Source organism: Meriones unguiculatus, assembly GCF_030254825.1.
Source record: "Meriones unguiculatus strain TT.TT164.6M chromosome 13 unlocalized genomic scaffold, Bangor_MerUng_6.1 Chr13_unordered_Scaffold_28, whole genome shotgun sequence".
NCBI classification, from domain to species: domain Eukaryota; kingdom Metazoa; phylum Chordata; class Mammalia; order Rodentia; family Muridae; genus Meriones; species Meriones unguiculatus.
The window spans coordinates 9,310,839-9,371,786 of NW_026843644.1; the positions used below are offsets into that span (position 1 = coordinate 9,310,839).

The following is a 60,948-nucleotide window of genomic DNA, read 5'->3' on the forward strand; positions in this document are numbered from 1 at the left end:
TATTTATTGTGTTAAACATATTTATGAGTTTCCATTTCCTACCTACTGTGAACAGAATAGCAATGAAGGTGGCTGAGCAAGTATTTATAGAGTGGGATGTCGAGTTGTTTTTACGTATGTCAAGGAAAAGAGAGCGGAGTCAGGCAGCAGATTTATTTTTTCTATTTAGAAAATTCTCCACTCTGATTTCTGGAATGGCTCAACCTGTTTAAAAGACACCCCACCCTCTTTCCAGAGATCAATTTTCACGCCTGTTCTGTAGAAGAATCTCATATACCACCCAAAACCCTGTTATACTCCCCAAAATAACAAAGAGAACAAGTATTTAGTTCATGTACTATTTATATCAATTACTATCATATAATTACATTTTGAATATGTATATTGTCCACAAATTAATATGTAACATGCATAACTTACTAAAATTTGTTTTTAACAGCAGCTTCTATTCTGAAATAAAATGTCTGTGATTGGGAGACAAAGTGAGGGGCTCTTATATTTCTTTAAATACACATTTCAGAAAAAGTTACTTTAAAGTAGGTAAATGATTTAATTTTATTACACTAATGAGTTGTATTAGAAAACTAATACATGAAAATGACCACTTTTTTTGCTAGTTTTTGTTTTTCAAACATCTCAAAGAGTTTTTATCAGGTCTTAAGAGAATAATGTAGCACTTAGGAAAAAGATGCACCCCAACAGCCCTGCACTGGAGGCCAAGATGGAGAAGACCTCCACAGCCACCATGGCTTTGCCCTTGGTGCTCTGGTAGACAGGGATGAAGGTGACCCAGACACTAAGGAACACCAGCATGCTGAATGTCAGGAACTTGGCCTCATTGAATGTGTCAGGCAGGTTCCTCACTAGGAAAGCCACAGTGAAGCTCCCTAGGGCCAGGCTTCCTAAGTAAGCCAGCACACAGTAGAAAGCAGTAGCTGAGCCCTTATTGCATAAAATGATGACATGAGCATGTTCAGAGTGTACATCTATGTCAATATAGGGAGGAGAGGTTCCCAGCCACACTCCAGAGAGAATAAGTTGAATCAGGACACAGATGGGGATGACAGCATTATAGATGCCTGAGACAAACAACCTTCTCATTGTTCTCCCAGATTTCATGATCCTAAAGGCCAGAATTACAGTTATAGTTTTTGCCAAAACAGTGGAAATAGCCAACGTGAATACAAGTGCAAATGTTATTTGTTGCAGTATGCAGGAGACAGTGTTTGGGCGTCCAATGAAGAAAAAGGAGCAGAAGAAGCAGAGGAGGATGGAGATGAGCAGGATATAGCTGAGAGTCTTGTTATTGGCCTTAACAATGGCTGATTCTCGGTGTTTAAGGAAGATCCCCAAAACTATAAATGTGCTGACAGAGAAGAACAGAGCTGTGCAGGCCAGAGCCATGCCCAGAGGATCCTCAAAGGATAGGAATGTCACTGCCTTGGGTAAACACTGGTTTCTCTCAGGGTTTGGATAGTCTTGACTTAGGCAAACACTGCACTCCTGCTGATCTGTGCGGAGTAAGTGAATCAACATTTCAGTTTATACATGTATTTATACATTGCACATTTAATTCATAAGAGTTCTTTTCAATAATTTGTATAGCCTGGCATATTCGGCTTCATGATAGTGCCAAAATCATGAACTCTTTGTGAATCCCAATCTATTGTTTTCCTTGATACTTAATAATAAGTTTTGTTTAAAGAATTTATTACTGTTTGTCTAAGGCATTTAAAGTGAAATCTATATTTCTCATATTCAGAAAAAGTAAAACTCTCAAGTAATCCTTCAGGTACTTTTTATTTTTTATTTATTTTTTTATTTTTTTTATCAGTTACATTTTATTAACTTTGTATCCCAGCCGTGTCCCGATCCCTCATTCCCTCCCAGTCCCTCCCTCCTTCCCTCATCTCCACCGTGCCCCTTTCCAAGTCCACTGATAGGGGGGACCTCCTCCCCATTCATATGATCCTGTTTTATCAGGTATCTTCAGGACTGGCTGCAAAGCCCTCCTCTGTGGCCTAACAAGACTGCTCCTCCCTTCGGGGGTGGGGAGACCAAAGAGCCAGTCATTGAGTTCCTGTTAGAAATAGTCCTTGTTCCCCTCACTTTGGGAAACCAATTGGTTACTGAGCTACCACAGGCTACATCTGAGTGGAGGTTCTAGGTTATATCCATACATGGTCCTTGGTTGAATGATTTAAATTACTAAGTATAGTATTTTGATCATATCAGTGTATCCAAATACACTTCCCTGATTACACCATCATGGGTTCTTCTCATTTTGCTTGTTACTCACAGTTTCAGTAGATATTTATTACCCTGCTTCTACATATTTTCCCAAGGTACCATGTGAAGAAATTAGATCCCACATCCATGGCCTATGAAACAATTCTGATTTGGTGGTAAGCATACAACACTTGCATCAACAAATTGCAGCTCTAAGCTCAGATCAACCAGTACCTATCTCAGCTGTAGAAGTTGCAAATGCATTTCTACATTCTTTGGCATTCTTTGACTCAGTACAGGACTCTTGGTCTTTTCATTATAATTCCAGAGTAATCCTAGGAATTATTCTAATTTCCACACTTGTTTTTCTGGTCATTTTCTGAAGACTAAAAAAAGCCCTATATGTCACACAAGAGGTCTATAAATATTGAAATCATTACATCAGAAAGGGGAAAATGGCACAGTAATATTCACTGGAGTTGGTGAAAGTCATTTACTTTGCTTGATGTAATGCCAGCAAAGCTGAGCAGATTGTTAAAATCACTGTTCTTCTAACTTTTTGGATATTTTTTCTGTGTGTCTCCTTCGTAGTGGCTTTCTGTGCTATGATTCCATTTGTTTTTTCTACAAAAATTTATGTCTGAGTCTTTTTATGAAAATCCAAAACTTAACTTTATGTGTACACTGTTTATAAATCTTCTTTCTGCCTGGGACATCATTAAGCACAGATAAGCATATTAGACATGAGACCATTATTTCAGAAGTTTTCTTGGGGTATCTTCCCCTAAACAGTATTTTGGTGCAGAGTAAACAAGGCATTGTGCAAACCCTGAGAGGCCAGGAGATTCAGTTATAGATTTAAGACTTCCTTTCATTATAGGTTTAGAGCTCCTTGAAAATGTAGTTTAAAGATCAGAGAGGATACACTCCTGATGGAATAAAACTCAGTAAATAGGACAGATTGACTAAAATAAACTTTTTCTACTTTATAGCATGATGATGATGCATATAGTAAAAGGAGTTATTTATTAGTATTTGCTATTCATACAAAGACCTGTTAAAGTATTTTCTGTTTTTCTGGACTGCACTCATACTACAAACACTGCCAGTCTAAAAGCAAACTGTCATACATTAAATATGTTTTCTTTGCAGGAGATATTTTTGATTCCTTAAAGTAGAGTCATGGGCTTATAATACTATCTTTTCTGTTTGTATTTTTTTAATTGTTGCTGAACTTGTAACCATGGAAAAAACTCAAACACCCACTCTGTACCACTTGTATAATCATTAGTCTGCGTTTGAACTGTGAAACTTGTATAAATACAGAAGGACCTTTTTGATAGTAAATCAGAGCTACAGAAATGTCTGAATTTTAATTGAGAGATTCCCCTGACCACTGCACCTGACTCACTCCCTTCACTTACTGACCCCTCATATAGTATATACTCTGTGGAACACCCTGCTTGCAAACATACTCCAATTCTCTTTTCCATGCTGAGGATGGCCTCACAGAAAGGTTCCTGGTACAGGATCACAGAGAATGAACTGCCTACAAGAAAGTATTCATGGGACAGATATGTGCTCTCTGCACATATGTAGTAGTTGTGCAACTTGGTCCTCATGTGGGACTTCTAAGGGCACATGTGTAACCATTGTGCAGATTGGTCTTCATGAGGGTACCTATCAGCAAGATCAAAGCTGTCTCTGACTCTTTTGCCTGCCATTGGATTCCTTTTCCATAATTAGACTGCCTTGTTTAGTCTCAATAGCAAAAGTTGTGCAGTCTTATTGCAACTTTATATGTCAAGGCTGGTTGATATCCAAGGAAGGCTCCTTTTTTTTTGAAAAGAAAGAGAGGAAGGGAACATGGGTTGGCAGGTGAGGTGACAGAGAGGGACTAGGAGGAAAAGTGTGATTAGATGCTGCAGTAGTACATAAACAAATCAATTAATAATCCATTAAAAAGAAATAGTAAGATTGTAATAGAAATGAATGAAACAGAAACAAAGAAAATGCAAGTGTTAACTAAAGGAAGAGTTGGTTCATTCTGAAGATAAACAAAATTCACAGACCCTTGTCTCAAGTAAATCAAAGAAAGAAGTAGAGGACTCAAATTAGTAGAATCAGAAGTGACGGAAAAACATTGCTACAGAATCCAAAGATATTCAGAATATTCTAAAGGAACATTTAGAAAAATTATATAGCAGAGTGCTTAAAATGCACATGAAATGGGTAAGTTTTAGATTGGTCCAAGAAACCATGACTCAAACATGAATTCAACTTTTATTCAACATCCTAAATAGATCTAAAGAGACCCATGAGGAAATTCAAACGCTCATGAAAGCATCTTACCAAAAAAGAAATTAAGGAAGCTGAAAGATTACAAAAGGAGACTCTAATATGTTGGAGACCAGAGTGCACCATAACTGAAGGATAGAGGATCAGAGTCCCAAAGTCCATCGAGCAGGTCCAGGGGTAGCAAACTATGGGCAGCCTGCCCTTCCACATACTCCAGTGAGTTTGGACCCCCAGGGTCTCTCAGCTGTAGAAACCAGACCTCAGATCCTTCCTGCTCCCCTGAGATCAACATCAGGATTATTGGGACAGAATCCCAGCCATCAAGCCACATATTCTCTGGACACCTTGTGGACACCAGGAGAATAAGAGAAACACAGGGATCTCAGATCCAATATGGCAGAGCAGAGAGGAATCTTCATACAAGGAACACAGTTTTAGGCAGGCTTATAAGCTGCAGCCCAGCTTTCTTCTGATTAACCCCCACTCTTGTCACCTTGGCCTGGAGCCCTTTGGGGCACTTGCATATGCTCAGTGTTCATGACCAGCAGCAGCACCTGTACCCCAAACATCGGAGCTCCCACGCATGCACACTCCATGACCTTCAATTCACCTACTCCCATCTGTTTTTTTGCTCACTACCTGGCCTGTTCACTGCCCTTGAAGACACCGGCATCTGAATTGCCAGCACCCATTCTTGAGCCACTGCACATTCCTCATCTTCCTGAATGCTACACTAGACTCCAAAGACAAGCTGGTTCAGTCTTTGGTGCAGGTTCCAGGAACAAAACAGCTAAGGCTACAGACAACCACATGGCAAAAGTCTACAATAAAATAACAGTCAACAAAAATTAGGAGACCATGGCTCTAACCCCCCCAAAAAACAATGGATATACTAATGTAGCTGTAACACAAGAAAATGACCTTAAATCTATGCTTATTCAATTATTTGTGGCATGTGAAGAGGAAAACAACTAATCTCTCAAAGAAATACAGGCAAATACAACCAAACAGAGGCCATAATAGACAGGAAACCACAATCAAACATGTGAAGGAAATAAAACTTTTCATGGCCTTAGAAAACTAGAATTAATAAAGAAACCACAAACAAAGAAAACTGAGTATGGAACACTTAGAAAAGTGATCAAGTACCATGGAGATAAGCATCACCAACAGAATACAAGAAATTGGGGAGAGAATCTCAGGCATTGAAGATGTAGTTGAAGTAACTGATAAATCTCTCAAAGAAAAGAAAAAGTACAGTTTCTGGTGCAAAACATTCAGGACACCATGAAAAGATGAAACCTAAGAATAATAGCAATAAAATAAACAGATGATTCAAGGCTCCAAGGTCCAGTATCTATTTTCAATAAAATTGTGGAAGTTTCACCAACCTTAAGAAAGAGATAGCCTTAAACATAAAGGTGGCTTACAGAACACCACATATTCTAGACCAGATAAGAAAATACTTGTGCAACATAATAATCAAAACACTAAATCTACCCAATGAAAAAATAAATAAATAAAAGCAGCAAGGAAAAAGGCCAAATAAGATATAAAGGCAGACCTATCAGAATCACACCAGACTTCCCAACAGAGACTATGAAAGCCAGATGGGCTTCAGTGGATGTTATGCAGACACTAAGAGACCATAGATGACAGCAAAAGTGACCCAGCAAAAGTTACCGTCAACACAGATGGAGGAAACAAGATATTCCATGACAAAACTAAATTTAAACAATATCTTTGCAGCATCCAGATCTAGAGAAGCTACTAGAAGGAAAACTCCAACCAATGAGATAATCTAAACCCAAGAAGCACAGGATATAGATGACATCACAAAAAAATCAAGAGAACACAAGCACACAAACATACTATTAGCACCAACTCCACAGTAACAAGAACTAATATTAATTGGTTTTTAATATCTACCAACATCAATGGACTCAACAGTCCAAGAAAAAGACACATTCTAACAGTATGGTTACACAAACAGGATCCAACATTTTGCTGCAAACATGAAACACTTCAGCCATAAAGATAGACACTACCTTGGAATAAAGTGCTAGAAAAAGATTTTCCAATCAAATAGGCTGAAGGAGCAAGTGGCAGTAGCATCCTAATATTTAATCAAATAGACTTTTAACCAATATTAATCAAAAAAGATTGGGAAGGATGCTTCATCTTCATCGAAAAAAATCCATTAGGACATCAATATCTTGAAAAACTATGCCCCAAATACAAGGACACCTGCACTGTAAAAGAAACATTCAAGCTGAAATCACACATCAGTCCCAACTTAGTAATAGTGGGAGACTTCCACCACACTCTCACCAATTGACATATCATTGGAACAGAAGCTAAATAGTGATAATGAAGAATACAGAGGTCAAAAATCAAATGGATCTAAGAGATTTCTACAAAAATTTTCACCTAGACACAAACAAATATGCTTTCTTCTCTGCACATCATGGATCCTTCTCCAAAATTGACCACAAAGTCAGGAACAAAGCGAGTCTCATCAGATACAAGAAGACTGACATAACCCCTTGTATCCAATTACACTGCCATGTTCTAGAGCTGGACCTCAGCTATGACAAAAAGAGCAAAACACCTGCACATATATCGAGCCTGAACAACTCTCTACTCAATGACAGGTGTGTCGTGGAAGAAATAAAGAAAGAAATTAAAGATGTTCAAGAATTAATTGAAAATGAAGGTGCAACATACCGAAACTCCTATGACAAAATGAAAGCCGTCCTAAGAGGAAAGTTCATAGTGTTCAGTGCCTTCATAAAGAAACTTGAGACATGTCATACAAGCAATTTAACGACACACCTGAAAGATCCAGAAAAAACAAAAAGATACAGACACACCCAAGAGGAGTAGATGGCTTTAAATAATCAAACTCAGTTCTGAAATCAATATACTAAAAACTAAGTGATTCAAAGAATCAACAAAACCATGAGTTGGTTCTTAGAGAAAATCAACAAAATAGACAATCTCTTAGCTAAAGTAACTAAAAGTTAGAAAGACACTATCGAAATGAACAACATAAAAAATGAAAACATGTATGTAAGGACACACATCAAGAAAATCAAAAGTCTTACTTCAAAAGTCTATATGTCATAAAATTTTTAAATCTATATGGAATGCACAATTTTCTTGATAGAGTCCACTTGCCAAAGTTAAATCAAGATCAGGTAAATAAATTAAATAGTCCTGTCTTTCCTAAGATAATAGAAGCTGTAATAAAAAAATCCCCATCAAAAAAGCCCGGGTCCAGATGGTTTCAGCACAGAATTCTACCAGACCTTCAAAGAAGAGGAAATACCAATATTCTTCAAACTATTCCACAAAATAGAAACAGAAGGAACATCACCAACCTCATTGTATGAGGCCACAGTCACATTGACCCTACAAAGAAATGAACCTCAGACCAATACTGCTTATGATCACTGGTGCAAAACTACTCAGTAAAATACTTGAAAACTGAATCCAAGAATACAACAAAAATATCATCCACCATAACCAAATAGGCTTCACCCAGACATGCTGGGGTGGTTCAGTTTACAGAAATTCATCAATGTAATCTACCACATAAACAAACTGAAGAGAAAAAAAAAAAAACAAAAAACAAAAAAAAAAACAATGCATGATCATTTCCTTACATGCCAAAAAAGCATCTGACAAAATCCAACACCTATTATTCATGTTAAAAATTTAGGAGAGATCAGAAATAGAAGGCACATACCTAAGCATAGTAAAAACAATATACAACAAGCCTATAGCCAACATCAAACTAAACAGAGGAGAACTTAAATCTATCCCACTGAAATCAGGCACAAGGCATGACTGCCTGCTCTCTCCATATCTCTTCAACATAGTATGTGAAGTCATATATCACACTGCAAGGAATTTAACCTATGGTAGCACTAGATCTCAGAATATAAAGAATATTTATTTAATCTTTCAACATTTTATTGTTTTTAATAAAACATAAAAAGTTTTGTTTGTTATCCAGTTGTCTAAGGATTGGCCTTTTTGAATATGATAAAAAAATAGTAGATTCTCATCATTATATTAATGTATTTTCATTTTGACTTTATATTTTATTATAAAAATTTTCATTTTTAAAAAGAACATAATTATCTCACTATACCTCTTCTTGTTCTTTGCCTAGAACATCTTCTTGAGCCACTTTATATCTATTCTCTCTCAAATTCATGGCGTCTTATTTATTATATGTTTATTTGTGTGTGTGTTTGTTTGTATTAAAAATACAACCTGCACATGCCAGGTGATATTACTTGTCTATGTTATCACACATTTGAACATAACCCTAAACAGGCAACCATATTTTTATTTACATCAACTTGCTTTTTCTACTCTTGTTGATACTGAAGATGACAAATGTAAGTGTTATAAATGCAATTCTATTTCTCATGCACTCAAGAAATAATCATACATGTACTTTTTCTGGAGTTATCTTCAGGCAAAAATCATTAGGTTTGTTTATTGCAGAAATAAAAATCAATTCTGGACAAGTGGAGATCTCACATTTAATGGGGAACCTATACCATGGAGATAGCCATGTCATGCACCAAAAGGCAGGTTTTTTTATTTTAGTAGTTTTCATCTGACACAATAACATGAGAATTGCCACTCAAATCTTCACACATTTTGTGGCATCAGCAGTGATTACTAATGGATTCAGGGATGAGGGAAAGAGACATGGAGAACAGCATTGCATTATGACACCATAGTCACTTAACTTTCCCCTTCTACATTCCCAAGCAGTTGAGGAAAAGTATTATTTTTCTACCTGTCTGGTTGGAAATGTGCCACTCTGGACAAAATACACAAGAAAAGTAGCAAATGGGTCTTTCTTCTTGTAGAACTTTCCAGAATCCTGGACCACAGCTCTGTGTACATACAGATTGAGGAGTCTGAAGGCAACACAGAAAAACTGGTCATAATATTGAACATTAATTTAAAATACTTTTGGCTAAGTAACTTAAATGCTCATACTCTAGGTAAAGTGTATGTATTTTTTGTGTGTTTAACTTTTTTATAATTTTTATTTTTTTATATTAATCACAAGCTCAGTATCCAAGTGGGTTACCCTAGTAAAGGGAACAGCGACTATTTCTGACAAGAACTCAATGACTGGCTTTTTGACCTCCCCCTTCCCTCTGAGGGAGGAGCAGCCTTGGTAGGTAGATGAGGACATTGCAACCAGTCCTGAAGATACCTGATAATCTAAGGTCAGATGGAATTGGAAGAGGAATTCTCCTATCAGTGTACTTTGAAAGGGGCAAGGAGGATATGAGGGAGGAAGGGTGAGATTGAGAGGGAATGAGGGAGGGGTTACGACTGTGATACAAAGTAAATTGTATGTATTTATGGGGAACTCTGAGGTTATTATATGTGAGTGTAGAATGGAGATTTGAAGTTAGCTCACTTTCCATTATTAAGTGTTCAACAACCATTTATGGTGATCAAACTGTGACTCACTTCTGCCTCACCTTTGTGAAATGTATAAGGCATCCACATATTCTCTCCTCTGAGGCAACAAGTCAGAACTCATTTGGAAGGGTTGGATTGTCAGACAGAAACCCCATTTCTCTCGCCTTATATTACACAATGAAGTTTATAATTCTTTACAAATAATTCCCTTTATATTAAATGCTGAAAAATTTCCCAACCTGATTAAAGTTGCTTGGCCACTGAATCAGAACTTCATTGATGAAAAAGCCTTGGTCTTGTGGACTCTTGAAGACAAATTCTCCCACTTTAAGTATTAATAAATTTTGCTTACTCTATGAAATAAACTTCTGTATATCATATGTTTCCATAATATTCTTTTTCTCATCAAAGCTTATTTCATCTCCGGCAGCATTTATCACTTTAATTTTCCTCAAAAATGGATGCAGCTGAAGAGAGACAAAATTAGATATGAGTGGCCTATACAGATTACTCATTGAACTCTAAGAGAAATTCATTTTCACTCCCTCTGACATGGGTTTCTTTTTGAAGGTGCTTAGTTTGTTTAGGTGTCTCTCCAATTATGTAGCAAGATTAATATTATTCCCCATGGAAGTAATGCTAGAGCTCCTAAACACAAGTAGAAATATCATCTATGAGTTAGAAGATAGTATAGTGTGTAGCATGTCCTTAGTTGGCAAAATGTGTCTTTCTCCAGCACCAGAAAAAAATATTTCCACTTAAAAGATGGAGATTTGAAGAGGATCCAAAATGATGGTGCCGAGTGTACATGGTTACTGAGTGCTAGGACTCTAGTGACTCCACAGCAAGTGAGAAGCTATGCTGTGGACCCCAAAATGCCAATGTCTATGCTTCCCAGCTTTAAGGTACACTAGAAGGAAAACCCCAAGCAAAGAAAGTTAACCACACCCAAGAAAACAAATAAAATATAAAAAAGCACCATTGCTGCAAAACCAAAAGGAGAGAAACACAGAAACTCACTACAACCATAAAAAACAAAATTACCAGCACTAGCAAACATTAGTTATTAATATCACTCAACATCAATGGATTCAATTCCTCAATAAAAAGACACTAACAGAATGGATATATAAATAGAATTGCTGCATACAAGAAACACATCTTAACAAAAAAGGAGGACATTACCTCAGAGTGAAGGGCTGGAAATAGCTTTTTCAAGGAAATGGACCCAAGAAGCAAATTGAAAGAAGCCATCCTAATATCTAATAAAATAAAATTTTAACTGAATTTATTCAAAAGATATGGGAAAGGATACATATCATAGTAAAAGGATACATATCATATCAAAAATCCACCAAGATGATGTCTCTATTCTGAGTATTTTGCTTCAAATACAAGGGCACCTACATTTGTAAAAGAAGCATTACTAAAGCTTAAATAATACACTAATATATCCACAGTAATAGTAGGAGACTTCAAAACCCCACACTAACCAAAAGACAAGTCATGAAAACAGAAACTAGATAGAGAAACAATTAAACTAACTGATGCTCAAATCAAATGGATCCAATAGATATCTACAGAATTTTCACCCAGACAAAAATGGATATACCATCTTCTCAGCACCTCACAGAAACTTCTTCAAGATTGCCCATTGACTTGGTCAGAAAGCAAGCCTCAACAAGTATAAGAAATTTGTAATAACCCCTTGTATCTTATCAGACCACCATGGATTAAAGCTAGAGTTCAATAACAATGGAAACAATAGAAAACCTATAAAACTAACAGAAACTGAATGACTCAGTGGTCATTGGGTCAGAGAAAAAATAAAGAAAGAAAATATAGATCTTCTAGAATTCAGTGAAAATGAAGAGACAACATACCTAAACTTCTGGGACACAATGAAAGCAGTGCTAAGGAGAAGGAAGGTTCATAGCATTAAGTGCCTTTCTAAAAAGAATTAAGGAATTCTCATAGCAGCAATTTAAAAGTACATGTAAAAGCTCTAGAACAGACTGAAGTAAACACCTAAGAGGAGTAGACAGGAGGAAATAATCAAACTCATAGCTGAAGTTAGTGTCAAAGAAAAAAATGGGAACAATACAAAGAATCAATGAAACCAAGAGCTGTTTTTTTTTGAACATCAACAAGATAGACAAAGCTCTAGAGAAGCTGACAAAAAGGGAGAGAGATAGTATCCCAATAAACAAAATCAGTTATGAAAAGGGAGTGTAACTCCAGAGAATCATTAGGTCTTATTTCAAAAGACTGTATTTCACAAGTTTGGAAAATCAAAAGGAAATGGAAGATTTTCCTGATATATGTCACTTGCCAACATTAAATTAAGATAAGGTAAGCAGGTTAAACAGTCCTATAACCTCTAATAAAATAGAAGCTGTCATCAGAAGTCTCTCAACCAAAAAATCAAGAGCCAGATGGTTGTAACATGGAATTCTACCAGACTTCCAAAGAGGACCTCATTCCAACACTCCTGAAACTATTCCACAAAATATAACAGAAGGAATATTGCCAAATTCATTCTATGAGGCTACAGTTACTCTAATACCTTAAACCACAAAAGGACCCAACAAAAAAGAACATTTCAGAGCCATTTCCCTTACAGACTTAGATGGAAAAGTACTCAATAAAATACTAGAAAACCAATCCAGGAACACATCAAATACATCATCCACCATGATCAAGTAAGCATCATCGCAGGAATGTGGGGATGACTCAACATATTTAAATCCATCTCTGTAATTCAATGGAAGAAAAAAATAAACATGTTTATCTAATTAGATGTAAAAAACGCCTTTGATAAAATCAAGCACCACTTCATGATAAAAGTTCTGTAAAGAGCAGGACTACAAGGCCCATACATAGACATAATAAAGGTAATATATAGCAAGCAGCCAAAATCAAATTAAATGGGGAAAAATTCAAAGCAAATACACTAAAATCAGGGTCAAGACAAGGCTGCCCATTCTCTCTCTCTCTCTCTCTCTCTCTCTCTCTCTCTATATATATATATATATATATATATATATATATATATATCTTCAAAGTAGTACTTGAAGTTCTATCTAGAAAAATAGTAAAACTAAAGGAGATCAGGGGGTCCAAATTGGAAAGGAAAAAGTAAAAACATCCCTATTTACAAATGATATACTATTATATATAAGTGACCCCAAAAATTCTACCAGAAAACTTATACAGCTGATAAACAACTTCAGAAAAGTGGCTGCTATAAAATTAACTCAAAAAATCAGTAATGGCCTGAATACAAATGAGAAATGGGCTGATAAAAAAATTGTGAAAATAGCATCCTTCAGAACAGCCAGAAATAATATCTTGGTGGAATTCTCCCCAAGCAAGAGAAAGACTTCTGTTACAGGAACTTCAAGTCTCTTAAAAAAGAAACTGAAAAGATATCAAAAGATGGAAAGAGCTCCCATGCTCATGGCTTGGTAAAATTAACAGAGTAAAAAGGACCGTATTAGCAAAAGCAATATACGTTATAATTCCTATCCAAATAACAACACAATTCATCACAGACCTTGAAAGAACAATTCTCAATATTATTTTGAACACCAAAAAATAATAACTCAGCATTTCTGTGCAATAAAAGAACTTCAGGCCACAGAGGAAGACAATGCAGTCAGTCTTGATGAGACCTGATGTACTAGGGACAAAGGGAAGGGAAGAATGACCCCCCCCCAACAGTGGGCTTGAGGAGAGACATAAGAGGGGATGAGGGATGTAGGGTGGGATTGTGAGGGGATAAGGGAGGGGGCTACACCTGGGATACAAAGTGATTAAACTTTAATTAATTCAAAAATAACTAAATCAACAAACCTCTCTCCCCACACACAAATAAAGAGATTGTTTGATCAATGGAATTGAATTGAAGACCCAGAAATAAACCCAGGCACCTATGGACACTTGATTTTTTTTTTACAAAGAATTCAAAACCTCTAATGGAAAAAAAGAAGAGAGTATCTTTAACAAATATCTCTGATCCAGCTGATGCCTACATGTAGAAAAATATCAATAGTCCCATATTTATCAATCTACACAAAACTCAGTTCAAAGTGGATCAATGACCTTAACATAAAAGCAAACACTAAATCTATTAGAGGAGAAAATAGGGAAGATCCTTGAATTCATTGGCACAAGAGACAACTTCCTGAACAGCACACCAACACCCCACGAAGTAAGATTTACAATTGATACATGGGACCTCATGAAACTGAGAAGATTCTTTAAAGCAAAGGACCCTATTAATTTTATGATCTTTTGACATTAAATATAGATTGAATTTTATGTGAAATAGCAGCTTTGGATATGGTCATTATGTCTAAAGCTTATTTCAATTGGTATATTCCAAGAAAATATAAATTTTGATTACTGAACTTGCTATATTTTGACATTAATCACATATTTATATTTTAGAATTTCGTGTCAGGTTAGGAAACATTTGTTGAAACACATTCTAATTTAATGTCTTCAAATCTGTGCTTTGAGTTTCAAAATCATGTCAGATAGTTATAGACATATATAGATATCCTATGACAAACCCTTTTGCATTTTAATATATACTTTTAATTATAAGAAGAAAATGATCTCTTGGTTAACCACAGTAAATTGCTTACCAATAATATACGATCCTGGTGATTCCCTTGCTTATGAATGAGGCTTACCTGCCATGGTAGAATCTCACCCTTGTTTCTGTCATCCATAGGTCCCATTTCAGTTTTGGTCAACAGCATTTTATGGAGGGCATGGGCCACTGCATATACTGCATTCCATATGGAATAGCTGGGCTCAGAAGTAGTCATCACATCATTTATTTCATCCCCAGTCTTTAGGGAAATATTCGCTGGAGAGGGTTTAAATTTTTCACATAGAAAACCAAGAGGTGAACAATCAAAATTGTCAACCCAGAATTTAGAGAAGTAAGAATCTCCTGGGTACTGGGAGGGTGTAAGTGCCTCAAGAAAGTGCTTGAAGCCAGGGATACTTCTCCTCTTTGAAAATGAGAAACTTCCTCTGAAAATATATATCCAAAAATTCCTGTCATTGAATGTAGATTCTAAATATGTCAGGTGTTGCTTTGCCATGATCCACACCTTTATTCTTAAAAAAAAAAAATTAATGTATGGGAGGGAGATCACCAAGTCATCCATATTATCATAGAATAAAATCACATTTACTTGTATATGTTGGTACAAGTTCAGCAATCCATAATCATAAAATATTCTAAATTTTGAGTTATCAGTTTTTCTGTAAAAGCCACACAGATATCTTCTGAAACAATCTTTACTGTTAGGTCTGAGAGAAACTCCCTTCCTCTCCCATCATCTGACGCAAAGAGCCCCAGCCACCTCCAGCCAAAGTGGAGCAATAAAGAGATCAACACTTGGGTTAGAGCTCTGTCTTTAGGAGACAACTGATAAAGGGTTGGGAATGTATCTTTGTCACTTAGCATGGAATCAAAGGGACCATATGTGACCTGAAGAAGCAAAGGAAAAAAAAAGTGATTCTTGAGTTTCACATATTTGGAATCATAACCCGGAGGGAGGAAGTGAGTTCATTCTTTGCATATGAGAATCAAAGGACAGAATATTGGTGAGGAGCTGTCTTCTCTGAGATTAGCTTGTCTCTCTAATCACGTGATGGAATATGTTGTTTTTTTTTTTTCAAGTACCATGAGCTCCAACGTTACTAAGGTATCTGGAGTAAACAATATTCTGTTCACTGTCTTTGAAAGACCTGATAGATCTCCTTTGTTGCAATGACGATGCAACAGAGTATCTGATGTAGTGAAAGACTGCAGAAAGTACTACCAAGTACTTTCTGGTCATATAACAGCATATTTCTCAGAACCTTCAGCTTTAGAAAAGCAAATAGAAAAAGAGACTGACAAAATTTTTAGAGATTCAGTTACCTAAGTTAAAATGGTACAAGTTGTAAAGATCTAAAATCACATTTCCAGGAGTTATTGCATTATTCCTGTCTAATGATAGATTTGACTGAGGAAAAAAAAAAGTCTCTGAAACAGATGTAAATTATTCTGTTTCATTTTTTGTTACATTAGGATAAAATACATTTATTAATTGTTAAACTGAGTGATAACAATCAGAGTTACACTGTGGTTTTATAATCTTCATTATTCCAGACCCTTGTGCTCACACAGTATTTTTCTCTGTTTGTAGTAATGGCGGCTGATGGATACCTTTCTTCAGTGTAGCCTGGAAAGAGTCAATTGTGGCAATCTATTTAAGTGGTTGGTCTCTGTGAATGCTGCGCTGAGATCTACTTTCCTGAATGAGATTGTTAATTCCTTGAAAGATTTTCATCCATGATGACATTGAAGATTGTTCTAAATTTAGTTACATGTCCCAGACTTTCTTTTTTCATACATCAGTATTGACAACTGTAGGAATTTTGAGACTGTTATATGCTTTCTTTGGTACTTAGGTATCTTTGTTGTACAATTTGGCTTATGATAAAATGCAGCCTTACTATCCACAGTACATCTTCCAGTGTTTGACAATAGAGTCATGGTTTCCACTAAGTGATCTGCTTAGAAATTTTCAGAATGTACTGAGCATGATTTTTATGACATTCTTTCTACTGTTAACCATTGCCATATCAAAGTAATTCATTCACTGCTCTTTTAAATCTGCTTATACTAAACATAAAACACTTCTCTGTTTTCTTTTGTTTTTGTCAGTTTTGACCTATGATTGTGCACCAAAATACTTTTCTAACTTACTTGTGGGACGTTTTAGAGCTCTAAAAGTGTTCCAATTGCAGCAGAAAATTCTGACATGGTTCCTGAAATGATTCCTAGAGCTTTGTGTTGTGTTTTGCATTCGTAGTTAGGAACATACTCAGTTCTTCCAGACATTGACATCAGAGGGCCTTCCAGGGGTTTTTTTTTTTTTTTGTTAGAATTAAAGGCGTTGTAGACATGGAAATCCAAGGTCACAATGGGAAGCAGTTGTGAGTCCTTATTGATCTGATCAATGGCAAAGTATAAGGTCATCAAATATATAGATAGTTTCTCCATTTCGGTCTAAACCAGAAGAACAGAATGATGAGTGTCGTCAGCCCATTTTGTCAGAAACTCTTTATCAAATTCAGGAACCTAGAAGTGTTAAGCCTTGACTTTTACTGTGACATGTACAGCTTTTGTGAATAAGCCCCTGACGAATCAGGAACATCATGGAATGGCTCTTAAACTCTCAGAAATTGAACTATAACTAATAATGGTTTCCTTGCTGAAGATTTTGTGGATAAAGATTTTGTGTAACTTTTTTATGTCCTGTGACTGCTGAATATATAGGTGTTTATGATGTTTCTCTTCATGGAAACATTGGAATATAGAGGAGTCACTAAGGTGTTCACTGGGAATGTGAATAAGAGCTTCATGTCCTTTTGTTTTGCAATTATTCATTTTCATAGTCATTTACAAAAATTCTAACAACTTTATTTGTATGCACTCTTGGTGTTAAAGTGTTGCATGGCAGGGTGGATAGATATCCAGGCATCTAGGAACACTGACCCCTTTTTGTACAAAGAAGAGTATCAGTCTCAGTGCACACAGGAGGTCCTGGAACCATCTGTAGCTCTAGGTCATGAGATCCCTTTTGGAATTTAAGACCACCAGGCACACATTTTGTATTCACACAAGAAGGCAATCACTCAAGTACATGAAATAAAAATAAATAAACCTGTGTAAAATAGTGTTTTGAGACTTCAGAAATGACTGAGATGTTATGAGTACTTGCTGCACTGTGGAGGACTCTGATTCAGTCACAGTAGCCACATTTTGGATTTCCATACCATTTAACACCAGTTCTAGGGGTCCTCCTCTCCTCTCTGCACACACCAAGCATACCTGTGGTATACAAACAAACATGTAGGCAAAACACACACAAAAAAGCTCATAAACACAAAATAAAAATACAAAATAATTTTATAAAAATGTAAAAAGTAATAACGAAAGGAAAAGTGTTTCTATAAGTTTTCCATCTAAATTGCTGAGTAGAGTTTCCTGGGTAAGGTAAGGCAGTGAAATAAAAGAGTAACTTATCCTAGCATAAGAAAAAAAAAGAGGAAAACACAAGTTCCATAAGGTAGTAAAAAATTACTAATTATAGAAGGAAATGGAATTTTGGTGCAGGTAGTTGGGCTGAACTGTCTCACTCATAGACGTCCATGTTTGGGGATGGGTCTTCATATGCTTCTTTCCAAACCCCTGGTAGGTGAGAGCTTGCCTGGCCCAATAGAGGCAGAGTAATAGAAATCATTAGCTTGAAGTCCACTGGTTTCTACTGAAGGAAAGATTATGCCTTCATTCCTGCCATCACCAAGTAGAAATTCATTTGGTTGCAATATATTAAACTGAGATCTATGGCTAGATGCTGTGAAGAGAATCTATTGTTCTAAACCATGCAATTAGCAACCATTGACAGAGGGAGGATTAGTCTTTCCCAGGAATTACTCAATATCAAATATTCAACTGTGCGAATGTGTACATGTATGAATGATAACTACTGGAAAGAGCTATGTCTCCAATGACTGGCTATAAAATCTTCATTGATGATTTTAACCTTTGGCTACCTGAGATCTGACTTTTGATCCTAGTCCCTTAGCTGGTATGCTTTGTCTGGCCTCAGTGGGAGAAGATGATCCTGGTCTTATAGAGACTTAATGTGCCAGGGCTGGTTGATACCCATGTGGAACCTTCCCCTGCTCTGAAGAGGAGAAGGGAAAATGGGGGAAAGAGTGTGTGAGAGGAGGGACTGGAGTATAATGGGAGGGCTTCTATCAGAATATAAAATTAATAAATATATAAAATAATGGAGAAAAACTTGTAGCTTATATATAAAATTTTTTCAAGATTTCTTTCTTTTTTTATGAAAGATCATGTTTATTTCAGAAATATTTGTTTACATAAACTCATATTGATGTCAACTTTTTGTTTCAATGATGTGTTCTTGTCAGAGAGAGAAACAGATAAATACATTTGTTTTTTTTATTTTATTTTATTTTATTTATTTTTTTATTTTATCAATTACATTTTATTAACTCTGTATCCCAGCCGTGTCCCGATCCCTCATTCCTTCCCAGTCCCTCCCTCCCTCCCTCATCTCCACCGTGCCCCTTTCCAAGTCCACTGATGGGGGGACCTCCTCCCCATTCATCTGATCCTGTTTTATCAGGTATCTTCAGGACTGGCTGCAAAGCCCTCCTCTGTGGCCTAACAGGACTGCTCCTCCCTTCGGGGGTGGGGAGACCAAAGAGCCAGTCATTGAGTTCCTGTTAGAAATAGTCCCTGTTCCCCTCACTTTGGGAAACCAATTGGTTACTGAGCTACCACAGGCTACATCTGAGTGGAGGTTCTAGGTTATATCCATACATGGTCTAAGAATATTTTGTATAGATTCTATAACTCAGGATTTGTAAATTCTTGGGTTTGGTTTAAAACTCTGTAAAATCACCAACAAAATGTCAGGTTAAAAATTGTAAGAAAAAATATTAATAGCTAAAAAACTACAGCATGCTTGTGTATTATGTGCATTCAATTCATATTTAGAAAAATAAACATGTCAGAACATAGTGTATATGTTATGGGAATACAATTTCTGTTTCTAGAAAATAGAACTTACTAACATCAAATGTTTGACAACATTTTGTAAATATCTATTCAGGTTAACAGAGACTGACTTAGAAATGTATGTCTAAGTTTATAACTGTCTAAAAACACACATATATCTCTACTAATTGTGTTCAAAATGAGGCTTGTTGAAAAAACCTAGGTAAGGAACAACGGATGTTAAATAACTAAGTTATGTTTTATAAATTAGGTCTATTGGAGGTTGTTCTGATGTGTGTTACTGGCACTCAAGATCTGTTACACCTATCTTAGTTTTGAAAACCTGCCTAAATCATACCTGATTGTTCGATTAAATGTCCTATTCTGGGCATGGCAGAATGGGTTAGGCCTGACAAAGATTCTGGGGCTTCTGGGAAAGGAGAATCATGAGACAGATGGTCGGGAAGTGAGGAGGAAGAAGGATGCCATGATGGGTTATTGTGGAGAAAATACCATGTGGGCTAAGGAAGGACTCTAATAATGGCATGAAAAGGCTCATATGTAGAATGCTAATATGTACTATGGGATTATAGATGGAAGGTGGACCAGATGAGGAGGATTAAATTGGAAGGCATTGGATGGGGGCTAGGAGATGAATGGTGAGGTTATTGAGCCAGCATATGTGAAATATCTATCTGGCCCAAAATAAATAAGACAATTATAAAATCTAACCAATATCGGTGTTTTATTTGTGATAAGGGGTAAATAACACCACAGTGATAGTGTTCTGGAAAATAATAATAAATAGTATAGAGCCCAACAATCTTTTTTTTTTTTTAATTTTCTGCAACAAAGGTTTATAAATTCCTAAGGTCTATCCAGGATCCCAGAATTTTACATGAAGATGTAAATATAACCTCTCTGTCTTTGCTTAATATGTTAATGTTTAACTATTTGGATAAACTGGGTCATATAAGAAACTAATATTCTATAAGATACACTACAAATATATCTGGAAAATGACATTCCTAGTCTTTCTGTGAACTCTATTTATGTTTTAAGGTTCTTTTTTGTTGTAAAAGATCTTCACCTAAATCTTCAAATCAAAATGTTAAGGCTCAAACTTACCATGGGTAAAAGTGCAAAAGTTTAATCTTAAAAGCTGTGAACTTGTTGAAAACTGTAAAAGATAATTAATATTCTGGATAATGGTCAGACACCTTATAAATGACCAAATACTTTAACATGTTCAGAGGTAGGCTTATTATCATGCACAATATAAACATAATGCCTCTACAGAGAGAAAAGTGTCTCTGTGTCTAATCAAGGACAAACCTTACATAAGTAACTGAATATCAGTGAAATTTATTTACTATAAAATATGGTTAACAAATTTGATGTTGTTCCCCAAACCCTTCAGAGAGTTCTTCTAAATATGGATTTAAGAAATCTAAAGAAAAAGTCTCCCTCTGGTAAACAAAAATTTACACTTCCAGTCAGAAGCTAAGGCAATTCACAAATACTATGGGCAGAAATAGCCTTTGTCTTGATCATATCTGAACTGTAGTAATGCTGACAATTGAACCAAGAATTGACATATGCTTCACCCATCATTATATCCCTGACCAACCTCTGGACACTGTTGAGTTGAATACCCTAATGTTCCTGGCCAAGACAAATTAGTTTTTCTACATTCCTCTTCCATAAAACATCTCTCAGACCTTACAGGTCTGGTGCTTGAAAGCTGTTGATTCCCTATGTTGCAACTGAAGTCTTAATGTTGTTTGGGTGACATTCAAAGAATGTCTGCTCGCCACAAAGTATTTGAACACCATGGAGGAACCTAGACCCTAGACTGGGTGTACAGGTATCAGACTTTTTGACTGATACAGAGGCCATTTGGTTTATACTGCTTATTCAATTTAACCCTCTCAGGTCTCTGGTGGTGTTGACAGTATGTTGTCACTATAGAAGTTGAACAGCAATCAGGAAACTTGAGGCATATTTTTAAAACAAGGCAGCAGATGTTTGGTCAGTCCATACTATATGTGACAATCAATCCTTGTTCTTTCTACAGCTAGCAGGTGACCTGCTGAAGGAGGCATTATGCCAGACAGGTTTGCCTTGCTGACAGGCATCACACTGAACAACATAATCACACAAAAATAAATATATATGAAATTCAAACTAAAGCTATCATGTTATTAATATATATCAACTAATTGTTAGAATTTTTAATTAAAACAACTTGCTTTTCAAGCACTGCTTAATTAACAGAGTCTCCTGGTAAATGGCTGGAGGGGGAAACAGAGGCTTTAAACTTGATATAAATTTTGACTGATTAAGACAGTGAATTATGATATCTATATGCAAGTTGTAAATATCTGAGACAGTGGTTTAAGGTATGAGAAAATGAGACTTAATGATTTCAGAATGTTGGAGTTTTAAAATATTAATCAGTGGAGTTCTGATATCCTATGGAAACCACCTGATGAAAGATGTGGCTCCTGTTCACATAGTTATAGAATCTAGTTTTTTAATGTCCTATCATTGTTCTGAAGACACAGTGCTTCTTATTGTGCAGAAATCTTATCTTTCATTATATATATATAGACAGAGCTATGTCTGTTCATTTTTCATGACTTTAGCCCATAACCATCCTTTTTGATCTCCAAGATTTAGGTATAGCTGTAAAGCATGAATCTAACCCAGCTGTTTACAGATATTTGCTTTTCTTACAATGAGGGTTACAGTGTGTATTCTGTATTGTGTTTATATTAAAATATTTGAAGTGTTCATCTTCTTTAGTAAAGTTTTAAAAATATACTGTAAGCTCCAAGGAATTGAGACTTGATCCCCCTAACACAAGTCAAACAGATTCTAGATTGACTTCTGACAATTAATAATTCATTCTTTCTGTCTCTTGCCTATCTCTGAGGAGGGGTTCTTTTCTTTCTCTGGTCTTGGTACACTTTCTACCTCCTGCTGTAGGGGGCTAATGAACTATAGTTTCTCCCTCATGTGAAAGCATTCCTAAGAGTACTTAACTTGCAAAATAAATCAGGCATCCTGGGATTTTTCTCTTCACATACTCCATAACAATACAGCTATGAGGACCACAGGCTTTTAGGCTTCTTTCCTGCTCACAAAGAGGTGCATAGAATGAGCCTTTCAGAAGATACTTTCCAGTAAAGTATCATCTTAAGCCAGAATTGTTACTCAAGTGAACAAATATGCCAAATATAGCATGAATGGAAAAACAGAAAATATGGAAAAGCTGAATGACTCCTCTACAATATCTTCACAACCAACAAATGAACACAAGTATACTCAAAGCAATAAAGTGGCCAGTGAATACTTCAGAAAGTAAAGAGGTGAATAACCCAAAGGAAGATGGGATCAAACATGGAATTTGTCTTGGCATTGAGACAAGAATAAACAGTACACAGGAGAACTTGGATGAGGGATCAGAAAAAAGGAATACAAATAAAACACTCAGTACCAAAAAAGATAAATCCTAAGACAAAATTCAGATTCTAGAGGAGGAGAAGGACAAATGCTAACATTGGAAATTAAAACCACTAAGACTCCAATCACACCACAAGTCACTGTGTTTCCAACAGAACTAAGTAGACATCAGAATATCAGGCATGAAGGACATGACTTTCATAGCACTGCATTAAAGTATCAGTGAGAAATAAATAAGTCATAACTGTGACCACAGTGTTCAAACTCTGAAACACTTTAAAGAGACTAAATCATGTAGAACAGGAGAGGCTCAGATTTGTGCTAAGGACATGGGGATACTGAAGTTCATTTTAGTTGAAAATCTCCAAATCTGGGGAAACATTCAAACAAAAGACATTTAGATGCCCAAATAAAGGTGAGAAGAGTGGAATATTTTCTGGATAGATTAGAGGAAATGTGTCAAAAATATATAAACCTGAGCATGGAATTCCACAGTGAACTAGACACAAAAGTTGGTGGTTTCTCTCTCTGATTTCTTCCCCATTGGACATATAAGGAAGAGAAGTGGAAATGTTTGTAGATGTGTAATGAAGGAGGACAGGTTAAAACTTTTACATTTCTCTGTATCATCTTCAATATTCTCAAAGAAATTGCATGTGCACAGAAGAGCAGGTACTATCCTGTAGCCAGAACACGCATACCACATTCAGACAAGTACTCACAGAAAGAGTTCCCATAGTGGCCTTGGGTCATTGTCAAAAATATTCGTGAAGGGTGCTTCTAGTGTTATGTAAATGGGGATAAATGCACCTAGGATTATGTCTGCCTTCGTGTAGGTACTGGGCTGCTGCCAGCACTCAAAACAGCTGTGGTGCATCACCTCCATTGATGTAAATGAAGATTGCAAGAGTACTAAGAGACAAAGCAAAGGAAAGGACATGTCAGTGTCTTCACAACACAGAGACAATGCCCTGCTTCTATGATGATTCAAGAAGATTGTTGATTTATGTCATGCAGCAGGCTCAGACTTCAACCTTGCCTTAGAAGCCTTTGTATGCTACAGCTGCTTCCTACTGTTACTTCACGTTCTTAGTCTGTGCACAACCAATGGTTCTCATGACAGCCTGCTCACAAACTGAAGCAAAGTCCAGACAATAGATTGTGGGTCACGGTGTTGAGATATTTCTTTAACTCTAACCAGAGTCACTCTAAATTCCATGGATTTTCATTGTTGTATTTTCCTCTCCTACCTGTGTTCTGGGGATCCCATAACCCTGGGGCTATGCACCTGAATCCTTGATGTGGGTGAAAAACATGTTTGGTTCTTTCTTTCTTCCCCAACCTGTATGATTTCATCATGGTCCACAGTGACTTTGGAGAGTCCCATAGTCTGAAACAGAACTGTAGGTCATCTAAAACTAGCTTGTTTGTTTTGGATTGCTGTTGTGAAGGTAGTTTGAACAGGTGATTTTAAAAAATTAAATGTATTCCACAAAACTGCACTTAAAATATTTCAAGATTGGCAACTGGTGGTGTCAGTCTCTTGTGTCTGCCATTCAAAAGCACAATAGCCTTGTATCTATCTTGACTCCCTTATCTGTTGTCTTCTCTTTTCACTTATAATTATAAAGTATTTTAAAAAAGAGTAACAATATTACAGTCAAGTCCACATGATCATTTCCTATGTCACCCATTCATAGTATTAAGATACACAAGCATTAATCTTACAATCTGTGTTCTGCTAATAGCACACTCATGTACCAGCCACTCCACAATTACATTTTTTAATAAATCCAATGTTGTGTTTTGAAACAACAAAATAATCCCAAAAGTCACAAAAGTCCAGGAAACCATGATCTTTATTTGAATTATGCATCAAAAACTGACCAGTCTGGGACAAAAGCACAAATTTGGGTACTGACTGATTTTCTGAACATTCCTCATAGTAAATATGTAAGCAGATGACAAAAATCTTATTGCATTCAGGCCACTGATCAATTAGGGCTTCAGAACAGACTTTGTAGCTGAACTGCAATGCTAAAGTGAAATTGTACAGCATTTTTATAGGATGGAACTACAAATCAAGGGTGAGCAGGGAAGGCTGTAGTATTTTTCAATCATATTTTGATAGAAAGCTTTGATCAAGGAAGTAAACACTGGTGACTGAGCCCTATCCAGGACACATGATTTCTGGGTTCTTGACTAAGCTTTTGCAATCACATCCCCTCTGGCCTTACAGGAACTAAGAGTGGAAAAGCTGTTCATAATCAATTTAAGTCCTGACAGGCAACACATTTACAACTTGTGTGCCTCAGTTTAGATGATCAGCAATTTCCCTCTTTACTTTCTTTACCTATTAACAGGTAACACCTGAAGAAGAAGGTTAAGAGTTGGGTCTGGGGCCAACATGAACATGAACTCAATTTTCACCCTGCCAGTAAGAAGCAGGTTGTTCCTGAGATGGCTTGACTCTGGCAACCATCTACTAACAACTAAAAAGAATAATACTTTACTTCTATACTTTTTCTGCTATTCTTTAATACTGTTTATCATAAATATGCTGGATCTAATTTTATGGTTATATTATATATTACTGTTACTATAATATAAACAAAATTTTGAAATGTTACTTATATAAAAACAGTTTATGAAAAAGTGGCCATGAATTTTTAAAAGCCCAAAAAGTGTGTTCAGGAGACTTTGAACGGAGGAAAGTGAAAGAAAAAATGATTTATTTATAATTTAATATATAAATAATATATGAATAAATGAAAGAGCCATGCCCAAAGGATCCTCAAATGACAGGAAAGTCACTGACATGGGCAGGCAGTGGTTTCTCTCAGCGTTTGGGTACTCTTGACTTGGGCCAGGGTTAGGGTTAGGGTTGATGCAATCCCGTTCATCACCGGGGAGGAAGACAATCAACATTTAAGCTTGTGTTCTTATTTACTAATTGAATATTTAATTCATCAGTGTGATTTCCTATGATATGTGTAGCCTGACATATTCTGCTTCATGATAGTGCCAATATCATGAAAATTTTTATGAGTCCGAAATAGCAATATTTGGACTTCTTCCTCGCTGATTTGTATGCCCTTGATCACCTTTAGTTGACCTACTTTAGTTTCATGAGGTCCCATTTAATAGTTGTTGATCTTAGAGACTGAGCAGTGGATATTCTGTTTAGGAATTTGTCTCTTGTGCTAATGAATTCAAGGCTCTTCCCCACTTTCTAATCTAACATATTTAGTGTATCTGCTATTTATAGTGAGGTCTTTGATCTACGGGGGCTTCAGATTTTTTGCAGGGAAATAAAGATGATCTATTTCATTTTTCTACATGCAGAAAAACAGTTAGAGCAGCACCATTTGTTGAAGATGTTGTGTTTTTTTTTTTTTTTTAATTGTGTGGTTTTGGCTTCTGTCAAAAATCAATTGACCAAAGGTATGTGTGTTTATTCCTGCATCTTTGATTCAATTCCAATGATCAATCATTCTATCTCTATCGCAGTACCACACAGTTTTTATTACTATTGCTTTGTAGTATAGCTTGAAGTCAGGGATGGAGATAACTCTAAAGGTTCTATTATTGTATAGGATTGTTTAAGCTATTCTGTTGGCATTTTGATGGTGATTGCATTGAATCTGTAGAATGACTTTGGTAAGATGGTCATTTTTACTGTGTTAATCCTCTGGATCCAGGAGCATGGGAGATTTTTCTATTTTCTGATATCTTATTCAGTTTCTTCAGATACTTGAAGTTCTGTTCAAACAGGTCTTTCACTTGTGTGGTTGCAGTCATACCAAGATAATTTATAGTATTTTTGACTATTGTGAATGGTGTAGCTTCCCTAATTTCTTCATCAGCTCATTTCTAGCTTGTGTACAGGAGGGCTACTGAAGTTTTTTAATTAATCCTATATCAGCTACTTTGCTGAAGCTGTTTATCAGCTGTAGGAGTTCTCTGGTGGAATGTTTGAGGTCACTTACATACATTATTATCTCACCTGCAAATAGCGATATTTTGACTTCTTCCTTGCTGATTTGTATGCCCTTGACCTCCCTTAGTTGTCTTGTTGCTCTAGCTAGAACTTCAACTACTATTTTGAAGAGGTATCTAGAAAGTAGATATCCTCTTGTCCCTGATCTTACTGAAATCACTTTTGAGTTTTTCTGCATTTAGTTTGATGCTTGCAATCAGCTTGCTGTATATGGCCTTTGTTATGTTTAAATACGGATCTCTCTAAAACTTTCATCATGAAGGGATGTTGGATTTTTGTTAAAGGCATTTTATGCATCTAATGAAATGTTCATGTGATTTTTTTTTCTTTGAGTTTGTTTACATGGTGGATTACACTGATGAAGTTTTGTATAATGAACCATCCCTGCATACCTTGGATGATGCCTACTTGGTCATGTTGATGACATATAGGATGTGTTCTTGGGTTCAGCTTGTGAGTATTTTAATGAGTATTTTCCTTTGCTGTTCATGCATGAAATTGGTCTGAAAATTTCATTCTTTGTTGAGTCTGTGTGGTTTAGGTAACAGGGTGACTGTGGCTTCTTAGAAGAAATTTGTCAATTTTGCTTCTGTTTCTATTTTGTAGAATACTTTGAAGAGGGTTGGTATTAGCTCTTCTTTGAATGTCTGGTAGAATTCTGCTCTAAAACTGTCTGGACCTGGGCTTTTTTGGGGGGAGGGGGATATTTTGATGACTCCTTCTATTTCCACAGCTGTTATAAGACCTTTTATACTGTTTCCTGATCTTGATATAGTTTTGGTATATGAAATCTATCAAAAATCATCTGTTTCTTTATCCCAATTTGTGGAATACAGGCTTTTGAAGTAGAACCTAATTATTTTTTGTGTTGCCTCTGTTATGTCTGTTATGTCACCCTTTTTGTTTCTGATTTTGTTAATTAGGATACTCTCCCTCTGCCTTTCAGTTAGTTTGGCTAAGAATTTGTCTATCTTGTTGATTTTCTCCAAGAACCAGTTATTGGATTTATTGATTCTTTGTATCAGTCTCTTTGTTTCCATTTTCTTGATTGCAACCCTGAGTTTGAATATTTTCTGTCCACTACTCCTTCTTTGTGTGTTTGCTTCCATGTGTTTGAGAGCTTTCAACAGTGCTGCTACATTACTCATATGGGATCTCTCCAATTTTATTACGAAGGCACTAAATCCTGTAAGCTTTTTTCTTACTACTGCACTCATTGTGTCTCATAAGTGTGGGTATGTTGTGTCTTCATTTTCATTGAAAGCTAGAAAGTCTTTATTTTCTTTCTTTGTTTCTTTCCTGACCTAGTAGTCACTGAGTAGTGTTGTTCAATTTCCAGATTTTGTATGCTTTCTGTTGTTTCTCTTGTTGTTGAGTCCAGCCTTAATCCATGGGGGTCTGATAAGATTCAGAGGTTTTTCAATCTTCTTATCTGCTAAGGCTTGCTTTGTGAATGATTATATGTTCAATTTTAGAGAAGGATCCATGAACTGCTGAGAAATGTTCTGTGGATATCTTTTGTTCCATTTGATTCATGATATCTATTAGTTTCTTTATTTCCACATTTGGTAGTACTGTCCATTGAACATAAGGATATGTTCAATATCCTTAGTCACCAGAAAAATGGAAATCAAAAGTAGTTTGAGATATAGTCTAAAAAGAGTCACAATGGCTAAGAATATTCATACACTGCTAGGAGGACAAACATGTTTAGCCACTAAGGATATATTTGGGGCTGTTCCTCACCAGGATTTGTTTTGCACCAAGAACCAGCTATACCACTCTTTGGCATACATCCGAAGGATGCTTCATTGTACCACAGAGAGATTTGTTCAAACATATTTATGTCTACTCTAATCAACATATTCAGAAATTGGATATAACACAGATGTCCATCAACAGAAGAATAATTAAAGAAAATGTAGTACATTTACACAACAAAATATTACTCAGTCATTTAAAAAAGTAAGCAAAGTAATTTTAACGTAAATGTGTATTTACAGGTAAACTAGAAAAAAAATCAGAGTGGGTATAGTAATATAAGTTCAAAAATAAAAATATGTCGTGTATCCACTGACATGTTAACATTATTTGTAAAGTGAATTATAAGCATGCTACAGCACATAAAACATGTAGTATACAAACAGAATAAGGGACTAGGGTTCAAGAAGAACCAAATGGATCTCCCTAGGATAGGGTAATAAAAAATGTATTTATAGCTAGAAGCTGGGCTCCAAAAGGAGAGTAAGTTGGAAGTAGGGAGGAAAGAGGGTAATGTGGGAGGTAATACAAGGAAACACAGCTAAAATTAAATGTCATTTGAATGTTACTGTTGTAACCTAATCCAGTAGAAGCTTCCTAAAAGATACATATCTGAACGTGATTTAATGAAATATTATGAGTGAGTACCAACAGGATGTCACTTCTCATCAAATGAAGATTCCAATACTGGTAATGGGTAATATCTACTTGAGGTGTTGGCCGAAGGAGTTTTATTGGAATGCTCAAACAATGCAGACTTTTGTCAAGATTATAGGTTGCTCTCCCAAAATTGACTGCAAGGCCCTATTAATGAATACAATACTTACACAACTCACTGAACATAGAGAAATCGAGCTCGTGCATATATATATATATATATATAAATTGCTATGTATAAATATATATTTATATAGAGAAATCTAAAATATAATATACATTACATATTATATTATATATTATGTATTTTATGATATATAATATATTAAGATATTATATATTATATATAATACATATAATATTACATGTATTATTTATTATACATATTATATATTATGTGTAATATTATATATAATACATATAATATATATAATGTATAAAATTTTATATATTATATATAGTATATAATATATATTATATATAGTATATAATATATATTGTATTATAATATGTATAATATATAACATGTATATAATATGTAATATATTATATATGATTATTACATATTATTATATGTATTATGTTATATTATGTAATTATGATATATAAATTTTTATATAGAAATTATATATACATAGAGAGATAAATAGACAGATAGATAGATTGATAGATAGATATGTTTTGTGTGTATAATCTGTATATATATATAAAATTCCAGTAACAAAATTTTGTAAGATTATTCATAGAAGACATTAAATAATTTTTTTCTTTGTTTGTATATTAAACAATCATTACATCATTTTTTTTTCACTTTCTTCCTTTCAAAGCCTCTTGAATTTTTTCACTGTTTTGAAAATTCATGGCCATGTTTTCATGAATGGGTTTTTCAAAAGTGAGATATCAAAATTTGATTGCATTATATTGTATTACAATAACAATATTTAATACTACCATAAATTATATCAATTGTGTTAATTATAAATAGTATTGCAGGAAAGTAGAAAAAGCATAGAGATGAAGTATTATTTTGTTGTTGTTGTTGTTAGGAGACAATCGCCTGAGTTCAGCCATCTCAGGACTTCTGCTGTCCAGTTCAAAACTGAGTTCATACTCACAGACCCCAGAACCTTCTCCTATCCTGATTCTTCACATATTTCATGTTTGTCTGTTAATCAGGAAATATGTAAAGAGTGAAGTTGCTGATCATCTAAACTAAGGCACAAAAGTTGTAAATGTGTTGCCTGTCATGACTAAAATTGATTATGAACACCTTTCCCTCTCTTTTGCTCCTGTATAATTCTGAATTTGGTGCCAGACATCCCAGAGGAGATTTGAATACAAAAGCTGAGTTTTGAACCCTGAGCCCAAGTGTCTTGGATAAGGCTGACAGCAGTGTTTAGTTTCTTGGTCAAAAGCTCATGTCAAAGTATGACTGCAAAATACTACAACCTGCTCTGTTCCCTCTTGACTTGTGGTTCCATTCTATAAAAATGCTGTACAATTTCACTTTAAGGTCATAGTTCAGCTCTCAAATATGTTCTGAGAACCTGACCAATCACTTGCAGCCTGAGTACAATAAGATTTTGTCATTGCTTAAACATTTACTAAGATAAATGTTCAGAAAACTAGTCAGTGCCCAAATCTGTGTTATTGCCCCTGACTGATCAGTTTTTGCCCCCTAGTTCAAATAAAGTTCTTGCTTTGATGGACTTTTGCAACTTCTTGGATTTTTTTTTGTGTTTCAGACCCCAACATTGTGTATTATTGAAAATGTAATTGTGGAATGGCTTGTACAAAAATTTGCTAATAGCAGAACACAAATTGTGAGATGAAGGCTTAAGAATCTTAATACTATGAAAGGGTGAGGTTGAAAATGATTATCTTTACTTGGCTGTAATAAACTTACTCTTTTTTAAAATTTATTATTATAGTTTCAAGGGAGTGCTTCTGACCGGCAGACATTAGAAGCTGATATTACCAGTTCCTCTCTTAAAACAAACACTAAATTGAATATTTTAAGTTTGTGCTTTGTGGAATGCAGCTATGGCTTTTGTTAAAATCACATATTCTGTTCTGGTGACTTCTTTCATTGTTATTATTATTACTAATTATATATTATTGACTTTGTAACCCAGCTGTAGCCCCCCTCCCTCATCTCTCTGTCCCACCTTCTCTCCTTCTTTCCCCCGTTTTCCTCCCATAGTCCACTGATAAGGATGGTTCTCTTCTCTACTATTTGACTCTAGCCTATCAGGTCTCATCAGGACTGTCTGGATCCTCTTTCTCTGTAGCCTAGTAAATCCACCTCAAGTGGGGAAAGAGATGAAGGAATAAGCACCCAAGTTAATGCCAGTGACTGCCCCTGCTCCCTTTACTAGGAGGAATCAGGTGTTCAAACTATCTTTCACAATAGCAATCCAAATCAAACAAGTTGTTTTTTGATGACCTAAAATTTTATCTCAGACTATCGTGCTGTCCAAAGTCACTGTGGACCATGATGAAATCATACAGTTTTGGGAGGAAAGAAAGAACCAAACATGTTTTACACCCACATAGAAGAACCAGATGCAGAGCCTCAGGACTATGGAATTCCCAGAGCACATGGATGACAGGGAAATAGAACAATAAAAAGAGAGCAAATTCAGAGCAAGTCTGGCTATAGTGACAGAAATACCTCAGCACTGTGACCCTCAGTTGTCTGGACCCTCATTGTGCTGGCCTGTCATGAGAACCATAGGGTGTGCACAGACTGATAGCTTGAAACAACTGTAGGAAGCAGCTGGAGCATAAAAAGACTTCCCTGACACTATTGAGATCTGAGCCTGTTCCATGACATAAGTCAATAGTCTTGGATTAGACTAGATGCAGGGGACTGTCTCTGTGTTGTGATGAGCCTAACATGTCCCTTCCTTTGCTTGGTCTCATCCTATTCCTGCAACCTGTGTATACATCAATGGAGATTTCTCTGCTCCCTTGTGATTATTACTGGGAGCCCAGCACCTACATGGAGGCAGATATTATCCTTGGTACATTTATCCCCATTCACATCCCAGTCCATCTACCCCAAGATGTCCAGAACCTTTTTGAGAGTGAACCAAGTCTACTATGGAGGACCTTTCTGTGAGTACTTGTTTGAATGTGTTATGCTTGTTCTGGAGAAAAGATAGTACATGATCTGCTAATCTCATGTACTCCATTGAGAATAATGAACTATATAAGGAGGAATATGAAAGTCTGTTTCACATTTTCCTGCTTCATTGTAGATTTGCAAACATTTCCATTTCTCTTTGTTATGTTTCCAGTCAGGAAGAAATCAGAGAGAGAAATAACCTACTTTTGTGTCCGCTCCATGGTGTGATTCCATGGTCAGACTTACATATTTTTAACACATTGTCTCTAATATATCAAGATAAGATTCCACTCTGCTCACCTCTATTTGGCCATCTAAATGTCTTATGTTTGAGTATCTGTTTCTTTCCAGGGACTTGGAGATTTTGTGGTGAAATGAACTTGAATACACTTATGACCTTAGTTCAGATCTTAGCATCTCCTGTTCCACATGTTCTGGCTGTAGTATATTTAAAGTATCTCAGAGTTTAGATACTGTGGTCATACTTTTGACTTATTTATTTACCATTGATATTGTAATGAAGTGTTCTGACAGTCATGCCATTCATGTCTGAAATGCAGTGCTTTGTGTTTTGAAGGTTTTATGATTTTCATTTCCAACATTTGTATCTGCTTCTCCCCCCCTCAGAATCTCAATTTTGTCTTAGAATTTGTCTTTTATGGTACCGAGACTTTCCCGTGGATTGCTATTTATTCTATTGCTATTCCAAATTCTCCTGTACACAGTTGATTCTTCTCTCAATATCCACATTATTTCATTGTTTGCTCCTGTCTTCTTTTGTGTTACTCATCTTTTTTACTATCTGAAGTATTCATCTGCCAATTTAACTCTTTGAGAAACTGTGAGTTCAGTTGTTGGTTATTTATGATACTGTGGAGGAATCATTCGGCTTTTCCATGTTACCTGTTTTTCTGTTGATATGATTGGCACATGTGTTCATTTAAACATGAATTTTGGGATCAGGATGGTCCTTTGCTATGAAGTGTCTTCTTGAAACCTCAGTACATATTTCCTCTCTGAGCAGGAAACAAACATACAAGCCTGTGGACCAGGTAGTTGTAGTGTTATGGAATACTAGAATAGAAAAAAACCAAGATGTCTGATTTATTTTGGAAGTAAAGCACTATTAAGAATGCTTTCACAAGACAGAGAAACTATAGCTCAGTAGCCCATTGCAGCCAGAGAGAGAAGGAATCACAACACCAGAGAAAGGAAGCAGCCCATCCTTAGGATAGGCAGTAGGTAGAAAAGACTGAAGTGTTAATTGACAGAAGTCTTAATGTAGATTTTGTTTCACCTGTGATAGATGGATCAAGTCTCATTTCCTTGAAGCTTAAGTTATAGTTTTTAAAGTTTACCCACAGATATAAAAGTTTTTAATATATTAACATGACCCCAATCTCTAATTTACACTGCAATCATCACTTTAGGAAAAACAGGTAACAAGCATCTATAAACAGCTGGGTTAAATTCATGCTTTACAGCTAAACCTTGGACACCAAGTAGGATGGTTGGTTCTGGGGTTAAAAAAGGAACAATATTTCCTCTCTGTATATTTAATAACAGATAAGATTTCATCACAATGAAAATCATTGAAGTATGTCTTCAGCAGGAATGAAAGGACAATAAAACTTTTGATTCTGTAACTATGAGAGAGAATCCAGTGCTTTCACATGGTGGTTTTCATAGCATATCAGAACTCCAGCGATTAATATTTTCAATCTCTGAAAATTTAAAATCTTTAACTCTCATTTTCACATACTTTAAACCACTTTCTCAGATATTTACAACTTGCAATTACATATCTTAAATCAGTTTCTTAGATATTCAAATTTTACATCAACTTTAAAGTGTTTGTTTGTTTTTTTTTATTCTTTATTAATTACACTTTATTCACTTTGTATCCCCCCCATGGTTCCCTCCCTCCTCCCATCCCAATCCCTCCCTTCCTCCACCCTCTGCATGCATGCCTCTCCCAAGTCCACTGATAGGGGAGGTCTTCTTTTCCTTCCTTCTGACCCTAGTCAATTAGGTCTCATCAGGAGTGGCTGCAGTGTCTTCTGTTGCTTGGTAATGTTGCTTCCCCCTCAGGGGGAGATAATCAAAGAACAGGCCAATCAGTTCATGTCAGAGACAGTCCCTGTTCCTATTACAATGGAACCCACTTGGACATTGAACTGCCAGGGGCTACATCTGTGCAAGGGTCTTAGGTTATCTCCATGCATAGTCCTTGGTTGGAGTATCAGTCTCAGGAAAGACCCCTGTGCTCAGATTTTTTGGTTCTGTTGCTCTCCTTGTGGAGTTCCTGTCCTCTCCAGATCTTACTGTTTCCCACTTCTTTCATAAGATTCCCTGCATTCTGCCCAAAGGTTGCCCATAAGTCTCAGCATCTGCATTGATAGTCTGCAGGACAGAGCCTTTCAGAGGCCCTCTGTGTCAGGCTCCTGGCTTGTTTCCTCTTTTCTCCTTCTGATGTCCATCCCCCTTGCCTTTCTGGATAGGAATTGAGCATTTTAGCAAGAGTCCTCTCTCTTGCTTAGTTTCTTTAGGTATACAGATTTTAGTAGGTTTATCCTATATTATATGTCTATATGAGCGAGTATATACCATGTGCATCTTTCTCCTTCTGGGCTAGCTTACTCAGGATGATCTTTTCCAGATCCCACCATTTACCTGCAAATTTCATGATTTCCTTGTTTTTTATTGCTGAATAATATTCCATTGTCTCACTGCCATCTTTTCTGGTCCCCTTCCTAATATATTTGGAATACATTCTGGTCCCCTTAAAATGTTTTTTTTTTCCTGTATTTGGGTCACACATATTCCATTTCTGTGAGACTTTTTTTCACTTCATTTTACTTTTTAAAATTATATTTTTCATTTTAAATTTTTTATGGGTATGGGTATTTGTCTTGCATAAATTTATGTGCATCAAATCCTTGCCTGGAGCCCAGAGGAGGGTGTAAAATCTCCTGGACCTGGAATTACAGACAGCTGTGTGCTGTCATGTGGGTACTTGGAATATAAATCAGGCCCTCTGCAAGAATAGTTAGTGCTTTTAACCTCTGACCCATTTCTCCAACTCCTAACACTTCTTTTTAAAAGCTATACTCTGAAACAAAATAACTTTTAAAATCTGGCATAATCTATGCAGCATACTAATCTCATATTATTGATTGATTGATTGATTGATTCTCAGTGATATTTTGAGATTTTATCTCACCCAAAGCTTTAATATATTTGAAAAGTAGAATTCATGAACTAAAAAATAGTGTCATTCTATAGTCCTGCCAAGTTTAATGGAAGTAGGTTTAACCTGATTACATTAACACCAGTATCACTGATCTGATATTTACAAAAAATCAGTGTTTGTGTCCCCCATCCAGGCATTTACCAGGAGACAAATTTGTTTGATTACTGGGATAAATGATTGACAATCAAGTTCTTTTCAATGAAAGAACTGTAAAAAATAAACTGTTAGGTATTAGTATCTTCAGTTTGAATTTCATTCAAATTGTGAGATTGGATTTTTCAGTGTGAAGCCAGCAAGGTAATGATTTCTTCATCAGGGAACTTAGTATCTGTAGAAAAAAAAGGCCATACTTTTTTGTATGATATGGATTAACCATGCAGCTGCAGTCTTGTTCAGAGGAGATGCCTAAGGTTTCATTGGCTCTGCTAAACTTCTACACTGACAACTTGCTGTTAACATGTCAAGAGATCTGAGAGGGGTAAAATTTGAGCAGTAAGTATAATCCAAATGGCCTCTATATCATTCAAAATGATAGACTTAAGGGATATCTGGGCACCCAGTCTGGGATCCTCCATGACAATCTCAAAGACTTTGCAGAGAGCAGAGTTTAACAGTGTTTGGATGTCATCCAAGACAACACTAAGGCTTCAGTTGCCACACAGAATATCGTCAGCCTTCAATTACCAGACTAGTGAGGTCTGAAAGATTTTTTCTGTGGAGGGCAAATTGGGAAAAGTAACCTAACTTGGCCAGGGAGAGTAGGGAAATTAACTCAACAATGTCCATATGCTGGGCAGGGATTGATCGGTGAAGCATATGACAATTCATGGTTCATTTGTCAGCATTACCACAGTTGAAATATGATCAAAGAAAAGATCATTTCTGCCTATCTTATGTGTGGATAGGCATAGCTACTGACTCTAGAAGTCTATCAGAGAAAGTCTTTTTTCATTAAATTCCTTAAATCCATATTCAGCAGAACTCTCTGAGGGGTTTGATGGAGTGCATCTAATTTATTTCCATATTTTTCACTTGGATATTTTTTATTAATTAATTCAATTTACATATTGGTCACACACCCAACCCTCCTCTCTTCCTATTCCCATCTTCTCTCTTACATCCCCCTCCCCTGTTCTACCTCATACCTACACACCCCAGCTCCTGTAGTCTCATGATGACTGTGTTCACCTATCTACCCTGTGTTCTCTTAAGGAAGTTTCATCAGGGGAAAGTGATCAACAAATGGAAAACATTCCATGACAGAGATATCTCCAACTCCCCTAACTAGTAGGCCCACATGAAGCCTAATAAGCCCATCAGCTACTTATATAGAGAGAACGTAAGTCCAGACCATGCATTGTTATTGGTGGGTGCTTCCGGATCCATAGGCTCCTCTAGGCCCTTGTTGATTAGCCCTGATGATCTTCTTGTGGAGTTCCTGTCACAGATAAACAAATGAATATGTATACAGATATAACCAACTGAATCCATTCTTTAGTCTTTAGTATTGCTTTTATGTGACTGGAAAAACATTATCCCTCAGCTCAAATGTAAAAAAGAGAGAATTTATTGTTGAATAAATTGGAGAGTCTATGAACACAATTTACGTTATTCCAATTTCCATGTTACAATGTAGAAGCAGCTTCATGTATTTTTCATAGTAACAGAATTTAAAAAAAGCTATTAATCCAGTGCATTCCTGGAAACATCAGGGAGGAGGTTACAGCAAGTTATCGTACAGGCCCAAGATGCTATGTGATGTTATTCTTGTCTTTTAGATTGGCAGGAGCAAGTGGTGTGTTGGGTTACTATATTCCAAAATGATTTTATTCATTAGCTATAGAAGATCATCTCAACAGCAGAGAAATAGCTACTAGGGTGCTGCAGGTAGCCTGGACTATGGTAATGAGCCCCTAGAACTACAACATTCCAATCTCTCCATATAAATTAAGTTTTTATAGCCAGTCTTTGTAGACACAGGTCTTTCCAGGAGTTCTCACTGATACATGTATACATTCATACAATTCAATATTGAGTATGGGATAATCCTTGGGGAAGACTAATTCTCTTTCTCTCACTTCTTCCTAATTGCCTGCTTTGACCAATAGATTCTCTCTTAACAAAGCATCTAACCATAGACCTCATATTAGTGCAGTGCAACCAAATGGCATTTCTTCCTGGTAATGGCAGGTCTTAAGGTAGAATTGTTCCTCCAGGAGAACCGAGTGGATTTCAGGCCCATGATTTCTGGTAAGCTCCCTCTATAGGGTCACCTACAACAGATTTTGAAAGAAGCTTCTGAGGAACCATCCCCAAGCACTGAAGGCTGTGAATGAGATAGTTTAGCCCACCTACCTGCACCAAAGTTCATATCTTCTCACAGTGAGCAATTTTGTTTCACTGTCTTAATATAATCCCATTTCTCCTCTCTTCTATATGCTAGTTTAACTTACTTTTTTTTTCACAGCCTTACCCAGGAAACTCTACTCATTCATGTTATATGTGATCTTAGAGAAACGCTTTTCATTTAGTTACTACTTTTTACATTTTTGTAAGGATATGTTAATTTTTACATTATGTTTATAGGTTTTTGCCTACATGTTTGTGTGTATACCACTTTTGTACATCATTCCTTCAGAGGCCAGTGGAGGACATGGATCCCCTAGGACTGATGTCACATATTATTTGAACCTAAAACTGTCAACTGTGACTTGAATCAGAGTCCACCACAAGAGCAGCAAGTAGTCATAACATCTCAGTCATTTTTCAAGCCCCCAAAACACTATTTTGCACATGTTTATTTATTTTTATTTCATGTATTTGAGAGCTTACCTTCTTATAAATGTGTGAATAGCACAGTGTGTCTGGTGCCCAAAGATGCCAGAAGGAATCTTATGAACTGGAGCCACACATATTTCCAAGGCCACCTTGTGGGCATGGAGAACTGATGCTAGCTTTTATTCAAGGGAGTCTATCTATAGATAGATGCCACGACATCTTTAACACAAAGAGACACTTTAACAGTAGGAGTGCATATAACCTTGTTAGAATTTCCATAAGTGAGTGTGAAACTGAATCATTACAAAATAAAGGATATGAAGCTCTTACTTATATTCCTGGTGAACAACTTAATGACTCTTCCATAACCCAATGCTTTCACAAACAGAAAAATCATAAGCACCTATGTATTCAATAATCATAAGATACAAGCAAGTGACATGTTATGCACTAAATGTACACCAAAAATTAGATAAAGTTCAATTTCTGAGAGTTTAAGAGCCATTCCATGATATTCCTGAGTTGTTAAGGTTTTATTCACACAAGATTTACATGTCACAGGAAAAGTCAAGGGCTAGGACCTCTAGGTTTCTGAATTTGATTAACACTTTCAGAGAAAAAAAATGTAGTGACTATACTCTTCATTCTGTTCCTCTGGTTTAGACTGAAATGGAAAAACTATCAATATATGCTGTCCTTATACTTTGCCATTGAAGAGATCAATAAGGACTCAAACCTGCTTCCCAATATGACCTTGGGTTTCCACATCTACAATGCCTTTAATTCTAATAAAGAAACCTTAGAGGGCCCTCTGATGTGGCTGTCTGGAAGGAGTGAGCATATCCCTAACTACAAATGCAAAACTCAACACAACGCTCTAGGAATTATTTCAGGAACCAAGCCGGAATTTTCTGCTTCAATTGCAACACTTTCAGAGCTCTACAAAGTCCCACAAGTAAGTTAGGAGTCTATTTTTGAGCACAATCACATGTTAGATCTGACCAAAACAAAAACAATAACAATAACAAAACAAACAAAAGAACACAGAGAAGAGAATTATGTTTATTGTAGGCAGATTTCAAATAGCAGTGAATTAATTACTTTGATATGACAATAGTTAAAAGGTGACAGAGTGTGGTAAAAAGCATTAACAGTAAATTATGGGAATTTCTAAGCATATCACTTAGTAGTAGCCATGATTCTATCTCCAAACAATGGATGATGTACTGTGGATACTCCGTCTGCATTTGATCATAAGTCAAATTCTAAAGCAAAGATACCTAACTACCCAATCTAGCATATAAACATCTCAAAATTCCTCCAGTTGTAAATATCTGACATATGCAAAAAGAAAGTTCAGGACATGTAACTAAAGATTTTGGAAAACTCTTCAAGTCATCACTGATGAAATTCTTTCAAGGAATTAATGAGCTCATTCAGAAAAGTAGATCTCAGAATAGCATCCACAGAGACCAAAAACTTGGATAGATTGCCACAATTGACCCTTGCCAGGCAACACTGAAGAAGTCCATCCATCAGCAGTATTTACTACAAACAGAAAAAATACTTGGTGAGCACAGGAGTCAGCAATAATCAAGATTAAAAAACCCACACGATAATGTTCATTGTTGTCACTCAGTCAAATAATTCGTAAATGTGTTTTAACCTAATGTAACAAAAAACAAAAGACAATAATTTACATCTATCTGAGTTTTGTCTCTATCAAAACTATCAAGAGGGATGATGCAATAACCCCTGGCAATGTGGCCCCAGATCTTCACAACTTGCACCACTTTAATTTAGGAAACTAAATCTCTAAAAACTTTGTTAGTCTCTTTCCATATTTGCTTTCCTAAAGATGAAGGTTCTTGGAAATATGGTGTTATGTGACTAGAAAGTACCTGTTAATGTTTTCTGTAGTCCTCCTCTACATCAGATAATTTTTTGCATTGTTATTGCAACAAGAGAGATCTATCATGCCTTTCAAGCCAATGAACAACTTATGGGCTGCTTCAGACATCTTAGTAACTTTGGAGCCTATGGTATTTGAAGACTGTATTCCACCACATGACTGAGAGACAAGCTAATCTCACAGAAAACATCCTCCTTAACAATATTCAGTCCTTTAACCCTCATATTTGAATAATGAAGTCACTTCCTCACTCAGGATGATGATTCTAAATGCCTGAAACTCAGAATCTTTTTTTTTCTTTGCTTCTTCAGGTCACATATGGACCATTTGATTCCATGCTTAGTGACAAAGATACATTCCCATCTCTTTACCAGATGTCTACTAAAGACAGAGCTCTAGCCCAAGGGTTGATCTCTTTATTGCTCCACTTTGGCTGGAAGTGGGTGGGGCTCATTGTGTCTGATGATCAGAGAGGAAGGGAGTTTCTCTCTGACCTGAAAGTAAAGATGGTATCAGAAGATATCTGTGTGGCTTTTACAGAAAAACTCCCAGATAATTGGAAGTCTAGTTTAAAATATGATTATGGTTTGCTGAACTTAAAACAACATACAGGAGTAAATGTGAATTTATTCTATGGTGATATAGATGATTTGCTGTTCTTCTGTGTAGACATTCATATCTTTTTAACCAGAAAGAAGGTGTGGATCTTGGCAAAGCCACAATCGCCATACTTAGAGTCTATAATAAATGAAAAGTTTGTTGTGATAAACCTATTCAGTGGAAGCTTCTCATTTTCAAAGAAAAGAACTATCCCTGGCTTCAAGCACTTTCTTGAGGCACTTACACCCTTCCATTACCCAGGAGATGTTTACTTCTCTAAATTCTGGATTGACAATTTTAATTGTTCACCTCTTGCTTCACTCTGTGGAAATCATAAACCCTGTGCAGTGAATATTTCCCTAAAGACTAAGGATAAAATAAATGATGTGATAAATACTTCTGAGCCCAGCTATTCCATATGGAGTGCAGTGTATGCAGTAGCCCATGCCCTAAATAGAATGCTATTGAGCAAAACTGAAATGGGATCTAAAGAAGACAGAAACACAGACTGGCTTCTACCATGGCAGGTAAGCCTCACTCATAATCAGGAGAAGCTTAGAATCTTACATTATTAGAAATTTACTCTGGTCAAGCCAATAAAATATTTTCATCTTATATTTAAAAGTATAAGTTAAAATGGAAATGGGTTTAAGTTTCTCTCATTTTAGTTTGATGTTGGCTCTATGCTTGCTGTATATTGTCATTAATGTGCCTTGTATCCCTGATCTCTCCAAGACTTAGTTAAACATGAATGGGTATTGGATTTTGTCAAATGCTTTTTTGACATCTAAGGAGATGATCATGTGGTTTGTCTCCTTCTCTTTGTTTATATGATTGATATCAATGATGGATTTCTGTATATTGAACCTACATGCCTGGGATGAAGTCTACTTGATCATGATGGATGATATCTTTTAGGTGTTCTGGGTTTCATTTTGCAAGTATTTTATTGAGTATATTTTTCATCAATGTTCATAAGAGGGATAGGTCTGAAGTTCTCTTTATTTGCTGGGTCTTTGTGAGGTTTAGGTATCAAGGTGACTATGGCTTCATAGAATGAGTTTTGTAATTTTCCTCCTGTTTCTATTTTGGTGAATAGTTTGAAGAGAATTGGAGTTAGCTCTTCTTTGAAAGTCTGTAAAATTCTCTACTTAAACCCTCTTGCACTGTGTTTTTTTGTAAGGGAGACTTTTGAGACTGCTTTTATTTCCTTGGGGCATATAGGAGTATTTGATCTATTTACCCAATCTTGATTTAATTTTGGTAAATGGAATCTATCAAGAAAATTTTCCATTTCCTTTGGATTTTCAATTTTTTTTTTTGGCATATAGGCTTTTGTAGTAAGATCTAATGATTATTTGGATTTCCTTAGTATCTTTCGTTATGTCCCCTTTTTCATTTCTGATTTTTTATAGTTTTTCTCTGCCTTTTAGTTAGTTTCCCTAAGGGTTTGTTTATCTTGTTGATTTTCTCAAAGAAATAGCTCTGTGGGTCTCATTGATTCTTTGAATTATTTCCTTGTTTCTAATTTATTGATTACAGCTCTGAGTTTGATTATTACTATTGGTCTATTTCTCTTGGGTGTGTCTGCTTCTATTTTTCCGAGGGATTTTAGGTGGTTCATTAAGTTGCTTGTATGAGATGTCCCAAACTTCGTTCTGGCAGCACTTTGTGCTATGAACTTCCTCTTAGCACTGATTTCCTTTTGTCCCATAAGATTTTATTACTATTTCTCTGTAATAAAACTTGAAGTCAGGGACCGAGATACCTCCAGAAGTTCTTTTATTATACAAAAAATGTTTTAGCTCTTCTGTGTTTCTGTATTTGTCTTTGTGTTCAATATGAAATTGACAATTGTTCTTTCAAGGTCTGTGAAAAATGGTGTTGGTATTTTGATAGTAATTGCATCCAATCTGTAAATTGCTTTTAGTAGGATGGTCATTTTTACTGTTAATTCTACTGATCCATGAGCATGGGCGATCTTTCCATCTTCTGGTATCTTTTTCATTGTTTTTGTGTTTCAGAGATGTGAATTTCTTTCCATAGAGGTCTTTCTCTTGCTTGGGTAGTTACATCAAGATATATTATATTATTTCTGGTTATTGTGAAGTATGTTGTTTTCCTAATTTTTATAAGCCCATTTATTATTTAATGTCATGGTGGACTACTGAATTTATAAGTTAATTTTATAGCAGCCAGCATACTGAAGGGGTTTGTCTACTGTAGAACATCTCTGGTAAAATTTGTGGATCACTTATATCTACTAGTGTATCGTCTGTGAATAGGGATATTGTGACTTCTTCCTTTCCAATTTGGACCCCTTGATCTCTTTTAGTTGTCTTATTGTTCTAGCGAGAACTTAGAGTACTACACTGAAAAACTATGAAGAGCCTTGTATTGTCCCTGACTTTAGTGTAATTGCTTTGAGTTTCTCCCCATTTAATTTGATTTTGGCTATTGGCTTGTTGTTATATCACCTTTATTTTGTTTACTAGGGCCTTGTATCCCTGATCTTTACAGGGCTTTTATCTGAAGTTATGCACGATTTTATTAAAGTTTTTTTTTTTTTTTATCTAATGAGATGAACATGTTTATTTAACTTTTTTTCTTTCAGTGAATTACAGTGATGGATTTAAATATGTTGAATCATCACTGCATCCCTGGGATGATGCCTACTTGATCATAGTGAATGATGTATTTGATATGGTCTTGGACTGGTTTTACCAGTATCCTACTGAGTATTTTTGCATCAAAGTCCATAATGGAAATGGGTTTGAACTTTTCTTTCTCTGTTGAGTCCTTGTGTGGTTTAGGTACCAGTGTGACTGTGGAGTCATAGGATGAGTTTGGCAATGTTCCTTCTGTTTGATTTTGTACAATAGTTTCTGAAGTATTGTTATGAGCTCCTCTTTGAAAGTCTGGTAGAATTCCATGCTAAAGGCAACTGCTTCTGGGATTTTTTTTCGGGGGGTGGGAAACTTCTGGTGACTGCTTCTATTTTCTTAGGGGTTATAGTACTCTTTAACCTGCTTACCTGATCTTTATTTAACTTTGGTAAGTGAAATCTATCAGGAAAATCTTCCATTTCCTTTAGATTTTTCAAATTTGTGGAATAGTCATTTGAAATAGTATCTAATGATTCTTTGGAGTTATTCCCCCTTTTCATTTCTGATTTTATTTATTTGGATACTGTCTCTCTGACTTTTTGTTAGTTTGTCTAGAGGTATGTCTATCTTGTTGATGTTCTCAAAAAAAAAACAGCTCTTGGTTTCACTGATTCTTTGTATTGTTTCCATTTTTTTCTATGATGCTGATTTCATCCATGAGTTTGATTCTTTCCTGCTGTCAACTCCTCTTGGGTGTGATTACTTCTGTCTGTTCTAGAGCTTTTACATGTGTTTTTAAAATTGCTACTATGAGAATTTGTTAATTATTTTTAGGAAGGCACTTAATGTATTGAAACATTTCCTTAGCACTGCTTTCACTGTGTCCCAAACGTTTAGGTATGTTGTCCCTTCATTTTTATTTAATTCTAGAAAATCTTTAATTTGTTTCTTTGCTGACCCAGTGGTCACTGAGTTGTTCAGTTTCCATGAGTTTATTTTATTTTTATTTTTTAGGTTTTCTCTTGTTTCCATTGTTATTGAAATCTAGCTTCAATCCATGGTGGTCTGGTAAGATAAAAGGGTTATTTCAATTTTCTTGTACCTGTTGATGCTTGTTTTCTTACCAAGTCAATGCACATTTTAGAAGAAGTTTCTGTGAGGTGCTGAAAAGAAGGTATATTCATTTTTTTCTGGGTGAAAATTCTGTGGATAAAATTTGGATTACAGTCCTATTTTTCTGCACCCAACTTTTCTTTTATCCTTTCATCATGATCAAATTCATGTTTTCCTGCTTATGTGGCAAGCATGTTAAATCCATTTGATCTGTGCTTATGTGGCAAGCATGGTAAATCCATTGATCTGTGCCTATGTGGCAAGCATGGTAAATCCATTTGATCTGTGCTTTTGTTAGTTTAATTGTTTCTCTGTTTAGTTTATGTCTTTATGACCTATTCTTTGGTGAGTGTGAGGTTTTGAAGTCTCCCTCTATGACTCTGGTTGTATTTGTGTATGATTTAAGCTTTAGTAATGTTACTTCTACAAATGTAGGTGCCCTTGTATTTGGACCAAAATATTCAGAATTGAGATATCATCTTGGTGGATTTTGCTATCATATGTATCCTTTTGCTAGGATATGTGTCCTTTCATATGTGTTTTGAATAAATTCAGTTAAAAGATTATTTTATTAGATATTAGGAGGGCTTCTTTCAATTTGCTTCTTGGGTCAGTTTCCTTGAAATACCTATTTTCAGCCCTTCACGTTGAGGTAATGTTCTCCTTTGTTTTTAAGATGTGTTTTTTTGTATGCATCACATTGATGAGTCCTGTTTCAACATCCGTTCTGTTACTCTGTGTCTTTTTGTTGAGGAATTGAGTCCATTGATGTTGAGTGATATTAATAATTAATGATTGCTACTGCCTGTGGTTTTGATTTTTATGATTTCTTTGAGTTTGTGTGTTTGTCTTATTTTGTTTTTTCAGCAGCGGTGTTATTTATTTTCTGTGTCTCTTTGGGTGTTGTTTACTTCCCTTGGTTGGGGTTTTTCTTCTAGTAACTTCTGTATAGTTCTGAAGCAGAGACACTGGAATTTTCAAGTTCACAGCACGGCCTCTCACTTGCTATGAAGTCACTACAGTCAAAGCCTTAGTTACCATGTGCACCGGGTGCCTCAATTTGGATCCTCTTCGTATCTACATCTTCAAAATGGAAGTATTATTTTCTGGTGCTGGAAAAAGACACAGGACCTTTTTCCAACTATGGACATGATACACACTATACTATCTTCCATCTCATAGACAATATTTCTACTTGTGTTCAGTAGCTCTTGCACTGTTTCTATGGGGAATAATTTTAATCTCACTAAACAAGTGGGAAGACAGATAAACAAATTAAGCACTTAGGAAAAGAAAGCCATGTTAGAGAGAGGGAAAATGAACTTCTCTTTAAAGTCAGCCAGTAATCTGTGTGGGCCACTCATATCATATGATGTCTCTCTTCAGCTGCATCGATTTCTGAGGAAAATTAAATTTATAAATACAGCTGGAGATGAAATAAGCTTTGATGAGAACAAGAATATTATGGAAACATATGATATACAAAACTTTATTGCATATAGTATTGAAAATGTATTACTACTTAAAGTGGGAGAGTTTGTCTTCAAGAATGCACAAGATCAAGGCTTTTTCATCAATGAAGTTCTGATTCAATGGCCAAGCAACTTCAAAGAGGTCTGGAATTTTTTCAGTATTTAATATGAAGGGAATTATTTTTAAAGAATTATAAAATATGATTGTGTAATGATTCTTTGAAATTTTAAAATAATTGTGAAATTTTAATTTCTTAGTTCTATTGTGACTATGAGCTAGTGTGTGGGTGTTCATGCACATGAGCATGTGTGCTTGTTAAGTCCTGAGTCAACTGTGGTTATCATTTGCTGTCAACTTTATTTTTATCTGTGTGAAACCCTTGCTTTCTGATTTTGCTAAACTCATTACCTAGATTCTCTCTCTGTCTTAATGATCATAAAATTTGGATTACAGTCCTATTTTTCTGCACTCAACTTTTCTTTTATCCTTTCATCATTATCAAATTCATGTTTTCCTGCTTATGTGGCAAGCATGTTAAATACTAAAACATATCTTTAGTTCTGTTTGATAACATTAAATCAGAAATGAACCAATATTTCAGAATTACATATATGTATATATACTTACACATATACATACATATATGTATATATACATACACATACATATAAATGCGCACATAATGTCAGCTAATTTCTTAGCTAGAATTAGATGAATTGGATTTGAATGTTTGTTTTTGTTCATAATGCAGTGAATGAATGATCGAGTGTTCATAGTTTTATAAAGGCATGTATGTGTGTTTCTATATATAAGCACACACATGCACACAAACTTATGTAGATTTTCACATATTAAATATAAAGGTTAGCTGATGCTCAAGCATCCTTCCATTCACACAATTAATACTCAAGCATATCAATAAATTTACAAGGTTGTGAGCTAGCATAAATAATTAATAAATTATTAATATATTATAAATTTGGACATAAGACATTTCTGTAAACAATGTGTATGAGCTGCCGAATATGTGTGTCAGGAACTGTAGCCATATTTCAGTTCAAGAGCTGTATGCACTCTTAACAGCTGATCCAGTTATCCAGAAACATATTCTTCTTAATATGTACATATCAATAGACAGAAACTGAATCCAAACCAAGGCAGAGAAGAGGTCTAAGATAGAAATATTTTCTGTCCGACAATATTTCTAACATATAACAAACTAAAATTGCATTAGGATTTTAGTAGTTTTGTGATTAAGAATGTAACTGGTGAAAGTCCCATTTGATGACATCACAAACATTTGAAAAGAAAGGCATAGAACAATCTCTAGCATTGGGTGTTAAGGGTAAAAGTCACAGTAACCGATTATAATTCACCAATGGCCAAACCATTTTCATGAGAAAATTGAACTTCCTTTTGCAGCTGAATCAGAGTGGATGGTTTTTACTACAAGAATGGAAATATAAAGGTAGAAAAAAAGTGTGCTTGGAGGCAAGTATGACTGGATTCTTGTCTTAAAATCCAACTGTCCCAAAATTCATACAACAAAATAAGTTCTGGCTTGCTGCCTCGCAGAAGAGGATATCCTGATGTCCAACACATTTCACACAGCATAGGCAGTAGAGTTGTAGTTTGGTCACCATAAAGGGATGTTGAACATTTAGTATTAGAAAACATGGTGAGTTTAAATCACCATTCTACATTCCCACATTAAAACCTCAGAGTTCCTCATAAACAAATACAATTTCCATAGGTTACATGTATTTATCCTAAACTATTTTAAACTGATGTTCAATATCATGACTAGTTTTTCTGTGTTGCCTTCAGACTCCACAATCAGTATGTACACAGAGCTGTGGTCCAGGATTCTGGAAAGTTCTACTAAAAGAAAGACTGGTCTGCTGTTTTTCTTGTGCATTTTGTCCAGATCAGCACATTTCCAACCAGACAGGTAGAAAAATAATACTTTTACTCAAAATGCTTGGGAATGGAGATGGGGAAAGTTAAGAAGTGACCTTGGTGTCATAATGTAGTGCTGTTCCATATGTCTCTAACACTCATCCCCAAATCCAGTAATCATGGCTGAAGGCACACAATGTGTGAATTTAGAGTGGCAATTCTCAGGGTGTTGTGTCATATGCACCCTACTTTTAAAAACCTGCCTTTTGGTGCATGGAATGGCCATCTCAGTTCTTGCAGTGTTCCATGCTATGAGTTCCCCATTAAGTGTGAGATCTCCTGTTGTCCAGGATTGATTTGTATTTCTGTGATTAACAAACCTAATGATTCCTGCCTTAAAATAACTCTAGGAAAAGTATATGTCTAATTGTTTCTGAATGCGCAAGAAACTGAACTGCATTTATAACACAGTTGTAATTTTCAGTATCAACAATAGAAAAAGCAAGTCTTTGTGAATGAAAATATGGCTACCTGTTTAGGGTTGTGGTCAACTGTGATAACATATATAAGTAATATCATATGGAATGAGCAGGTTGCGTTTTTATATACAAAAACACACACAAATAAACACATTTAATGAAAAAAAGAGCCCATGTATTTGAGAGAGAATAAATATAAGGTGGGTCAGGCAGAAGGTTTAGAGCAATGAAAAAGAAGAGGCATAAAGAGGTAATTATATTATTTTTAAAATGAAATTATTTTATGAAAAAAATAAGAAGTCAGAAGGGAAATACAGCAATATAATGATGAGAATCTACTATTTATTATATTAAAAAGGCCAATCCTTGGACAACCATAATACAAACAGGATTTTATGTATTATTGCAAATGACCAAATGTTGAAAAATTAATTAAATATTCTTCATATTCTAAGATCTAATGTTAGCATAAGTCAAATTCCTTGCAGAGTGACACATGACTTCAATTCCTATATTAAAAAGATATGGAGAGAGCAGGCAGCCTTGCCTTGTCCCTAATTTCAGTGGGATTGATTTGAGTTTCTCTCTGTTTATGTTAATATTGGCTATAGGGTTACTGTATATTTGCTTTACTATGTTTAAGTATGTGCTTTGTGTCCTTGATCTCTCCAAAATTTTTATATGAACATGTGTTGGATTTTGGCTTCTATAGAAATTATCATGTGGTTCTTTTACTTCTCTTTGTTTATGTGGTAGTTGAAATTGATGGAATTCTATAGACTGAACCACTCCTGCATGCCTGGGATAAAGCCTATGTGATAGTGGTGGATGATATCTTTTATGTGTTCTTGTATTTAGTTTGCGAGTATTTTATTGAGTATTTTTGTGTCAGTGTTAATGACAGAAATTGGTCTGAAGTTCATGTCTTTCTTCGGTCTTGACTGTGACATAACTGTGGCTTCATAGAATCAATTTGTTAATGTTCCTTCTGTTTCTTTTTTGTGGGATAGTTTGAAGAGTATTGGAATTTACTCTTCTTTGAAGGTCTGGTAGAATTTTGAGCTGAAACCATCTGGCCCTGAGTTTTTTTGGATGGGGACTTTTGATGACTTCCTCTATCTCCTTAGGGAAGATAGGACATTTTATTTACCTGATCTTGATGTAACTATGGTAAGTGGAATCTATCAAGAAAGTTGTCCATTTTATATAGATTTTAAATTTCTATGGTGTATAAACTTTTGAAATAAGACCTAATGATTCCTTTGATTTCCTCGGTTTCTGTCCTTCTATCATCCTTTTTGTTTTTTATTTTTTTCATTTGGATAGTGTCTTTCTGCCTTTTATAGTTTGGCTAAGAGTTTGTCTCTCTGGTTGATATTCTCAAAAATACAGCTCTTGGTTTTGCTGATTCTTTGAATCATTTCTAGTATGTTGATTTCAGCACTGAATTTTATTATTTCCAGATGTCTACTCCTCTTGGCCCTGTGTACATCTTTTTTTTTTTAGGTCTTTCAATTGTAGCATTAGATTGCTTGTATGAAATGTCTCAAATTCCTATATGAAGGCACTTAGTGGTATGAATTTTCCTCTTAGCACTGCTTTCATTGTGTCCCATAAGTTGGGCATGTTGTGCCTTCATTTTCATTGAATGCTAGAAAATCTTTAATTACTTTCTTTTTTTCTCCCATGACACCTGTTATTGAGTTGTTCAAGTTCCATGTTTTATGTGTAGGCATTTTGCTCTTTCTGTCATTGTTGAGGTCCAGATTTAGAACATGGTGGTGTAATTGGATCCAAGGGCTTATTTCAGTCTTATTGTATCTGTTAAGACTTGCTTTGTGCCTTAATATATGTTCAATTTTAGAAAAAGTTCTTCATTTTTGGAGAAGAAGGCCTATTTGTGTCTGGGCGAAAATATCTGAGGACATCTATTAGGTATTTGATTCATGACCTATGTAAGCTTCATTATTTCACTGTTTAGCTTCTGTGACAATGATCTATCACTTGGTGAGAGTGAGGTATCGACGTTTACCATTATTACTGACGTTGGGACTGATGTGTGATTGAACCTTCAATAATGTTTCTTTATAAATGCAAGTGCCCTTCTATTTGGGGCACAGTTGTTCAAGATATTGTTGTCCTCATGGTGGATTTTTTATGATGAGGATGAAGTATCCTTCACTACTCTTTTGATTAATTTTGTTTGGAAGACTATTTTATTAGATATTAAGATGGTACTGCCACTTTCTCCTTGGGTCCTTTTGATTGGAAAACCATTTTCAAGCACTTTACTCCAAGGTAGTGTGTATCTTTGGGGCTGAAGTGTGTTTATTGTGTGCAGCAGAATGTTGGATCTTGTTTCCATAACTATTCTGTTAGTATGTGTCTTTTTATTGGATTTCTCATTCCATTGATGTTGATAGATATTAGTCACCAATGAATTTCAATTCCTTTTATCATGGTGTTATTGTGGATAGTGTGTTTGTGTGTTTGTTTTTTTGATTTTTGTTCTCATGTTACCTATATCGTGTGTTTCGTAAGTGTAGTTGATCTCATTGTGTTGGAGTTTTCATTCTAGTTGCTTCTCAAGGTCAGGGATAGTGCATAGATATTGTTTTAATTTACTTTTGTCATGGGATATCTTGTTTCCTCCATCTCTGTTGCTCCTAAATTTTGCTGAGTACAGTAGTCTGCTTTGACATCTGTGGTCTCTTTGCATCTGCATGACATCTTCCCAGGACCTTCTGGGTTTCATGGCCTCTGTTGGAAAGTCTGGTGTGATTCTGATAGGCCTACCTTTACATGTCACTTGATCTTGTTCCTTTGATGCTTTTGATATTTCTTTCTTCATTGTGTAGATTTATTGTTTTATTTTATGTCAAGAGGATATTCTTTTCCAGTCTAGTCTATTTGTGGTACTGTAAGCCTCTTGTAAGTTTAAGGTTATCACTTTCTTAAGGTTGGAAATATTTTCTTCTATGATTTTATTAAACTTATATTCTGCACCTTGGAGCCTGGAATCATTTATTTAGTCTATTCCCATTGTTCTTAGGTTTCACGTTTTCATGGAGTCCTTGAACTGTTATGGTTGTACATTTTCTTTGAGAGATAGATCAGTTTCTTCAATTGTATCTTCAATGCCTGAGATTCTCTCCTCCATTTCTTATATTTTGTTGGTGATGCTTATCTCTGTGTTACTTGATCTCTTCTCTAAGTATTCCATCTCCAGGGTTTTCTCTGTGTTTCCTTATTGATTCAAATTCCGTTTTCAAGAATTGAATAATTTTAATAATTTAGTTCACCTGTTTAATTGTGGTTCTTGTCTATGATGGCCTCTCTTTGTTTGCCTTGTATTTCCCTGTATTTCCTTTAGACATGTTCTTTTCCTCTTTATATGACTCTAATAACTGCATAAACATAGATTTAATGTCCATTTTCTGTGTTTCAGCTGTATTAGAATATCCATTGCTCTCAGAGGTGGGTTCTGGTGGAGCCAGGATGTCCCAGTTTTTGTTGACTGTGTTTCTCTGTTGGCCTTTAGCCATTTGGTTGTCTGTAACCTTACCTGTTTCTTCCTGGAAACTGCATCAAAGACTGGATCCTCCTGTCTTTGGAGTTTAGAGTAGTTATCAGGAAGATGTCAAATGTGCACACGAATGGGTGCATCTTAAGATACAAAGAATGAGATACAAAGAATGACAGCATCTTGAAAGGGGAGGCACAAGACAGTGTATGGACACATACACATGTAGGGGGTGGTGAATTGAAGGAGAGAGGTGTGCATGCACAGGAACCCTTTGTTTGCCTTGTCTTTCTTTGTATTTTTGTGAGACCTTTGTTCTTTTCCTCTTTATGTGTCTCTAATAACTGCATAAACATAAATTTAATGTTGTTTTTCTGTGTTTCAGCTGTATTAGACTATCCATTGCTCTTGGGGGTGGGTTCTGGTGGAGCCAGGATGTCCCAGTTTTTGTTGACTACATTGCTATGCTAGCCTTTAGCCATCTGGTTGTCTGTATCTGTAGCCTTACCTGTTTTTTGTTTTTTGTTTTTTGTTTTTTGGTTTTTGGTTTTTTCTGAAAACTGCACCAAAGCCTGGATCTTCCTGTCTTTGGAGTTTAGAGTAGTATTCAGGAAGATGTCAAATGTTCAGTGGCTCTAGAATGGGTGCTGATGGTTTAGATGACAGCATCTTGAAGGGCAAGGCACAGGGCAGTGTAAACGTGTAGAGGCTGGTGAATTGAAGGACCGGGGTATGCATGCTTTGGAAACCTGGATTTTGGGGTGCAGGTACTGGTGCTCATCATTATCAAGGTTCAGGTGCCCCAGGTGGCATCCCTGGGATTCCTCAGAATAATGCTGTGCTGCCACTTGCAGGCCTGCCCCAAACTGTATTCCCTTTACTCAGATTTCTCTGAGATCTGTTTTATTGGATCTGGGATCTCTGAAATTCTATTGTTCACCTGCTGTCCATGGGGTGAGTAGAAGAACAGTGGCTTGGTGGCTGGGGTGCTCTCCCAGTAATCATGAAGCTGGAACACAGGGAGCAGGAGGGATCTGAAGTCTGGCTGCTAAAGCACAGAGTCCCTGGATATGGGGATCCAAACTCACTGGAATATGTGAAGGTGCAGGTGGTCCAAAATTTACTACTCTTGGATCCATGAGATGGCCACAGGGGGCCTAGATCAGATCAACTCCATTCCCTGGATGACCTGTCCAGATCAGAAAGCAGCAAAGTTGATGCTCTGGATCTAACCACTTGTCCATACACTGGTCTCAGATTATCTGAATCTCTGCCCCTCAGATATGGGGCACACTGGTCTCCACCATATTGAATTCTCCATTTTTTGATCTTTCATCCTTCTTTTCTTTTTTGGTGGGAGCCTTTTGTGACCTTTTGAATTTCCTCGTGGGTCTGTTTAAGTCTATCTAGGTTGTTGAAGTTTTGTTGAATTCATCTTTGAATAATGGTTGCTTGGGCAAATCTAAAACTTATCCATCTCATGTACATTTTTAAGCTTACTGGAATATATTATGTTTTAAAAATATTTCTTTAGAATATTCTGAATTTTGTTGGTTTCTGTAGTAACGTTTTTCTGTAAATTCTGATTCTGTTAATTTGAGTACTCTATTTTTTTCTTTAATTTACTTGAGCTATGGGTCTGTCATTTTTGTTTATCTTCAGAAAGAGCCAGCTCTTCCTTTGGTTAATTCTATGTATTGTTTTCTCTGTTTCTGTTTCATTCATTTCTATTACAATGTTATTATTTTTTTCTATTATAGTATTAATTTGTTTGTGTACTATGGAGCTTCTGCTCACACCTCTCCTCCCAGACCCTCTCTCTCACCTCACCTCCCTACCCAATGTGCCCCTCCTACCTTTCTTTTCAAAAAAAAAATTGAAGTCTCCCATGGATATCAACCAGCCTTGACATTTAAAGTTGCAATAAAATTATGCACAACTTCTGTTATTGAGGCTACACAAGGCAGCTTTAGTCTTGCTGTTAGGTGTCCCCATAGAGACCAAGCTGTACAACTTGGTCTTTATGTGCAGGGAGCCCAGATCTGTCCCATGCATGCTCTATTGTTGGCAGTTCATTCTCTGTGATGTTGTTCCAGGAGCCTTTCTGTGGGGCAATACTGAGCATGGAAAAGAGAGGTGTTTGTCTACAGGGTGCTCCAGAGAGCAGATCAGGGGTCAGAGAGAAGAAATTAGTCAGCTGTGGTGGTTAGGGGAATCTAGAAGCTGACTACTAAAATGTAGATGTTTCTTTGGCTCTGACTTTTTGCTGACAAGGCTCTTGTTTGTTTATAGAAGTTTCACAGTACAAACACTGATTAATGATTATACAAGTGGTACAGAATGGGTGTTTGATTTTTCATTATACAGGGATCAAAGCTCAGTTACAATTTTAAAAGTACATACAGAACATATTTGATTATCATTCGTAGCCCTATAACTCTAAAGAATCTAAAGACTGTCTCCTTGAAAGAAAACACATTTAATATGTGAAAGCCTGCTTTTAGGTTGGAATTGTTTACAGTATAAGTGCAGTCCAGAAAAACAGAAAATATTTTAAATGATCATTTTATGCATAGCAAATACAAATAAACAGCTCTTTTTACTATATGTATCATCATCTATGCTACAATGTAGAAAAAAGGTTAAATCAGTCTACCTTATTTAAGTCAATCTATCTTATTTACTAGGTTTTATTCCATAAGGAGTGTACCCCCTTTGATCTTCTATCTTTAAGCTACATTTTCCAGGAGCTCTAAGCCTATAAAAAAAAGCATCTTAAATCAATACCTGAATCTCCAGGCCTCTCAGGCTTCGCATAGTGCCTTTGTTTACCCTGCCCCAATATACTGTTTAGGGGCACATACCCCAAGAAAACTCCTGAAATAATGGCTTCATCTTCCTATATGGCTACCTCTGCTTAATAATCTCTAGGGCATAAAGAAGTTTTGCAGTGGACAGTGGACAGAAAAAGTTAAGTTTAGTATTTTGATAAGGCTCATGTCTCATCAGGGATGGCTGCATTGTCTTCCTCTATGGCCTGGTAAGGCTGCTCACCATTCAGGGGAGGTGATCAAAGAGCCAGCCACTGAGTTTATGTCAGAGACAGTCCCTGTTCCCCTTACAATGCAGCCAGTCCTGATGAGACCAGATAAGTTATGGTCAGAGGGAAGGGGAGGAGGACATACCTATCAGCACACTTGGAGAGGGGCATTGGAGGAAATGAGGGTGGGAAGGTGTGGAGGGAATGCGCAACGGGGCTACAGCCAACCTACAAAGTGAATAAAGTACGATTAATTTAAAAATGCCTAATTTTAAAAAGAATCAGACATAATTTTTCTGTAGGAAAAAAAAGAAATTAAATCATAGTGAAGAAAGTCCACAGTAATGCAACACACACACACACACACACACACACACACACAAAACAAAATAACAAAAAACAGAAGTTAGAGATAGAAGAACAATGATTGTAACAATCTGCACAGCTTTGCTTGAATAGCATCAAGCAACTGTGCTACATGACTCTCAGCAATTTCAATGAAAATGGCTGTGTCATTCTCCCCTTCTGATTTAACATTTTTATAGATTTCTGGTATTTATGACATGTAGGTTATTTTTTATTCTTCAGAATATTACTTGAAGAACAAGAGTGTAAATTAGAACAAACTCCCAGGATTATTCTGGAATTAAAATGAAAGAGACAGTGTCCTATCCTGCGTCAAAGGATGTCAAAGACTATAGAGATTTATTTCCAACTTCCACAGCTGAGATATGTAATAATTGGTCTGAGCTTACAGCTGGTGTTTGTTGATGCAAGTGTTGTATATTTACCACCAAATTAGAACTGTTCCATAGTTCATGGAGATGGGACCTAACTTATTACCATGTTACCTTAGAAAAATTATAGGAATGGGATTAACAAATAACCACTGAAACAGTAAGAAGAAAAATGAGAAGAAGCCATGATGATGGAAACAAGAAAGTGCATTTTTATACATTGATGTCATCAAAATACAATGTACACATTCTTAGAAACTCAAAGAACAATAAAAGCATTTGAAGGCTTACTTGATAGTACTATTTTATCTGAATATGAGTAAAATAGATTTCACTACCCTAGAGAAACAGTGATAAGCTGTTGAGCAGAAAGCTTATTTTTAACTAAACAAGATAAACAGTAGAAATGCGAATTGTAGAGAGTTCATGTCCTTGGCAGTAACAGGAAGCAGAATACACCACATTACACACATCACTTGAAAGCAGTTTAATGAATTTAATGTACAATGAATATGTACTTATATAAGGTGAAATATTGATACAATTTCTCCACACAGATCAGCAGGAGTGTATCCCTTGCCCAATTCAAGAGTACCCAAACCCTGAGAGAAACCAGTGCCTTCCCAAGAAAGTGACGTTCCTTTCCTTTGAGGATCCTCTAGGCATAGCTCTGGCATGGACAGCTCTTTGCTTCTCTGTCAGCACAATTGCAGTTCTGGGGATCTTTCTCAAACACCGAGACTCAGCCATTGTTAAGGCCAATAACCGGACTCTTAGCTACATACTGCTCATCTCCATCCTCCTCTGTTTCCTCTGCTCCTTTCTCTTCATTGGCCTCCCAAACACAACCTCCTGCATACTTCAACAGATAACATTTGCACTTGTCTTCACCTTGGCTATTTCCACTGTTTTGTCAAAAACTATAACTGTAATTCTGGCCTTTAGGGTCATGAAACCAGGAAGAACAATGAGAAGGTTGTTTGTCTCAGGTGTCTATAATGCTGTCATCCCCGTCTGTGTCTTGATCCAACTCATTCTCTCTGGAGTCTGGCTGGGAACCTCACCTCCCTATACTGACAGAGATGCACACTCTGAATATGATCATATCATCATTTTATGCAACAAGGGCTCAGTTACTGCTTTCTACTGTGTGCTGGCCTATTTAGGGACCCTGGCCTTAGGTAGCTTCACTGTGGCTTTTCTGGTGAGGAACCTGCCTGACACATTCAATGAGGCCAAGTTTCTGACATTTAGCATGCTGGTGTTTTGCAGTGTCTGGGTCACCTTCATCCCAGTCTATCTGAGCACCAAGGGCAAAGCCATGGTGGCTGTGGAGGTCTTCTCCATCTTGGCCTCCAGTGCAGGGCTGCTGGGGTGCATCTTTTTCCCAAAGTGCTACATTATTCTCTTAAAACCTGATAAAAACTCATTGAGATGTTTGAAAAACAAAAAAATAGCATACAAAAACTGATCATTTTGATGTATTGGTTTCTCTAATAAAACTCATTAGTATACTAAAAGTAAAGTATTTACCTACTTTTCAGAAACTTTTTTATGAAATGTATATTTAAACAAAAATAAGAGCCCCTCACTGTGTCTCACAATCACAGACATTTTATTTCATAAGTGAAGCTGCTGCTAAAATTTTAGTATGTTATGCATGTTACCTATGAATTCAATTCATATACAATCTAAATATTCCAAATATAATTAAATGACAGTAACTGAGATAAATAGTACAAGAACTAAATACTTCTTCTCTTTGTTATTTTGAGGAGTATAACAGGGCATTGGGTGGCATTTGATATTCTCTATATAACAGGCAAAAAAGTTGATCTCTGCAAAGGGAATGGACTTTTAAACAGGTTGAGCCATTCCAGATATCGGTATAGAGAATTTTGTAAAAGATAAAAATAAATCTACTGCATGACCCTGTTCTCTTTTCCTTTACATATGTAAAAATGACTATATACCCCACTTAGAAATAATTGCTCAGTCATATTTATTATTATTCTATTCACAATAGGTAAGAAATGGAAACTCATAAATATCTTTAACATGATAAATCGATAATATCACCCATAAATATATGTAAGAGAAAAATTATAATTAAGGTAACCCATATTCAGAAGACAAATATCTCCCATTCTATACTTTGCGGCATCTAGCTCCAAATGTTCAGATGTGAGTATTCACCACGGAATAACTGTAGAAACAAGAAAACATACAATGGCAGGGTATAATTGATCTGACTGCGATAATGTGGGGGAGGAACTCTAAATATGAAGATGGATAAATATATAAAAGAAGAAAGTCGGTGAAATAATAGTAAATATTTGTGAGTTTTAAGCAACCATTCTCTGAATTATCTACATAAAATCCCTATAATACATGTAAGTCCATTCATGAATCTAAACATCGTAACCTAAATATTTTTAATAATGCACACAGATAAGTAAAGTTCACAGATAAGTAAAATTTCATTAATTCATGACTGATGAAAGAAGCTTTTCTTTACACCAACAATCATAACTGAAAAGCACAACCAATCATAAGGCAGAATTCTGGAGAACATTCACACATATCTACAAAACAATTCCCAGATCTAAGGCTCAGAGATCATGCAGCACAGATGATGAAAAAAGTATATAAGGCAGAGGATCAGAGTAGGTTCTGGTATTTTGTCTCCTAATCATACCAGAAGCCACAGCCATAAGACTTACCAATATAACAAATAAAGAAAAAAAAAAAAAAAAGAAAAGACTTACCGATATACTTGCATAAACATGGACTGAAAGTTGAAAAATATAAGACATGTGAACGTGTTCCAGAAAGAAACCACTGGCCTCAATCGTATGAAAATCTGTACAGGGAACTGATAAAGGCTGAGAGTGGGATGAATATTCTTCCCAGGAAAGAGCGTACACTCAGTTATCCAACACCAAACAATCAGCCCTGAAAACATCCATGGAAGTCACAGTATTAAACTGAGCAACTAATGTTAAGAGTATAATACCAATTAATGAAAAAAATGAATTTAAGAGAGAAGCAGGAGAGGTATGTGGGAAGGTTTGGAGGGAAGAAAAGAGAAGGCACAAAATGGTATAATTATATTATAACCTGAAAAATGAAATAAATATTGACTCTTTAGCTCATGATTTTAAAATGAATTGCTATTGAGTAGTATAAAAAAATTGCAGGTAAAGAGATGGAACTAGAAAAAAAAATCATGTTACATGAGGTAATCCAAACACAGAAAGACAAACTTCACATATTCTCTCCTCTAAGGTTCCTAGCTCTAAACTGAGTATGTATGTACTCAGATGTGAGTCCATATCTGGCAGTAATTGCAATAACAAGGAGTGAAAAAGAGAGCATTTCCAAAATGAGAATGGAGTTGTGGGAGCAGTAGGAAGTAGAAGGGTTTTAGTGATTTGAAAGAGGAAATTAGAAAAACATGGGGGGGTAATAATAATCAGGAGGTGAGTCCTGGTGACTGCCTCTGGCATGCAGACAGAACACTGTACAAATAATAAACAAATATTCTATAATAAAAGAACTACACAGTGAATCATAAAGTTACACTCCCTCCAAAAAGAACATTCACTACCTCTTTAAATAATAATAATAATAAATGAAAAACTTAGTTTTCTCCAAGGAACTTTCATTGGGGCAACAAACCAGAGTAATATGTAAGTCCCATGAGCAACAACAGATAGTAACAGAAACACTCAAGGGTATGCTTGTGGGGTGTTAATGCTTTATATATATATATATATGATATATATATATATATATCATATATATACATATATATCATATATATATATGCATACATATACATATATATGTATATATACATACTGTTCCTTTGTGTATATTATGGCTTCTGGTTTCATGCTTTTATGGTATTTCCATGTGAACAAACATCTGTATCTCTTCCCATATGTATACCTCATATTTTTTCTTCTCTCTTTTTATTAATAACAATAGACACATCAATCATTTTAATGATTTATGGAAAACTGGAGCCTAACAATTTCCTCTTTATAAAATACAAAAGTGTGTGTCTGTGAGATAAAGCCATATTTTCAAACAAGTGATCTTCCCTGCCTTTTAGGGTCCTCTGGGAGTGGTTTTGGCATAGCTCTGTGCGTCTCTGTTACCACTGCTATGGGTTCCAGTCATTTCATGGAGTATTAAGCCTTGCCCAATTGTTGAGGGCAATGCCAGAATTCTAAGCTGTTTCTTGATTATCTGGTGCTGCTGCTGCTTCCTCTGCAGTGATGTGGCGATGTTGATATGTCCAGAGCCTAATAATGATTTGTGTTGGGCCATCTTTAGCACTTATTGGCCATTCCTTGTCAGCCTCTTTGGTGGACCTAATGTACTAGGACTGATGAATACCTATACTTTTGTTTTACCATTCCCAGTGCTAAGAATTTCACCTGATGGTACTGACGGCCCATAGTTGAGATTTCTATGCTCTGCCATAACCCACTTTTCTAAGGTTTAACTGAAGAGCATTTATGACTATTCTGAAAATATAAATCCTCCATGGGACAGCCTCTGTTGTGCCCAATCATGAGACCACAAAAGACCACCAGGAGTTGAGCCATTGCAGAACACATGAGGATCTTTTTATTACAAGCTATAGCTTGGGCCCACACCCTAACTGACTCAGCAGTTGAGAGTAGAGTACCTCGTGCTTAGGGTAGGCGGACTTGACTCCTTTCTTTTAGTGAGTGCTCACCCTCCTAATCAAATCAAGGCTGGTCTCAGGAAGGTAGACACATACACAGAGATTATAAATCATTTTTAAAGATTATAACATAAAGCCAGGTCTGACATCACATGCCTGTGACTATCAGTGGGGCAAGCAGAGGCAGGTGTCAGTTCCAAGTCATCCAGGATTGCAA

General features: G+C 35.9%; 1 protein-coding gene and 1 long non-coding RNA gene across 3 annotated transcripts; one reads left to right on the plus strand and one right to left on the minus strand.

Moving 5' to 3' along the window:
- Positions 1–8,998: 8,998 nt before the first annotated feature.
- Positions 8,999–17,976, minus strand: LOC132650659 (uncharacterized). Of its 2 annotated transcripts, XR_009588886.1 has the most exons (5): positions 17,845–17,919; positions 16,772–17,074; positions 11,179–14,872; positions 10,346–10,460; positions 8,999–9,473 (listed from the first exon to the last, which is right to left on the minus strand). It is a non-coding gene; the product is annotated as an uncharacterized LOC132650659 (long non-coding RNA). The 2 variants fall into 2 exon arrangements; XR_009588885.1 differs by having other exon boundaries at positions 16,772–17,976.
- Positions 17,977–32,385: 14,409 nt separating this feature from the next.
- LOC132650734 (vomeronasal type-2 receptor 26-like) lies at positions 32,386–57,514 on the plus strand. The gene is made up of 6 exons (XM_060376070.1): positions 32,386–32,606; positions 39,311–39,602; positions 40,871–41,686; positions 46,265–46,492; positions 48,179–48,302; positions 56,587–57,514. Exons 1-6 carry the CDS (start codon positions 32,386–32,388, stop codon positions 57,498–57,500), a joined length of 2,595 nt encoding a protein of 864 aa, XP_060232053.1. The 3' UTR covers positions 57,501–57,514.
- The last annotated feature ends 3,434 nt before the right edge of the window (positions 57,515–60,948 follow it).

Excerpts from the sequence above, each read along its gene's own strand:
- LOC132650734 (XM_060376070.1), top strand. The coding sequence starts at position 32,386 with ATGTCCCTTCCTTTGCTTGGTCTCATCCTATTCCTGCAACCTGTGTAT. Across the intron at positions 32,607-39,310 it reads CTACTATGGAGGACCTTTCT|ACTGAAATGGAAAAACTATC; the intron begins GTGAGTACTTGT and ends CCTCTGGTTTAG. Across the intron at positions 46,493-48,178 it reads GGCCAAGCAACTTCAAAGAG|ACTCCACAATCAGTATGTAC; the intron begins GTCTGGAATTTT and ends TGTTGCCTTCAG.